This window comes from Capra hircus, chromosome 3 (assembly GCF_001704415.2).
Source record: "Capra hircus breed San Clemente chromosome 3, ASM170441v1, whole genome shotgun sequence".
Classification (NCBI taxonomy): Eukaryota; Metazoa; Chordata; class Mammalia; order Artiodactyla; family Bovidae; genus Capra; species Capra hircus.
The window spans coordinates 70,448,785-70,506,817 of record NC_030810.1 but is presented as its reverse complement, the minus strand read 5'-3'; the positions used below and the strand labels follow the sequence as shown (position 1 = coordinate 70,506,817).

Genomic DNA, 58,033 nt, shown 5'->3' with positions numbered 1-58,033 from the left:
GTAAGAGTCTTTATGCCACGGAAATTGGCAAATATTATAAATCACGGGGTTTTTTTCCCTTGGAGAACTAATTACTAAACATCAGCACACCACTGTTTAAATCCAATGTGGATTAACAGTGAAGGAAATGAAAATAAACTATTAGCTACTAAGTGGAATAATAAAAGTTAATTTTCCTGAGTCCAATTCAAACGTATTTGGAATACTCAGGATATAACCAGATCATAATTTTTTCTTCATTTCCTATGTAACAGATTCATACCCACTATGGTAACCCTTGTTTCTATTGTCTCATATTAGGATTCTAAAATTTGTAAGTCTTTTTCATTTGATATTTATTATTATTTTGTTATTGATTCACTTTAGAAGTTATAAATCACAATTTTTCACCTTCCATTTCAGGATTTTATACTACTTATGCTTCAGTTCAGTTCAGTTCAGTCATTCAGTTGTGTCCGACTCTTTGCAACCCCATGAATTACAGCACGCCAGGCCTCCCTGTCCATCACCAACTCCCGGAGTTCGCTCAGACTCACGTCCATCAAGTTGGTGATACCAGCCAGCCATCTCATCCTCTGTCGTCCCCTTCTCCTCCTGACCCCAATCCCTCCCAGCATCAGAGTCTTTTCCAATGAGTCAGCTCTTTGCAGGAGGTGGCCAAAGTACTGTAGTTTCAGCTTTAGAATCGTTCCTTCCAAAGAACACCCAGGACTGATCTCCCTTAGAATGGACTGGTTGGATCTCCTTGCAGTCCAAGGGACTCTCAAGAGTCTTCTCCAACACCACAGTTCAAAAGCATTAATTCTTTGGCGCTTAGCTTTCTTCACAGTCCAACTCTCACATACATGACCACTGAAAAAACCATAGCCTTGACTAGACGGACCTTTGTTGCCAAAGTAGTGTCTCTGCTTTTGAATATGCTATCTAGGTTGGTCATAACTTTCCTTCCAAGGAGTAAGCATCTTTTAATTTCATGGCTGCAGTCACCATCTGCAGTGATTTTGGAGCCCAAAAAAATAAAGTTTGACACTGTTTCCACTGTTTCCCCACCTATTTCCCATGAAGTGATGGGACTGGATGCCATGATCTTCGTTTTTTGAATGTTGAGCTTTAAGCCAACTTTTTCACTCTCCTCTTTCACTTTCATCAAGAGGCCTTTTAGTTTCTCTTCACTTTCTGCCATAAGGCTGGTGTCATCTGCATATCTGAGGTTATTGATATTTCTCCTGGCAATCTTGATCCAGCTTGTGCTTCTTCCAGCCCAGCATTTCTCATGATGTACTCCGCATATAAGTTAAATAAGCAGGGTGACAATATACAGCCTTGACGGACTCCTTTTCCTATTTGGAACCAGTCTGTTGTTCCATGTCCAGTTCTAACTGTTGCTTTCTGACCTGCATATAGGTTTCTCAAGAGGCAGGTCAGGTGGTCTGGTATGCCCATCTCTTGAAGAATTTTCCACAGTTTCTGGTGATCTACACAGTCAAAGGCTTTGGCATAGTCAATAAAGCAGAGATAGATATTTTTCTGGAACTCTCTTGCTTTTTCCATGTTGCAGCGGATGTTGGCAATTTGATCTCTGATTCCTCTGCCTTTTCTAAAAACACCTGGAGGTAACAGGCAAATTTGGCCTTGGAATGCGGAATGAAGCAGGGCAAAGGCTAATGGAGTTTTGCCAAGAGAACGCTCTGGTCATAGCAAACACCCTCTTCCAACAACACGAGAAAAGACTCTACACATGGACATCACCAGATGGTCAACACTGAAATCAGATTGATTATATTCTTTGCAGCCAAAGATGGAGAAGCTCTATACAGTCAACCAAAACAAGACCGGGAGCCGACTGTGGCTCAGATCATGAACTCCTTATAGCCAAATTCAGACTTAAATTGAAGAAAGTGGGGAAAACCACTAGACCATTCAGGTATGACCTAAATCAAATCCCTTATGATTATACAGTGGAAGTGAGAAATAGATTTAAGGGACTAGGTCTGAATGAGGTTCATGGCATTGTAGAGGAGACAGGGATCAAGACCATCCCCATGGAAAAGAAATGCAAAAAAGCAAAATGGCTGTCTGCAGAGGCCTCACAAATAGCTGTGAAGAGAAGAGAAGCGAAAAGCAATGGAGAAAAGGAAAGATATAAGCATCTGAATGCAGAGTTCCAAAGAATAGCAAGAAGAGATAAGAAAGCTTTCCTCAGCGATCAATGCAAAGAAATAGAGGAAAACAACAGAATGGGAAAGACTAGAGATCTCTTCATGGAAATTAGAGATACCAAGGGAACATTTCATGCAAAGATGGGCTCGATAAAGGACAGAATGGTGTGGACCCAACAGAAGCTTAAGATATTAAGAAGAGGTGGCAAGAATACACAGAAGAACTGTACAAAAAAGATCTTCACGACCAAGATAATCACGATGGTGTGATCACTCACCTAGAGCCAGACATTCTGGAATGTGAAGTCAAGTGGGCCTTAGAAAGCATCACTATGAACAAAGCTAGTGGAGGGGATGGAATTCCAGTTGAGCTATTTCAAATCCTGAAAGATGATGCTGTGAAAGTGCTGTACTCAATATGCCAGCAAATTTGGAAAACTCAGCAGTGGCCACAGGACTGGAAAAGGTCAGTTTTCATTCCAGTCCCGAAGAAAGGCATTGCCAAAGAATGCTCAAACTTATGCTTAATCAAATAATATTATATCAGTGCTTAATATTAAGCACTGACTTAATATTACTTTTTTTCATAATAAAGATTATTTAATTAATCAATAAAAGTTACTTCTCAGTAGACTTACAGTGGTGATCATTTCAGGATGTATACAAATGCAAATCATTAGGCTGTATACCTGAAACTAACATTGTCAGTTACACTTAAAAAAAAAACACCTCTAGGCTGGTTCTCTTCATCCTTGTCTAAACCCAATTAGCTAAGATTTTAATGCTTATTTTAAATACCAAAATATCTCAGTCTTTAGATATTTTAAATTCTTTGAAAGAAAAATAATCTACTATATATAAATTATAGAACTATTTTAGTGACCACTTTGTTGTATAATACAGTTTTATCTCATTAGAAAAAACAGCAAGTTAAAGCCACATATTTCAAAATAAACCAAAAACTATCCAATTTCTGGTTAAATTCTGAGGACTGGCTTTAGCCTGAAGAGGCTGGTCCTATAGTTATAATCTAGGTCATCTCTAATACAGGAAAATCTACAGAGAATTAGTTTAAATAGCTTCCAGTAGATCAAAATTTTCTGTAGAGTTGCCATATTAAGCAAAAATACAGGACTCCCAGTTAAATTTGTTTCAGATATTGCAATTATTACATGGGATACACTTACAGTAAAAAACAAAAAAATATTTGTTGTCTATCTGAAATTCAAGGTTGACTGGACATCCTCTTTTTTATCTGGTGGCAATACTAAGTACACAGGCTGATCCTAAACAACTTAGGTCGGGGAGTCTCAACCAGATGAATTTGGACCATGGGTTTGAGGGAGTTGGTAAACACTTGAAATGGGACATAAAAGATTTTAAATAACTGCCTATAGCTTTTTCTGAGGAACAAAAGCATAGCTTTTTTCAGTGGCTCTTAATGAAGAATTTGTTTCAAAATCTCTTGGAGATTTTATTTAAAATTTTGTGCCTGACAAGGTTGAGAGCATTGGTAAAAGGATGCTATCATTTTTGTTTAAAGGGAGGAACTTTAAAATATGCATTTATATGCAGAGAATACCTCTGGAAAGACACACATGAAACTGAAGGAGAGGGGAACTTGGAGACTCTGGTGAAAGATGTTTTATTTTTCATTATTACTTTTTTGTGCTATTTAATTTTACTGTATTATCCACGTTATCTAAAAACTGCAAAAATAACAACAGTGCCAAGGCTTCACACTAGGCCTATTGTCAGAATTTCTAAATTTCCAGCGGTTGAGCCATAATGTTTGTCTGTGGTTCTTTTTTTTAACTCCCCAATGTATTTTGATTATACATTGAAATCACACGTACGCACACACACACTATTCTATGGCATTTGCTAAAAAACAACAAATGCAAATACACACACTCCACTCTCACACACATACCATCCCCTGTATTTCCAAGGAAAAAACCCCCAAAATGAATGACTCACTTTAGCTATGCTGAAGGGTACTTGTGTAGAACTGACAGGTGAGTCAAATCAGTCCACACTCTGGATGGTGAGACAGGAAACAGCTCAATATTTAAGACTCTGAATTAATGTTTTGGGCTACTAGAGTACATGGAGTAATTGAGGAGTTGCTTACCCCTCTGTTAACTAATATGCCTTTTCTTCAGTTCTAGTGGCTGTGGCCAGGATTACCAAAATCTGCCATTCCTGAAACCCTTGCTAGTGTTCTGGAATCATAGGAATTCTCTACGTCAGGAACCTGCATCAGCAACAGCCCGCCTGTTCACAATTTATCTTGTTTAAAAAAAGGGAGATCAGCCTTGAAAATTCCGAGCAGACAAAATCCCTTTGACAAAGAAATAAAGCTTAATTTAGCTTCTTTGGGGGAGACTTACCTGACCTGGGTCATTTCTTGCTTATGCCTCTGGAAATCATAAGCAGAATTTGTACTGTTATCCAAGGTTCATATGATGTAACCACTGAAAATTCTAATATGATAACCAACCACTGTGAAGAATAAATGGTCCTGTTTTCTCACTATGTAAGCTACTTTATGATAACATACCCCTGAGCCTCATTCCATGTTTTGGTTTGAGCGCTCCCACTTTGCAGGCTGTTCTTTTCAGTATGTGCACAATAACCTTTTACTCATCACTACTTCAGTGATTCATGGGTTTTCTTTGGTTATTTCTCAACCTTTGACAACCTCCTCCTACCCACTACATAGCAGATGTTCTTCAATATTGAAGGAACAACTTCAGTTTTCAGGATTAAATCTGCAAAGAGAAAACTGCCCCCAGGTGAGTGTGCTGGAGCACTACTTGGGTCATTCTTCTGAAACCAGCCTTAAAAAATGGTGTCTCTTCTCTATCCCTGCTCTCTCCATATCAGCAAAATTGGCAAACACAAATGCTGAGAAAAAAACAATTTTTATTCCCTTTTCTTAGCATTCTATGCCCAGAGGAAAGGAATGCCATAAATTACATGACTGTACCACAGTGTATGCAATGCATTTGACTCATTTACAAAAACAACTGTGGACCTTATTATGAACCTGTGCCCTAGAAAATAGTGTCTGGTATTCTTCTATTGACGGTAGTACTGAGCATTCTTACAAATTCTCCTTCAGCTTTCATATTTAATTTTCTGAGGTCATTATGGGTAGTATTTCCTTTATTCTTTGGAAGACAGTGATCCAAATTTTCCCATGATGGATCCTAAATATTTTGTTGGTTAAAAGACACAGGAAGGATAGTCACACTAAAACCCTTAAGTTCACATTTTTAAGAAAAAAAAATTTACAGAACTGTGAATTTTGTATTTTCTCTAGAATGATAATATTCAAGAAACTTCATGATATATATGGCCTCTAACTATCCCTCTGCCCATCTCCTTCTTTCCTTGGCCCTTATTCCTAAACTCCAGCCATCCCAGCTGCGAGTAATTGCACAACTGCCTGGGTACCCTATCAAGCCTCTGTGCATGTGTCCCTCTCCATCTGGTTAACTCTTACAAGATCTAAAGGGCAAATCTCACATGTGATAACTCTGAGAAGTCTTCCGTGAATCTCCTTTGCCCTCTTCTTTTATTCTCCTGACTTTGAACTTGATGCTTCTTTGTATGTTCTTACTGTCCTTTAAGCAGAATACAACTCAGTCTCCTTACGTATCTGTCTTCTTTGAGGACAGATTTATTCTCAGCACAGAATAGGTACTCAATTAACATTAATAAATGGATATGAAAGGTTCCAGATAATAATGGATTAAATAAGATTAAGTTAAATAATGGATTAAACAAGAATCCATTATTAAAGAATAAATAAGCTTTAAAGTTGCCTGTAGATATATGTAAGTCATATTTCCAGCATTGATTTTTAGATTATTTTATGTCAAACAACCGTTATCTCACTCTTAATTTGTTTGCTTTCAAATTACCAATAAACTGAAATTAAAATATGATTTAAAAGAAAATTTAAAGTGAAAGTTATTTATGAAATAATGTTCCTAATTGCACTTTTCTGTACAGGAAAAGAATTGGTAAGAGCTAATTATTTTAGCTTTGTGAAATTCACAGAAATGTTTGTAGATTTTTTAAAAATGAATAAATTCCCTCAAACTTGAAAATTTTTTTAAATGGCATGTGAAAATGACATCAGTTTGTTACCATTTTAAAACTTGTTCAGAAATCCAGATTAAAAGAAAGTGTTTAAAAATTAATGAAAAGAATTCAGAAAGACCATGAAAGCAACAATGACTTCCACATTCCTGGCAAAAGTTCAGCAGAGGTGAGTTAAGTGCTTATTAACCATGAAGAAAACAAAACAAAAAAAATAGGAAGCAACCTTAAGGTTGATTATTTTTAAGTGTAGAGAAAGTCAATTCAACTATGACTCCCAAATTTCTAATCTCAACATGTTATCTTTGCAGATATATATTTAAATGTATTTAACTACAAGAGATAATTTGGCAAGGCTTAAATAGAAAGACAGCCAGATAAGGCCATTAATGAAAATTTATAATCATAAATTTCAAGAAATAGTAAATGAGTTAATCTACACTAAACAATAAAAGATATAAAGTACAGAAATAATTTTAGAGTATAATACCTCTTGTTTAAAACCACACAATCTTGTTTTTTAAACATCTGGGGACAAAATTCATGGTTTGTTTTCTTCATTCTTTACCAAGCCTACTATGAAGAGGTAGGAGTGAAAACATTTGATTCTATATTACTTTTAATATATATTATTTACATTATTATGTTTGTTTTCTAATGGTTGAATCTGTTCATACTTCCCCAACTTCATGGTAACTAAAATCTTCAAAGGTTTGTATCAGAACAGTTAACAAGAAAGTTTAATACAAGCTTTGAGTTTAATTAATTGATTTTAAAGTGTCAACAGGTTCACCTCTAAGTCTATATAATCTGCTTCACTTCAGGAAAATTGTTTATCCTTTACTTTAAATTCCCCCAAGAAAGGAGAGTTTTAAACTCCCCAGAAAATGCAATACATTTTGGATAATGATGAAACTATATCCTATTATAATCAAATGTGCTCAGGTTTTGTCAAAGTTGTACAACTGTCTACATATTAAAGGATTTTAATGACATTTTTCCCCAGAAAGCTCTACCAAATGATGAACTTTGTAAAATATGAACATTATTTTACACAAATTTGATACAGCTTTAAAAAATCTGAACATAAAACATCCAAATTGGCACTGCAGAGTAGAAAACTACAGCCTCTTTTACAAATGGTGCTGCATCACCTAAATAGCCACATGGAAAAAAAAAAAATCTTACCCCTACTTCATATGACATATACAAAATCCAATTCCAGGTAGACTTTTGATCTGTGAAAATTAATACAATGAAACTTCTAGTACATACCATATAAGATCATCTTCATGACAGTATAGGTGGAAATTTTTTAAATAGGATACAAAAAGCACTAACCATAAAGGAAAAAAATGATAAATTAGAGTACATTAAAATTTATCAAAAAGTTCTCCTAAGACAATGAAAAGCCTAGAATGAAAGAATATATTAGCAATATATATGCCCAACAAAAGACTCATATCTAGACTATGTAAGGAACGATAAAACAATAAAAATAGACCACACAATAAAAAAATGGCAAAATACCTGGATCAGCACTTCACTTAAGAAAATATTCAAGTAGTCTATAAATACATTAAAAAGTGTTTAACCTTACTAGACACCAGAGACATGCATATAAACCCCACAATGAAAGACTGCTACACGTATATCAGAATGGTTAAAATTTAAAAGGTTGATAATACCAAATGTTGGTAAAAATGTGGAACAATGAGCTATCACATGCTATATGACCCAATAATTCTACTTCTAGATATCTACTCAAAATAATTCATTCATATGTGCAACAAAAGGCATCTACAAAGTATGTACATAGCAGCAATTATTTCTAATAGCTAACCAGAAACAACCCTAATTTCCTTCAGTAATGGAATGGATAAATAGAAATACATTAATATAATGAAATAAATTACCAAAAAAAGGAATGAAATACATCAAGTAAAAGTAACAAAAATATTGAATGAAAGAAGCCAGACACAAAGAATATATAATACACAATTACATTTGTATATTTTCTCAAAGCAAGAAGAACTAAATATAATGTTAGAGGTCTAGATAATGTTTAACTCTAGGGAGAAGAGGGTAATGATTGGGAGGGAACTCAAGGGGGTCCTCTGAGATGCTGGTAGTGTTCTTTCACTTTATCTGGGTGATGCTTATACAAGTGTTTTCACTTTATAGTGATACTTCCAATTGGCAGTACTTAACTTTATGCATTTTGTGAATATGATACTTCAGTTTTTAGAAAGCTTCTTTCTTTAAAAAAAGAATTTCTCTCTTATGGGTGCTGATTTGCCTTGTCAAATAACTCTGGTCCCAAAAAATGTTGTATTATTTAGAGTGTCTTTCAATTTTCACAAGACTTCTCAGAAACATGTCCACTGAATAATATAAATAATGTCATTAGTACACGTTAAGGTGAAAGTGAAAGTCAATCAGTCATGTCAGACTCTTTGTGATCCCATGGACTCTATAGTCCATGGAATTCTCCAGGCCAGAATATTGGAGTGGGTAGCCTTTCCCTTCTCCAGGGGATCTTCCCAACCCAGGGATCGAACCCATGTCTCTTGCGTTGCAGGCGGATTCTTTACCAGCTGAGCCACAAGGGAACAGTTTAATCATTGTCTTGATTTCGACTGCCACCTAATGGCAAGAATGCTGCACTACACAGAAGCGAACAATCAGGGAGCAAAAGAACCTTGATCTTGGCTACAATTTTCAGGACTGCTACTTCTGTACAATTTATCAGCAAATATCAGATAAATGTTTGCATTTGATGTAAATATTAACTGCAATATTAGGATATGTATATATCAGGACATGAGGTAAATATGACATTCATTTAGGAGTGTTGTCTGACATATAAGAGAATTTTCCGTTTCTTAGTGTAAGAAGTTAACACCCTATATAATTTTTACTCTTTCTCTTGGCCATATTTTAGAGTCCTTACATACTACAGCCCATTTAGTACAGCAAATATCAGGCAGCAACACAATATATGTGGTCTTTAGTATATTTATAGAGTTGTGCAGTTTTTATCACTGTCGACTTTAGAACATTTTCATCACCCCAAAAAGAAACCCCATACCCATTAGCAGTCACTCTCCATTATCTCCCTATCCCCCGCCCTCCCCCTGCCAGTGCCTGACAACCACTAATCTACTTTCTCTCTCTACAGACATACCTCTTCTGGCCATTTCAGATAAACAGACTCATATAATAAGTAGTCTCTTGAGACTGGCCAGCCAATTATATATTTTTTTAATATCTTAAATAGGAGAAAAGAATATTTTATATTTACCCACATTTTCACCATTTCCAGTGCTCTTCATTCCTTTGTGTAGTTTTAGGTTTTCATCTTGTTATCAGTCTCCTTCTCCTTGGGGGATTTATTTTAGTATTTCTTGCAGCACAATTTTGCAGGTTAAATTATTTCAGCTTTATATATATGGCAAAGTATCTTGCCTTCCTTTTTGAAAGATATTTTCAATGAGATTAGAAGGCGAGGTTGACAGGATTTTTTTTTTCTTTTAGTGTTTCACATACAGTACTTCACCACCTTCTACTTTGTATAATTTCCAAAAAGAAATCTCTTGGGTTTTTCCATCTTTGTTCTTCTCTATGTAATAATCTGCTGCAGGCTGTTATCCAGGGCATGCACTTGCACGACGGGGGCTAATATCAGTTTAAGACCCCGCAGAGTCACAAACAAATGTGAGTCCTTGATATGAGTTTCCCCAACCTCTCCCCCACCTCTCATGGCCGTCTCGAATGCCCTTTAGATGAGACCTCTAAAAAGATTATGAGAACTCAGCTTTTTTTGGTTTGAATTGACCACTCTGGTCTGAGCTAGAAAGCCCAAAGCATTCCATCCACAGATCCTAAAATCGAGGCATGTGCCCCGGGCCCTATAGCCTTCCCCACCTTCACTTCGACTTCAACATGTAGCTTCTCAAGGGATGTCATGTACTTCCTAGAGAAGTAATAAACCTATTTCAACTTCTCTGGTAGCCTGTTGCTGAACTGTGGCTCACCACTGCACACCTTTTGCTATAATTAGGAAATATTGATTTAACAAGGTCATAACAAGCATCCTAATAAGTGAAATAAGATGCAGGAGGGTTAAGAGTCAGAGAAGGAGATGTGAAGACAGCAGCAGACCTGTCTGAAGATGGAAGGGAGCTATGTTAATGAATGCATAAGCCACTTTTCCATCCTCACAATCTAGAAAAATCAAGGAAACAGATTCTCCCCTAAATCTTCCTGCAAACACTTCAGTTTCAGCTCAGTGAGATCGATTTCAGACTCTGACTGTAAGAAATGCAAAATAAGTTGGCGTTACTTCAAGCTACAAAGTTTGTGGTAATTTGTTACAGCATACAAAGGAGAGGGATACAGCTTTTTTTTCATACATTTTGTCTTGTTTTGTTTGTTTGTTTAACGTGACAGTGTGAATCCAGTCTCTTTACCACATTCCGGCATGAAGCAAAAGTCCCCGTCAGTTCTGTTTTTTGTTTTGTTTCCATGCAAGCTAACAATTCCAGTCGGGTAGAAACTAAATATGTGTAAAAACTCTTCCTCAAAGGTCAGATAAATTGAAATGTGTTGAGGGACTTGTATATAAGGAAAAACCCTAAGGTAACAAAGAGAAGCCAAAAATATAAAACCAGAATAGAAAACTGAGCATGAAACTATCAGAATATTCAGCTTCACTATGTATTAAAACACACATATAAAAAATAGAATTGTAATGTATAAAGCAAGCATGTAGTCAAAACATTCCTGACCCAGAAGTTTTTTTGTTACATTCGGGGGGTGTGGGGTGCAGGGAAGTAAGCATTTTTATCTATGGGATGACTTTAAAGAAGACAAACAGGAAGAACAATAATTAAAACATTTATATTGGTTACTGAGTTGAGGTTTTGTCTCCCTGGACCCATAATTTAGTTACACAAGTCAATCTTTCACCCATCTTGGGAGGAAAGACTACCTCCTCTCACCCTAAATAAGTAGGTAGAGTCAATATGTGAAAATGTTCTGTTAGTTTGGAGTTTCCCTGTGGACAATTTTCTTTTCTTCTGGTAAAATAAACCTAAAAAATTTACCATCTTAACAATTTTAAGAGTACAGTTAAGTAGTATTAAATACATTGAGAAAATGAGGAATTATCAAAAAATATGTTGATAATGTTTGAAACCATGACAATCTGTTTCTATAACTCTATCCTGAAAGACTGAAATTCTATACCCATTAAACCACTCCCGTTTCAATCTGCTTTCTGTCTCTACGATTTTGATTACTCCAAGTAACTTATCTAAGTGGGGTTATATAGTATGTCTTTTTGTGATGGGCTTATTTCACTTAGCATAATGTCCTGACGGTACGAAGGAAATTAGAATTCTCTTCCTTTCTAAAGCTGACTATTCCATTGTATATATATACACCACATTTTACCTTTCCCTTTATCTGTATATTGGCACTTGGACTGCACCTACATTTTAGCTATTGTGAAAAATGCTGCTATGACTGTGGGTATACAAATAGCTAATCATGATCCCTGCTTTTAGTCATTTTGGGTATATGTTTAGTTTCTTAAGGAACCACTATAACTGTTTTCCATAGCAGTTGGACCATTTTACAAGCCATCAACAGTGATCAAATGTTCTAATTCCTCCACATCCTCTCCTTATTTTCTGTTTTTGTGATGATTGCCATTCTAACGATATGAAATGGTATCTCAGGGTAGTTTTGATTTGCATTTCCATTATGATTCTTGATGTTAAATGTCTTTTCATGTGCTTATTGGCCTTTATGAAACATAAGCTGGAATCAAGGTTGCTGGGAGTAATATCAATAACTTCGGATATGCAGATGACATCCACCCTTATGGCAGAAAGCAATGAACTAAAGAGCCTCTTGATGAAAGAGGAGAGTGAAAATGTTGGCTTAAAACTCAACATTCAAAAAATGAAGATCATGGCATCCGGTCCCAACACTTCATGGCAAATAGATGGGGAAACAATGGAAACAGTGAGAGACTTTATTTTCTTGGGCTCCAAAATCACTGCAGATGGTGACTGCAGCCATGAAATTAAAATATGCTTGCTCCTTGGAAGAAAAGCTATGACCAAGCTAGACAGCATATTAAAAAGAAGAGACGTTACTTTGCCAACAAACGTCTGTCTAGTCAAAGCTATTGGTTTTTCCAGTGGTCATGTATGGATGTGAGAGTTGGACTACAAAGAAAGCTGAGCGCCGAAGAATTGATGCTTTTGAACTGTGGTATTGGAGAAGACTCTTGAGAGTCCCTTGGACTGCAAGGAGATCCAACCAGTCCATCCTAAAGGAAATCAGTCCTGAATATTCATTGGAAGGACTGATGCTGAAGCTCAAACTCCAATACTTTGGCCAAACTGATGTGAAGAACCGACTAGTTGGAAAAGACCCTGATGCTGGGAAAAACTGAAGGCGGGAGGAAAAGGGGACAATAGAGGATGAGATGGTTGGATGGCATCACCGACTCAATGGATATGAGTTTGGGTAAACTTTGGGAGTTGGTGATGGACAGGGAAGCCTGGCGTGCTGCAGTCCATGCGGTCACAGAGTTGGACATGACTGAGTGACTGAACTGAACTGAATACCTTCTTTGGAGAAATGTCTATTCAAGTCTTTTACCCATTTTTTTGTGGAGATATATATATATATATATATATATATATATATATATATTCTCTTCAGATTCTTTTCCATTAGTTTATTATAAGATATTGAGTATAATCCCTTGTGCCATACAGTAGGACCTCATTGTTTATCTATTTTAGATACAGTCATTTGTATCTGTTAATCCCAAACTCCTAACTTATCCGTCCCCTTGTTTCCCCTTTGGTAACCATAAATTTGTTTTCTATGTCTGTGAGTCTGTTTCTATTCTGTAAATAAGTTCATTTGTATCATTTTTAGATTCCACATATAAGTGATGGCATATGATATTTGTCTTTGTCTGACTTACTTCACTTACTATGATAACATCTAGGTCCATCCATGTTGCTTCAGATGGCATTATTTCATTCTTGCATTCTTTTTTATGGCTGAGTGATCTTCTACTGGGGCTTCCCAGGTGGCGTTAGTGGTAAAGAATCTTCCTGCTAGTGCAGGAGCTCCAGAACATGGGGGTTTGATCCTTGAGTCGGGAAGATGGTGGAGTAGGAAATGGCCACCTGCTCCAGTACTCTTGCCTGGAAAATTCCATGGACAGAGGAGCCTGGTAGGCTACAGTCCATGGGGTCACAAAGAGTCACACATGACTGAGTGACTGAGCATGCACACGGCAGGATATAAAGTTAATATACAAAAATCAGGTAAATCTCTGTATACTAACAACAGTCTGAAGAGAAAATTAAGGAAACAGTTTCATTTACAATAGCATCAATGAGAACAAAATACAAATTAACTTAGCAAGGAGTTTAAAGACTTGTACAATGGAAACTATAAATCATTGCTGAAGGAATTTAAAGACGATATACATAAATGAAAACACATCTCTTTTTAATGGACTGGAAGACTTAATGTTGTTAAGCTGTTAATACTACCCAAAGTGATCTACAGATTCAATGCAATCCCTACCAAAATCTCAATGACATTTTTGCAGAAATAGAAAACCTCTCCTAAAATTCATATGGAATGACAAGAGGACCAAAATAGCCAAAACAATCTTGAAAAAGAAGAACAAAAATGGATGACTCATGTTTTCTGATTTTTTAAGCTTATTACAAAGCTACAATAATCAAAACAGCACAGTAACAGCATAAAGACATACATATAGACCAATGGAATAGAAAATCAAGAAATAAGCCCTCAAGAATGTGCTCAAGTGGTTTTCTTTTTTTTTTTTTAACAAGAGTGCCAATCCTAAAATTTACATGGAATCATAAAGGACCCAGAATTGCCAAAGTAATCCTGAGAAAAAAGAACAAAGCTGAAGATATAACCCTACCAGACTTCAGACAACACTACAAAACTATAGGGATTGAACCCATGTCTCTTGCATCTCCTGCATTGGCAGGCAGATTCTTTACCACTGTACCATCTGGAAAGACCTTATATCCTGCTACTTGGCTGAATTTACTAGTTCTAACAGTATTTTTTTGTGGAATCTTTAGGGATTTCTACCTATAGATCATATCATCTTCAAAAGAGATCATTTTACTTCTTCCTTTCCAATTTGGATGCTTTTTACTTCTTCTTGCCTAATGACTCTAGCTAGAACGTCCAATACTATGCACTTACCTATTTCTGTCTTTTCATAATAGGGAAACTAGGATCAAGAAAAGATAAGTGATTTCTTTAAGGTCTCATTGCTAAATAGGAACAGACCCAAGATTAGAAAACTCTATGCTCCCTACTCCCAGCCTAGCATTCTTTCCATTACTGTAGCAGCTCAACAAAGATTGGGATTTCTGTATTCCAGACATGTGCATCCCAGTATTAATATTTTAATATGTATAGTGGAACTACCTACCATCCAAATGGCATGCAATTGCCACTGTCATAACTATTGTGTTGTTTAATCTGCAGACAAATATTATACAGATCTACATGGCCTTTAATTTGAAATTTATAGGTATTTATCATTTTTATTAACATTTTACTAGGAAAAATTCCACATGTATAGAAAAATGAAAAAAAAAATTGAAACCCTCCATTACCTTCTCCCTAGAATAGACTTAATATTTGTCAACACTTTGTCATATTTTTTGTGTATTTTTTTCCTAAACCACTTAAAAATAAATTGCAGGTGCCATGACACTTTACCCCTAGTTTACTGCTAAATAGACATTTTACCCCTAAATAATTCAGCAAGCATGTTCTAGGAGAAAGGATATTTATATATATAACCTCCCTACCACACCAAAGAAAATTATTAAGAAATTTATGATATCATCTAATTCCTGATTCATACAATTTCCAGAAAAGATGTCTTTAACGTTTGCTCTTTTAAAACAATGGCTCCTACTGAAGAGCTATCAAAAGAACCTATGGAGAAAGCAAAGCAGAGGTTATTATATACTGTGGTAAAGGAAAAAAAAATCACCATTTCCAATATCAAGTTCTAAGTGCATTTCAGAGGAGGGAAGGCAAAGACAGGATATATAGAGGGTTTGGGGAAGTCATGTTTAAGGTTGGTCTTTTGATTGTGGGAGTGCCAAGTTCATGAGTGGACAAGTAGACATTGTTCAGAGTGGACAAATTCATGACATAATAGGTTAATATTGGTGGACAGAATGAGGAGATGCTTTCCAAACAAATCTTGAAGACTAAACAGTTGTTTGATGCTATTTTAGATTTCAAGAAAAGTGCAAGGACAGTACAGAAGAGTCCTCTTATACTCAGTTACAGTTTCCCTTAATATTACATCATTGGGCTCATTTGTCAAAACTAAGAATCCAACACTGGGACGTCACTATTAACTGTACTACGTTTTATTCAGATTTCATTAGCTTTTTTAAACAACATTTTTCTATTCCATCATCCAGTCTAGAATACCACATTGCATTTAGCTGCCATTTCTTCTTAGTTGTCTCTAGTTTTTCAGATGTTCCTTGTTTTTAATGACCTTGGCAATTCTGAGGTCAGATATTTCTGTAGAATATCTCTCAATTTAAACTTGTCTGATATTTTTCTCATGATTAAACTAGGATTATGGGTTTAGGGGAAGAATGCCACAGAACTGAAATTCCTTTCTTATTACACCATATTAGGGTATACATGATATCTACATGACACCACCAGTAATGTTAACCTTAGTCACTTGGTTAAGATGGTACCTGCAGGTTTCTCCACTGTGAAGTTACCATTTTTTCCCATTCTACACTCTGTTCTTTAGAAATGAGTCACTAAGTCCAGCTTAATTCCAAAGCAAGAAGAGGTGGTTACTAAGGTCTACTTTAGGAGGGGGCAATATCTACATAAATTATGTGGAATTCTTCCGTAAGGAACGTTTTCTCTTCTCTCCCATTTATCTCAATCATTTATCTATACCACCATGGCCTTGTGGACATGTACTTTATACTTTGGGTTATAACCTAATACCACATTATTTTGTTGCTCAAATTGTTCCAGCTTTGGCCATTGAGAGTTCCTTCAGTTTGATGCTTGTGTCTCTTTGACATGCTTGATTATTATTAATTTTTTAGCACTTTCAGACTTCCTGGTACTACAAGATGCTATAAGCTCATCTTGTGTTTCCCTGCCCCAACCAAGAATCAGCCATTTCTCCTAGGAGTCCTGATTCGTTTCAGTAGAGAATGTGTGTTAGAGAATGGTATTTGCTTATTTAACACCAAAAACACTTTGTATAGAGGTATAGCCAATTAACAATATTGTGCTAGTTTCTGGTGAACAGTGAAGGGACTCAGCCATACGTATACAACGATCCAGAGAACAGTATTTAGAAATGAAGATTGGGTATTGGCAGTTCTTACTGCTACTGGTCCTTGCTCCTTTTGAAGGAAATATAAAATTTTTCATCATGTTAAAATAGTTGTAAAAGACATTTTCCATGGCATTTTAAATACTGCCTTTAAAAACAGACTGTGACTTTTCTCTTTTACGTGTGCAAAAAATGAAACTGAATAGTTTAATAATTTGATATCCACCATTATATCAAAGACTGATTAGCTGTTTACCCAACCTACCTACCTCCTCTCCTTCATAGGCACAAAGCACCTCTTGAAGTTAGACATGGCCATGTAAACTGAATTCTGGACAACAGAATATGAATGGAAGTGATTTATATTGCTTCCCAGTCTGGTCTGTAACAATTACCAATGCATGATCTGCAAGCTGCTCTCTTTCCTCCCTCTTCCACCAGGTAGATGTTGAGTAACTAAGCACCTATCTCCCTACCAACTATTAGACTTCTATATGAATCAGAAAGTTCTATTTCAGCCATTGAGATTTAAAAATTGATTTTAAAAATAAGCCAGATCAATTTTTTTAAGTGTATATGTTAATTGAGGACCCAGATATTGAGTCCTTAAGAATTATCCTTCCTGTGAACCCTAAGAGTCTGGAGTGTCCCCCAGGGTAAGCATTCTGTCTTTGGGAACATTGGTAGAGAGGTTCCCTGTCTATTTGGGGTAGTTGAAGAGCTCTGCTCCACATTGTGAAGACAAGTAGCATGAGTGATAAATAAATTTTTATTGTTTTGAGCCGCTGAGAATTTCAGGTTGTTACTGCAGCAAAATCTACATCATCTTCATTTAAGGTAGAAACTGTTATCTGAAGTGAGGTGCTACCATAACAAGAACCTAAAATAATTAAGAGAGATGGCAAGCAGGAAGGAAACCATTTTCAGAGGATGGAGAGAGAGTAATCTAGGATCTACAGTGGCGAAACATTTCATAAAACTGTTGTTCACAGCTCACTTGGAAGACAGGTCATGTAATAAATCTATAGCTTAAGGGGAAGATTGGAAAACAAAATGTTGTGTGTTCATCGCTGTTGGCTACATGTGGCAAGATATTACAAAAAAGAGATAAAGTGGGAAGAGAGCTGACCAGTTTGTAACTTGTAGAGTTGAAATAGGTAACTATTCTCAACCCCAAATAGTTCAAGATACAATTGAGAAATGTTTGGAATGATAAAGGACGCCTAAAGCTCAGCCTGGAGGCAATGCATCAAATTAAAAGAATGGCTTTTTCACCCATTTTTTAAAAACTTTTAAAGAGTGGACTATTAGGTCCCAGATCAAAGATCCAACCAATAAAAGTCGTTTGGACACAACGGCTTAGGGAAAAGAGACTAAGGGAAAGTAACTCTTTCATCAAAGTTTGGTAAACCTATGTAATCACTGTGAGAGAGAGGGAGATGGGAAGAAGAGGCAGAGGGAGAGACAGGAGGATGAACCGGGGCTAGAAAACAAATTACATACCAAATGAGAATTACATCTTGAAGGAAGTGTGGAGCTGATGAAAATGACTAGTTTGGACTTTTCCCCCCTCCTGGTTATGTCTCTGAGAGAGTTGTACTTCCAAAATAACCACTAACCTAAATGTCTTTTCACCTTTAGAACTCCATCTATGTGCACAAAGCAGACTAAGAAAGCTGCTCAGCCCCTAAGGAGGACATACTTCCCCCAAAAACCTATTCCAGAAGTAGCCACAAAGGATAACAGAAAAGGAAGAATCAGTCACAGAAACAATCATGAGTAGTGGAGAACAGTGAACAAAGGAGCCACTTACAAGGAGCAGAGCTAGGGCTTAATGAAGGAACATTCCCCATTCCCCAGTGATAAATGGTCCTCAAAACAGCCGCCCACAGGATTTCACAACTACCACAGATGAGCCTCTACTTCTGTTATTCCTTTCAAACAGGAATCTTTGCTGTGACTATCTCATCCACAGGGACAGATAACTTGTCTTCTGGCTGCAGATGGTGACTGCAGCCATGAAATTAAAAGACTCTTGCTTCTTGGAAGAAAAGCTATGACCCACCTAGACAGCATATTAAAAAGCAGAGACATCACTGAGTGACCAAACAATAGGTATTGTTTGATCTAAGCAGAAAAGGAGGCACATCTGTACCTAATGTATCACTACATGTAACTCTCAGATTCTGGGTTTTGAACTAGATGTCCTGACTAGATGATGTGTTTGGTGTGTCTACCCTGGGAAGGATATAGATGTATTTTGCAAGCAAGAAGGGAGATTAAATGAATATTTGACGACCAGAAGAGTGGAAGCAAATATTGCTATTCCCTAGTATTTCTGATTTTCTTCCTTCCAGGCACACAGTGAGACTACACTTGCTTGCCTGCTTGAAGCTAGTAGTGGCCATGTGATTTGTTTTGGTCAATAAAACTGAATAGAATTGAAGAGTGTCACTTCCAGGAGGAAGCCTTGTAAGAGCTGTTACATAGTCTGACCTTCACCCTCCCCTGGTTGTAGTTCTGTGATGTTTCAGAGAGTGAAGCCTCTGCCAACCGGCATCTTTTAGTGAGAACAACATGGAGCAGAGCCCACAGGACAATAGCATGAGTGAGGAGTACACTACTGTTCTAAGCCACTAATTTTGAGGATACTACTGAAGCAAAATCTAGTCTCTTCTGATTAACTCAGAAATAGACAAAATAGATAAACAGGAAACAGCTTGTCTCAACTGAAAAAAAGGCAAGATATTTTAAAATAGGAAAACCTAAAAATAACATCTTTGAAAGTTTTTTTTTTTTTTTTTGTCTAATTGCTTGGAAACACAACCAATGCCTATTTGTTGTTGTTTGGTCGCTCAGTGATGTCTCTGCTTTTTAATATGCTGTCTAGGTGGGTCATAGCTTTTCTTCCAAGGAGCAAGCATCTTTTAATTTCATGGCTGCAGTCACCATCTGCAGTGATTTTGGAGCCCACGAAAATAAAGTCTAGTCACTGTTTCCACTGTTTTCCCATCTATTTGCCATGAAGTGATGGGACTGGATGCCATGATCTTAGTTTTTTGAAAGTTGAGTTTTAAGCCAGTCTTTTTACTCTCCTCTTTCACCTTCAACAAGAGGCTCTTTAGTTCCTCTTTTCTCTTTGCTTTCTGCCATAAGGCTGGTGTCATCTGCATATCTGAGGTTATTGATATTTCTCCCGGCAATCTTGATTCTAGCGTGTGCTTCATCCAGCCCAGCATTTTGCATGATGTACTCTGCATATAAGTTAAATAAGCAGGGTGACAATATACAGCTTTGATGTACTTCTTTCCCAATTTTGAACCAGTCTGTTGTTTCACGTCCGGTTCTAACGGTTGTTTCTTGCCCTACATAAGGGTTTCTGAGAAGGCAGGTAAGGTGGTCTGATATTCCCATCTCTTTAAGAATTTTCTAGTTTGTTGTGATCCATCTTTTGTTTGGCCCCTAATAATTTCAAATTTGCAACTTTAATTATTTAAGATCTGTTAACTTCCATATCTTCATTCTGAAATTCTTACTGGTCTTGGTTTTATCATTCTTTTTCAGATATTTAAATTTTTATGTATTTTTTTTCTAAGTATATGTATTTCTGAAGCAATCTCAAATCCCAATCACTTTTGACTATATTTTAAAACAGAAACAAAAAATTCCCATAATGAGCTTGACCTTGGATATCATTATCAAAAGTGGTCTTAAAGGAAGGCATAATTTTGCTATCGGCCATTACTCCCTGAAGATGCTGTTGGGAAAGTGAAATTAGGTAGAGATAGCCTTAAATTCCAGATGTGCCACTTCCTACCAGTATGACCTGGGACAAGTCACTTAACGAGCTTAACCACTTTCCTCTTAGTGGTGACAACATCTACTTTACAGGGAATTATGAAGACTACATAAGTAACATATAAAATGTTCAAATAAGTAAGTATCCAGCAGATAGATAGTTACAATCATCAGCATATATTACGCATATGGCATTCTTTCTTGGTTGCTATTGAAGGACCTGTCATCTGTCAATTTGCTAAAATCTTGGTTGAGTCTATTTGTTGTCAACCAGATCTAAGTTAATTATATAAGGTAATTTTTCATTGTGCCAAGTAGTACTTCCCAAACAGAACCCATATTGTATTTTCCCTCAAAATGCATTCCTTTTATTCCAGTATTTTGGCATTTAGTAAGTTTGATATTTACTATCATAGTGTTCATAATTTTGAGACTGGGTTCACATCTGTCCTGGCTGAAGAAGGCCCTCAGGCTGTTCATTGGGAAGCTATTTTTCTTGCCTTATTGTTCTTCTAATTACTTTTCTCCAAGCCTTAATTCTACAGTTATTCCCTGGAGTCCTTCCTAAACTGGAGATCACTCACACTGTTCTAGGTGTTGATACTCAATGGTTTTACTTAAAGGCAATGTTTTTTTAAAAAAAAGCAAAGTGCAAATACGAAAGTGTAGAAAGGCAAGTGTCTTCCTTTGCACTCCCACTTTTTAGAAATGTTAACATTTTTAGGCCTTCTTGACTTTTCATCCTGTGCATATACAAATGTTGGGTTTGTTTTTATACATAGAAGGTCATGGTACATGTTCTATTCTGCATCTTGCTTTTTCTCTCAAAAATAAATTATAGATAATTCCACACTGACTTCCCACTTTTAGAAGATCACATAGAACTAAACATGGAAACAAGCTAAGTGTCCACTGATGGATAAAGGGATTCAAAAATGCAAGATACACACAGGAATATTATTCAGCCGTAAAAAAGAAAGAAATCTTGCCTTCTGCAGTAATATGGACAGACTTTGAGGGAGTTACACTAGTGAAGTAAACCAGGCTGAGGAAGACGGGTGCCATATGTTCTCACCTATATGTGAAACCTAAAAAAGGGGAACTCAAAGAAATAGCATGTAGAACGATGGTTGCCTGGGACTAGGGGTGGGAGAAAATAGATGCTGGTCAAAGGGTATAATCTTCCGGCACAAGATAAGTTCTGGAGTCTAATAATGTATAGCATGGTGATTATAATTAACAATACTGCATCATACACTTGGAAGTTAAGAAAGTAGATCTTAAAAGTTATCTTCACACACACACACACACATACAGAAGTTAATTATATGAGGACAGAAGTGTTAACTAACCTTACTGTGATAATCATTTCACAATACATACATGATCAAATCATCATGTTGTATACCTTAAGTTTATATATGTTGTTATGTCAATAATATCTGAAGATCACGTAGTACTTTGTGGTACAGAGTATCACTGTTTATCCAGTCTCCTACTACTATAAATTAGAAAAGAGAACATCTACTATAAATAACGAGTGCAGTCACAAAATTTTTGTTATACAGATGTTTCCTACAACAACTGTATCTACATCTATCTATGTCTATCCTTGGGCACTTGGTTATTTTTTTGGAATGGAATCCTAGAGGAATTGCCCTGTTTTAGCTGGTTTCAATAGGTATGCCCCAGATTTTATGTAAAGGTGCAGACAGTGTCTTATTACCCCACCTCCAGGATACCTGAATGTTGTATCAATCTTAGTTTTTAAGTCTTACAGAAAGAATTTTCAGGGACTCTGGGATCTCTTCCTGAATTATTACCAATTATTATCAAACATTTCATACGTTTAGTTTGAAAATTTTTCTTAAAATCCTTATAGTAAGATATTTTTGCTGCAACCAACAGAAGAATTGACTTATGGTTTGTATTACTTCCTGAAATTGCTGTTAACTAATTACCACAAACTACATGGTTTAAAATAATGGAAATTTTCTCATAGTTCTAGATGTCAGAAGCAAGGTGTCAGCAGGGCCGTTCTCCCTCTGGAGGCGACAGAGAACCCCTCCTTGCCTCTTCCAGCTTCAGGTTGCTCCAGATGTTCCTTGGATTGTCACTGCAGAATTCTAATCCTGTATCTGATTCACATTGTCTTCTCAGTGTCCATTTCGCTTCTCCTCTGCGTAAGTACCTCTTACAGGATACTTGTCATGGGATTTAGGGCCTACCCATATAATCCAGGATGATCTCAGCTTAAGTTCCTTAACTAAATACATCCGCAAAGATCCTTTTTTCCAAGGAAGGTCACATGCACACATTCTGGGGGTTCTGACATAGATTTATCTTTTTATTAGGGCTACCATTCAACTACACAGTGGCTCAATCAACAAAGGCACTTAAATCATGCTATATAAAAAGAAGTTTGCTTATAACAACCAATTTAGGATTGATGTGGCTCAATGATCTCTTCAAAGACCTTGACTCTCCATCTTTCCCCTTCCACAATTCTCAGCATATTATTTAAAACTTTGCCACCTTACATTTATAGTTACAGGACAGCTCCAGGCTTTACATCCCTTAGAGAACTGTAAACACTGCAGGAAGAGAGAAGAGGGGGAAAAAATGTGTTTTCTTTAAGGGAAGAAAGCTTCTCCCTGAAACTTCCACAGCTTCCCCCTATTTCCCAGCACGTCCAACCCAGATGGATCACTGGCACAGGGGACAAGAGGATGCCATGACTGCCTTACAGCTATCAAGATACATACCCTGCAGTACACTGGCACACAAAAACTTGAGAGTATTGATAACAACAACAAAAAAAGAAGGGATGGCTGTTCAATAGCAACCAATAGCATCTGCTACAATTCCTAAATGTTTCCTGAAGATCACTAATAAAACTCATCAACCGCTTTATCTACTGATTTACATCACTTGCTTCAATCAATATTTTATAACATCTGCTACACATTGGGTACTGTGATAGAAATGGGAGTCCAAGATCAAGACATAGTCCACATCCTCAAGGAGGATGAATGAATGGAATTCATTCTTGAATGAATGGAATAAAAAGATAAATACACCTGTAATTCCAGGACAGCAAGACAAATACTACATTAGAGATATGTGCATGGGGTAGTGGGGAAATAGAATAGATTGCAGCATCTTGAAAGCCAAGCCTGGAGTTGAGTTTCTGGGAAGCAATTAAACAGAGAAAATGCAGGACTGAATAATGGTGTTTTACATAAAGAGCACGCAGAAAGGCAGTGATGACTGGAAATTACCACCACACCTTTGTTTAACTATAAACATTTTAATGAACCTAGAATCAAGGAGCTGTGTGGTATAAGGAGGGCAGGTAAGCTAGTGAGGGGTAGAAGCTAGATGAAGGGCCTATATACACTGAAATAAAGTGACATGATCTCAAAATCTGTTTGGAAGCAACTGAAGGATTTTGATCAGAGGAACAATCAAGACTACTCCTGACAATGCCTGGATATTTTTGATTGCATAACTGTTTCCTATTTGTATAATGTTATGGCTTCCCAGGTGGCTCAACAGTAAAGAATCTGCCTGCCAATGCAGGAGATGCAGGAGCTGCTGCTGCTGCTAAGTCACCTCAATCATGTCCCACTCTGTGCGACCCCATAGACAGCAGCCCATCAGGCTCCCACATCCCTGGGGTTCTACAGGCAACAACACTGGAGTGGGTTGCCAATTCCTTCTCCAGTGCATGAAAGTGAAAAGTGAAAGTGAAGTTGCTCAGTCGTGTCCAACTCTTAGCCATCGCATGGACTGCAGCCCACCAGGCTCCTCCGTCCATGGGATTTTCCAGGCAAGAGTGCTGGAGTGGGGTGCCATTGCCTTCTCCAGAGATGCAGGAGATTCAGGTTCAATCCCTGAGTCAGGAAGATCCCCTGGAGGAGGAAATGGCAACCCATTCCAGTATTCTTGCCGGGGAAATCCCACGGACAGAAGAGCCTGGCAGGCTATAAAGTCCATGGGGTCGCAGAGATGGACACCAGTGAGCAACTGAGCGTGCACAAGAATGTTACTGGCATATGAATAGGGGATTTGCAATTAACATTTTTAATTTGGACTTGGTTTTTTAGAGGTTACTCCAAACAATTCAAAATTTTGCAGTATTTGGTTAAGACGGAATTGTAGAAACCTGGTGCCAGGTCACATATTCCTATAGGCTTCGAAGTATTCTGACCAAAGGAAAAGTTCTATATAAGCCTATACCATAAATCAGCTTAAAATAGCTTCTGTAACAATGTTTCATATTCTGCATAACACAAAGTGAATCATTTGGACAACAGTGTGCAGAAAAAGGATGCTAAAAATATTACTAGACATTACCTTGGCTTCCTTAGAATGGTCTCTACAATTATCTCACAATAGCACACAAGTTTGCTATCCTCAGGCAGACTTATAATTTTTAAAATGACCTTCAAATAAAGGTATAAAGATTTACCCTAGTGTCACCAGAATGCTTCTGGGGGGAAAGCAGAATGATTCAACAGAAAAAACATAATCCTCAGAACTACTTAGATTGGGGTTCAAATTCTGATGTCTTCACTTGCTAGATGTTATTGTATTATTTAATTTCTTTTAAACATTGTTTCCTTACTTATAAAATGTTTATAATAAAAACAGATCAAATTTCATAAGGGCTACAAGTATATGCATGATTCAACTGCATATATAAACCTAATACTATTAGGCTTATAAAACATACTCTAGTATTATACCAAACAAATACTTCTCAAAAAAATACCAGTTGTCTCTTTTTATCTTAACTATACTATATACTACTACTCCCACTAGAAGTTTATTAATGACATAAATATGAATGGTATTTTTAATAGGCACAATAAAGGCAACAAATTTACTGGAAGATAACTGATAATTTCACAACCAGACATTTTGATTTTGTCACATTTTCCCCAAGCAGCCAGGAGGCTTAGTTGCTTGAACAGCACACATCATGAGGTATAATTGATTATCTCCTTCCACCCTCAATTCCCAATAAAAAACTCTCAATCATACTAAAAGTTTTTTGACAAACTTTTCTAGCTTCACTACTAATTCCCTGTCCATGACAAATGTTATTCATATAAAAATATAGCAAGCAAGAAACTTAACTAGATAAGATGAAATTGAAAGGAAACAGCCATGAACTATTGTCACACTCACTATATTATGCACAGGCTTTCCAGGTGGCTCAGTGGGTAAAGAATCTGCCTGAGATGCAGGGAAGATCCCCTGGCAGAAGGCATGCCAACCCACTCCAGTATTCTTGCCTGGAGAATCCCATGGACAGAGGAGACTGATGGTCTACAGTTTATAGGGTTGCAAGGAGTTTGGACATGACTGAAGTGACTGAGCAGGCAGCAGGCATATTCTAAGATATGAAGTTTCATAAATAAAATATTACATCTTTTAAGTCTACTTTATATAACGGTTTAGCGGTGTTACCAGTTTGCTACTATGAACTATCGCTACCTACTGTCACAGAGATGATGAGAAAACAAAGTAACATATGTAAATATCTAGAAGAAAAATGTTGGTCCCATTTTTTCACTCACATTTATCATGTTATAATCAGTCCTGGGTGTTCATTGGAAGGACTGATGTTGAAGCTAAAACTCCAATACTTTGGCCACTTGGTGAGAAGAGCTAACTCATTTGAAAAGAACCATGATGCTGGGAAAGATTGAGGGCAGGAGGAGAAGGGGACGACAGAGGATGAGATGGTTGGATGGCATCGCCGACTCAATGGACTTGGGTTTGGGTGGACTCCAGGAGTTGGTGATGGAGAGGGAGGCCTGGCATGCTGCGGTTCATAGGGTCACAAAGAGTCGGACATGACTGAGCAACTGAACTGAACTGAAATTGTCTTTATATGTGCATTCATATTACACTGCCTTCCTTCTTTCAGTTTTCAATATACAGATCCGTACACGCAAACACTTTAGGGACCCAACAGGTATTTGTAACCATGTCCATAGCAGCATTAATCACAGTAACAAGAAGGTGGAAGCAACCCATTCACAGATTAATAGATAAATACAGCATATATACACAATGGAAGTTTTGATACATCCTACAACATGGATGAACTTTGAAAGTATTATGCTAAGTGAAATAAGCCATGCACAAAAGGACAAGCACTGCATGACTCCACTTCTATGAAATATCTAGAGAAAGTAGAATACTTATCAGGGGCTGGAGGAGAGAAGAATGGAGCTTAGTGGGATAATGGAAAAGTTCTGGAGACAGTGGTGATGGTTAGACGACAATAACAATGTGTTTAATGCCAATGAACTGAACACTTAAAAACGCTTAAAATGATAAATTTTATATGTATATTTAACCACAATAAAAACATTTTTTTAAAAAATTCATGATTGGGGACTACCCTGATGGTCCAGTGGCTAAGACTTTGCCCTCCCAATGCAGGGGGCCCAGGTTTGATCCCTGATCAGGGAACTAGATCCCAGATGCTGTAACTAAAACCTGGTGCAGCCAAATAAATAAATTAAAAAAAATACACAAACAGCACTCAGGTGTTTACAATAAAATCATGATTGTTAAAAGATATATATATATAGTAATGAGATGGTATACCTGATCTATCTTAAATTGGGTGTGGCTACGATCTCGAAGTTAAAGCAGCAAGGAGGTAGATTTCAAAGAACTGGACTTAGGGTTCTAGGGGGCGAAAGGATCTGCAAATGTGAAGTTAAGAGCCACCTTTAAGATTTGACTTTTTTAGAAATACATTTTAATCCTGGGCCTATTCTCTGCATATTACCGTTTCTTTTGGTCTTTTCTGACAGCATGTTTTGCTTCCAACAGAGGTTCAGTTTCAGTCTTTCCCCTAGTACTCTATCCTGAAAGTAAAAACCTGGATGTTCTAAGGTGATGCTTCTCAACAGGGGTGATTTTGCCTCCCAGGAGACCTCTGGCAATGTCTGGAGACATTTCTAAGTTCTTTCAATGGGGTTGGGGGGCAGGGGTTGCTACTCGCATCCAGTAGGTATAGGCCAGGGATGGTGCTAACCTTCCCATGAGACACAGGATAGTCTCTCACAACAAGAAATTAACTGGCCCAAAATGCCTATAGTGGTGGGTTGGAAACCCTCTTCTAAGATCTTATTCTAAGGTTTTACTAAGTTGCTTGATTTCTGGTAGAAACTGATTAAAATGGAAGTTACCTCCTTTGATTCCCTACTTTCTCTTTTCATTTACATCTTTTATAGGAAAAAGCTAGTTTCAGCATATATGCCAAGGGTAGGTCTTTTATTTTGAGTATACAGGACAAGGATCAGTGGTTATGTTTATGACAAGTGGGGGTAGGTGAGAGGGTATTTACGCTACCATTCTTCTTACCACGGCCAGTCCTACCATGATACTCTATGCCATGGGACAAGGTAAAAAACAGAAGGGACAAGGTGTTACAGAGAAGAAGGGGGAAAAAAAATCCAAGTGAAACCAGTGGAAGGCAGTGCCTATCCCATGTGGACTGGCTAATTCTTTCCAGTGGCCACTGGATAAGAGGAAATATCTATGAATCCAAATAAAGTTATAACAAAACATTTAATTCAATTAAAAACTTAAATCATGGACTTTCTACAAGATACTACTTTTAAACTCAACATAATGTTTATAATTACCTAAAACTTACATTTCTTCTGAGGAGCAATAATCTAAGGAATGTGTAATACTACTGTGTCAATAACAAGATACTCAAATACTTTTGCTTTTATTTTCCTCTTGTATCATACTAAATATCAGACCTGCTATAGCAAGTATAACTCATTTGGTATAATTTAGAAATTTCAAGAAACTACTGAACATTATAGGTCACTGGACCATTATAGTAATTCATTATCATAGTACACATTAAAATGCTGCCTTTTTACAAACACTTTGGGAAACTGACAGTACATACTAAATACCAAATATATACACACGCTTTAACCTAAAAATTCCACTTTCAGGTATAGATTCAACACAGATGCATGTATATACTCACGAAATGACAGGTATAAAAATGTTCTCCACAGAATTATTCATACTAGTCCAGAACTAGAAACTATGCAAGTGCCCATCAATGACAGAACGGATAAATTCTGCATATAATAAAAATAAACTAATGAAATACTATTCAGCAATAAGAATGAATGAACTACAAATACATGCAACAATATGAATGAACCTCACGTGGGCAGGTTAAGTACCTACCTCCTAAAATACCTAGGATTGAAGCCCTGAAACCTGTAAATGTTACCTAATATGGCAAAAGTGATCTTGTGGATGTGATTAAATTAATGATCTTGAGATGGGGGATTGTCCTGGATTATCCAGGTGGGCCCTAAGTGTAGATGCAAAGGAATATTTGACTACAGAAGAAAGATGATGTGATGATAAAAGCAGAAGCTTTGAACAGGGGAAGAAGGCACAAGCCAAGGATTATAGGCAGACACTGGAAACTGAAAAAAGATAAGGAAATGGATTCTCCACTTAAAATTTCCACATTTAGGAACCAATCTTGCCTCTGACCTAATAAAACTGATTTTGGACTTCTGATCTTCAGGACTGCAAGAGAATACATTTGTGTTGTTTTAAATCCCTTAAGTTTGTGGTATTTTGTTACAATGGCATCAGGAAATCAATACACTCAAAAATAAAACAATGAGCAAAAAAAAAGAGTATATTATGTATAACTGCATTTACATAAAAGACAAGACAGGCAAACTGATTTTAGAAGTCAGAATAGTAGTTACTTCTGGGGAGGAAGAAGAAGGTGTGGAGATAGGGGCAAGAGGAGAGCTGGGATGTTAACAATACTGTTTCTTAATCTGAAGGTGGCAAAATGAATACATTTAACTTGTGAAAACCCTTATTTATGTACTCTTCTACATGTATGGTATATGTAATTTTAAAAACTGATGCCTTTTCAACATTTATCAATCTGATAGCCTGCTGAAAAAGACAGACATATTCAAGGAGGTGGGGAAAATACTTACCAAACAATAACTTTATTTCTCAAGAATACTAAAAATTTTGTTTCTCTCTCCAAAAGATTTTAAAAATCTCAACAAAAGACAGAATATAATAGTTAACTGCTAAAAAATCAACTAAAACACTGCTGAATTAGCTGTTATGCCTGCATCCTAAGACTGTAAATTACAAAAATACAAGTAAAACCATATTTTCTAAGAAACCAGTAAACAAAGGAGAAAGTCAAGTAGTATATACCAAAAGATCAAAATTGTTTTGGGGGGCCTAAGATTCTTGAAACTAGTAAAAATGGTAATAACAGAAATCTCATGCCATTAATCTGTACAGATCATTAAATATAAAAACAATTTATAAAACACATCAGATTTTATTGCTTGAAGAATACAGCATATGAAAATCACAAGAATGTCAAAATGAAAGTCACTAGGATTTGAACATATAATACATTATCAGATGCAGTAAATATTAATTAACCTGAACTCTGCATCAAAAAAAAGGTATGGAAAATATCTACGTTTTTTCCTAAGAAACAGATACACTTAAAATAGAAAGTATAAGGATGTTACAGTACAAATTAGAAAAGCCAACACTTATTAACTTATTATTTCTTAGACTAGACTACCTTTGGTACTTAAACTTTTAAAAAAACAATCCCTCTATCTTGTTCAAACGCACTCATGGGTACAGTATCAACTTTAACTCAAACGTTCAGCAGGATTAACCTATTTGTGGCATGGAAGAAGTGTATTTAATAAATGTATAACAATATTTCACTTTTTATAAAACTGCAAAATATGATCATTAAGAAATCTAATACTTGAACATTTGACTTATTTAGCTCTTCAATTAAAACTGGAATTCTAGCAGCCACAATCTATCTTTAGACCTGGTGAATACACAAATTTAAATGATTTGGCAACTGACATAGTAATTTAGATTACTTCATACTATTTTAAGTGGCTTTTCCATTTTGTTTTCCAAATATAAACACAATAGGCCAGTTCTTCAAAACACTGGATTCCTATAAAAATCACTATCATACTTTACTTATTAGAACCAAATTAAAGCTTTTCCCTTTTAATAAGCAGGTTAAAATTATTTATGTTTCATATAGGGCTAATCAATTATGACACATTTTCTTAAACAAAACATTTTTTAAAGCTATCACTCAATTATGATGGAGATAATGATGCCATTTCAAAGGAAGTATTGGGCATTCTAGGCCATCTAGTCAAGAAACTGTAAAAGTAATGCTAAAAACAAACAAGGAAACTAGAACTACAAGTTAAATTACAAAAAGAATCCCCTCTTATAACAAGCATGCTCATTAACTGTCATTTCTTTCCCCTAGGAAAGGTCTTAATATTCATGAACCAACCAATGCAACCTAAGCAACTGTTTCACAAGATGGACTAAGCAAGTAATACTATTAATGATTACTGGAGTGAAATACTAAGAATCATGACAGTCCTCAAAACTGGGCAGTCTTTGAAATGTAATAGTGTAGCTGAAGATGAATTATGCTATAATAAAACGAGTTTTTAGCTCTACATAAAATAAAAACAAAATTGAAAAAATAACCTACCAAATTTTACAACTACTATTGAACATACTCCTTTCTAGCTTTTGAATGCCTTGTTTTGAGATCTTTTTTAAACAAGTATATTTATCTGAGCACGTATGTTTATTGCCTGTATGCATATACTCATTTTAAAAGAGAAAATCCAGATACTGCACAACTGGGCTTCGTTTTTTCACCAACCTGATCTAATGTCTACTATATCACACAGCACCTCCCCCAAATAATTTAAAATTCCCAATTTTTAGTTTAGTTAAAAGGGCAGAGGAAATGCAAATGAAGATTTAGAGCTTCTGTATAAATTTCACTGTATTTTTATAAACTTGAAGTTTTCTGTAACACTGTTTATTGATCAAACAGACTCACTGCTATCTAAAATTTCATAAACACCATTAAAAATTCAAAATTGATATTATACTGAACCTTAAATTTTCAACAGTTCAAAGAGACAGATTTTACATGAATAGCACACAACAGATGAAACTTAACAGCAGATATCCCTAGAATACCAATGGCAAGTCCACCAAGATGCAAAATTACAGGTAAGCATTTTTTTCACTGTTTTCTTGTGCAGGGAAAAACATTTTAAAGGAAATAGAAACTCAGCTGGTGAATTTCAGATATCATCATCATCTTCTTCATCCTGAGAAGATCCTGCCTGGTTGGATGCACTTGCTGATGCAGCAGCAAGCTGGGCTTGTTGGGCAGCTTGCTGCATTTGAAGCCATTCCTGTTGGGCCAATTCTGCTTGTTGCTGTCTAGCCTAAACACAAAAAACATAGAAAAAAAATTTTTTTAAACCTGTAACATGCACACTTTGTATATTAAGCCAACCATAAACTTAGTCATTATTAAATTGGGTATTTTCCAACCACTGTAGTTTTTGTACATCAGGACAACATGAACTCTGTAAGAAAATATAATGAGAGACTGCTTCTTCTCAATTCTCTTTTATGTCACATAATGGTTCCACTGAAGAACCTAAAAAAGTTCACAGAAAAATCGCAACATTCTCTCTTTGGTTTTCTTTTCCCTGTGTCTGTCTCTCTTTTGTTTCACCTGACTCTTCTGCCCTCTCAACTTATAATTTTGACGTAAATACTTGCAATCTAAAAATTTTATCTGTGGTTTAGAATTTCACTAGTATAGTACCTCTGTTACAGAAAAGTACTGAACATAAAAGCAATACCTATCTTGATATTTCTTTCAAGTTTCTATCTTAGTTCCCTACCCTATGGATACATTTCTTTCTTCCTCTGTCCCTTTCCCCTCTTTATAAATGCACACATATGTATGCGTGCACGCACACACACACACAGAACATACCCTTCCCACATACAAACTAGTGAAACTACTTATCTAGTACTGAATTTAAGCAGGATAGTTAAAATCCATTCATTTTAAATAACTTCTATAAAAACCACCACTGGATCTGAGAAACCAAGGTACATCCACATGCATTACATGGTTCCTTCCCAACTTAATTTCATCTATTAGCAGAAAAACCACAACAAGAAGGGAAAAATGAATCTGTTCTCGAAAAAAAAATCACATAATTTCCCATTAAGAGTTTACCAAAACAATGTTGTTTCTCCATTTCTGCCTTTCTTCAGAATTAATCTTTTAGCCTGATTCCAATTGCTTGCCAGTATTTAAAAGACACATCGGTTTTCTTGATCTTTCTAGGTCACATTCTCCGCTCTATTTCATAGTCTATAATTCTCTATGCGTTCCCATACCTATCTATTTTGTTCTCTAGTTACCTGAGTATATTATCTTTTTTCTCCTCTAGACTTGAGAAAAGAAAACGTTTCCATATTCACTGCTGCCTTCTCAACATACAGGCCCCAAGGATTTCTGAATAAATGAATGTTTTGTGGGAAAACAATAATGCTCAGCATAACCTTAATTTAAGATTTTTTTTACCATGTACATTTCTAACTTTTCTTAATGTTATGAATTTATTATCCAAACATTCCCTGGGGGTAATTATAATACATAAAAAAATCATTTAATTGTTACCAATTAAGTCCAAATTTCTCAGCCTAGAATTTAGACCCTCCAAATTACGGTCTGCTCCACTATATTTTCTCTAATCTTCTTTCAAAGCATTTCCCTAGTGCTAAAAAAAACACAAAACCCACCTAGAACATAAAATGTTTTCCAATTATACTTCATACTCTCCCGCTTTTGCTACCTTTACTCATGCTGATAGTCAATCTTTTTGAAATCTGATTTTCACCTACTGTAATCCCTCTCTTTCTTTAAGTACTTCTGAAATACTGTTTTCCCCAGTAGGTTTGTTCCTGATTCCTTCCAGTATTATTTGGGGTCTAATAAGGAGATTAGACTCCACTCCTTTGACTGTGTGGATCACAATAAACTGTGGAAAATTCTGAAAGAGATGGGAATACCAGACCACCTGACCTGCCTCTTGGGAAACCTGTATGCAGGTCAGGAAGTAACAGTTAGAACTGGACATGGAACAACAGACTGGTTCCAAATAGGAAAAGGAGTATGTCAAGGCTGTATATTGTCACCCTGCTTATTTAACTTCTATGCAGAGTACATCATGAGAAACGCTGGACTGGAAGAAACACAAGCTGGAATCAAGATTTCTGGGAGAAATATCAATAACCTCAGATATGCAGATGACACCACCCTTAGAGCAGAAAGTGAAGAGGAGCTAAAAAGCCTCTTGATGAAAGTGAAAGAGGAGAGTGAAAAAGTTGGCTTAAAAGCCTCTTGATGAAAGTGAAAGAGGAGAGTGAAAAAGTTGGCTTAAAGCTCAACATTCAGAAAATGAAGCTCATGGCATCCAGTCCCATCACTTCATGGGAAATAGATGGGAAAACAGTAGAAACAGTGTCAGATTTTATTTTTTTGGGCTCCAAAATCACTGCAGATGGTGATTGCAGCCATGAAATTAAAAGACGCTTACTCCTTGGAAGAAAAGTTATGACCAACCTAGATAGTATATTCAAAAGCAGAGACATTACTTTGCCGACTAAGGTCCGTCTAGTCAAGGCTATGGTTTTTCCTCTGGTCATGTATGGATGTGAGAGTTGGACTGTGAAGAAGGCTGAGCGCCAAAGAATTGATGCGTTTGAACTGTGGTGTTGGAGGAGACTCTTGAGGGTCCCTTGGACTGCAAGGAGATCCAACCAGTCCATTCTGAAGGAGATCTACCCTGGGATTTCTTTGGAAGGAATGATGATAAAGCTGAAACTCCAGTACTTTGGCCACCTCATGCGAAGAACTGACTCATTGGAAAAGACTCTGATGCTGGGAGGGATTGGGGGCAGGAGGAGAAGGGGAAGACCCAGGATGAGATGGTTGGATGGCATTACGGACTCGATGGATGTGAGTCTGAGTAAACTCCGGGAGATGGTGATGGACAGGGAGGCCTGGCATGCTGCGATTCATGGGGTCGCAAAGAGTCAGACACGACTGAGCGACTGAACTGAACTGAAGGAGATAGACTAAGTCACACTAGTTAGGGAAACAGAAAGAATATAAATATAGAAGATCATTAACCAAGTATAAAGGTGATAACTAGGTAATTGAAGAGGCAAGAAACAAACACTAAGATTTGTGTGTGGCAACTACAGGAAGCAACCATCAACCTTAAATTTGAAACAAGGGAAGAGGCTGAAATTTTTAAAACTCAGAAGGTTTGAGGAGCCAACCACAGAACTGAAACTCAGACTTCTGAAGAAGGAGTGTATTTGGCTGGTACTACCATCTCTTAAGTTTAGAAGAGGGCCCCAAGGTTTGAGAACCACATACCTGAGGAAGGGGATGCATGTTCGGATTGGTTCTGTAAGTATTAGAGAAACTGCAAACCAGATTCAGTTGCTGCTACAGGAAAAAACTGATGCAGCCAGGGTGAAGCATTGCTGCATTGCTCAAAGGAACCTGAAGCCAACTGGAAGTAAAAGAAAGGAACAAGTGCCTTCTTCCACCCAGCCATGTAATCTCCTTCAGAGGCCCCCACTAGCAGCAGAGTCTAGGGAAGTCAGCTAGAACAGCAGAAACACGGTTTACAGACTACTGGGTCCATTCTCAAACCTAGCACAGGAAGGGGGTTTCATGCTGAAACAATTGCTTAGTAACTGGCACACTTCTACATTAAAATCTGTACTTGGGGATCTCTTTATACCTTCCTCATGAGTAGTCAACCTCATATAACAGATGTTAAGGTATCTATATTATACCTCCCCTCTGGGACAAAAATGTTTTTTGTGTGTTTAGGAAATTAAAGACCAGGTATTCTAGTAACTACTTCTACCTATTTTAATAAAGAAATATGGAAAATATTTCCATAATACACAGGCATATTTACTATTATGGCAGGAATACCCAGAGTTCAAAACAGACTAAGAATACTTCACAGAAAATACTTGAAAATTGTAGGGCAAACCAAATATATTAATTTAATCAACTTAAGAATATCTACTCTGTGGTCTAATCAACTATAAATAGGTATAATTTTGTGGCACAAAAAAAATTCAAATAATCTCAAGTCTCTACACAGGTTTTATTGCAAAGCTGCTTTATCTCAGTTTGTTCATTATATTCTAGTTTGTTCAATGATCTGCAAAGACATGTACTGGTTATACTTAAAATTTAACTGACTTTTTTAGGTACCATTGCCCCATATCAGCACCCATACTTTCACAAAGCACTCTGATACCTTTAAAATCAATACTGATTGATAAATATTATTTGTATTCATGTCTATAAATTAAAATTTTCAGTGGTATTTATTCTAATTTATTTCCTTCCATTTTGCTTCTTACCTAATCCATCCAAAGTGTTTTCCTTCTAAAATGGAAAAGTGAAAGAGAAGTAAATAGGCATTACTTGCTAACCCACTTCTTCTGGAAATTTTCATTACGTTTTAAGACTCCCACTCCCACATACTAATATGATTCATTTACAATTTACAGTTAACTTTATCTCAACATATTAGTGGTACCTCCTTTTCAAATATTTGCTGCTAGCACTGAAAGACAGCTTCAAAAGAGGCTGCTTTTTGTTAGTATGTAAAATAAAGTCTAAATGATTATGTGAAATAAAAGTTAAGAAAAAGATGGTATAATAATTTATCAGTTCCATTCATATTTTAGACTAAAGTATTAATACTATGTGCTCTAGGAAAAGTACTAAGCAGCTACAATAATTTTACTTCTCTTCTGATTTTTCTCACAAGAGCAAAGAAATATTAGGGTATTTTTTATCCATAGGTCAGGGCAAGACAGAAAGGAGATAAGGGAGAAAGAAAAAAAAAAAAACCAGATGACAAGGGCAGAAAAGTGAAGACAGAATTTGCAGCCAGTAGATTATTTCCTTCATTCAATTTTTTGTCATAGAAATGATAAAGTACATTCATTCCACTTAAAAGTTCCAAAATAAAATTTAAGTAAACAAAATGGTGGCTAGAGTATTAGCACAGTATTGTAGAAAGAGCACAGGTTTTGAAGTCAGAAGATATTTACCCATTTCATTTGTCTAAGTCAATCCTTCCCAGTAAACTAAGCTTCATAATGACATAACCCCGTCCTTTTTTACACTATTATAAGATCAGCAACTAGCACTGTATCTGGTAAATAGTGAAGACTTTCATAATAAATATCTGTAGAACAAATGATCTCATGAAAGTCTCTCCATCTCTGAGTCTGTTTCTTAAAGTGTAAATGGGTACAGTAAAACTTGTTTTGTTCATTAAAAACTCTGCAAAGTATATAAAGTATTTAGCAGAGCATCTTTCCCTTTATCAAATATTTACGTTGGCACCCTGTAGGTGATCTCCCATAGTAGAGACTCAATAAATAATAGCCACTAGCTTTTTAAAAAAACTTTCAATCCTCCATTGGTACCTCCTATTCATATGGATTACAACACTGTTTGCATGTGGTCGTGCCTGCCTCAAAGGCTTTTCTACTTAAGTACCTGTTTTCTATGTTGTGAGGATTAAATAATACTGGTAAATCACTTGGCACATGATTAACACATGGTTAGAACTCAATAAACATTGGTAAGCTTTATCTTCCTAATCAGTTTAAATGGTATCTGGTGTCTAGTGCTTGACAACTTAAAATTTAAATACTTAAACCAAACTGGTTGTTAATGACTATAAAGAGATCAGTTATGGAGCTAATCTGGAAAAGACCTAAAATGGTATTTCCTAGTTCTAACAGTAATTATAGTAACTTGTAGCAATTCTCACCTCTTCTATTCAAACCAAATCTGTCTTCCATTTTCAAGTGAGAAGCCAGAACTTTGTAGGGAAAAAACAGCCTCACTTCTCCCCACCTCCTTTTTTTTTCATAATGGTGAACAGATTCTTGAACCTCCTCAAACTTCAGAATCATAATTTAGAAGATCAAGGTTAAAGTAAATGATTTCAAAAGTCTGTTCCACCCCTAGAGTTCTGTGCTTCCCTGACTCATCAATTTAACTCAGTCATTTATTCAACAAATATTTATTGAATACTCCCCCTGTGCTAGTTACCATGTTAGATGGGTGCTGCTGCTGCTGCTGCTAAGTCACTTCAGTCATGTCCGACTCTGTGCGACCCCATAGACGGCAGCCCACCAGGCTCCCCCGTCCCTGGAATTCTCCAGGCAAGAACACTGCAGTGGGTTGCCATTTCCTTCTCCAATGCATGAAAGTGAAAAGTGGAAGTGAAGTTGCTCAGTCGTGTCCAACCCTCAGCGACCCCATGGACTGCAGCCTTCCAGGCTCCTCCGTCCATGGGATTTTCTAAAGATACAATTAATAATAGGTCCAGCTGTCAGCGAGCTTACAAACTAAGGGCAGGGACAGACAATTATAAAGGACCACAAAGCACTATTCCTATGATGAAATAAGTATCTCTACGGAACTGAAACACTGTATTTTACATCCTCTTTACCAGAGAATCACCTCTGACCCAATGATTTAGGTCTAACTTTCAAGATCTTCCCACTGGAAAGTGAGTTCAATGCTTTATTATACTTATAGACAGTACTTATAGACAGTCTGCTTGAGCAATCTGAGCATTTCAGTAGTAACCAGAAATGGAATGGACTATTTTTTAAGCTGTACTTGTAAATCTTCAAGTTTGTAATTCCTTGCTCCTGCCTTTGTAGGGTAAACAGGAAAAAGGTACAGAGAAGAGCAAGTGAAAATATGATTAAGATATCTCAGTCCCTGATGATAAATTTAGCCTTGGTCAGTGATCTGCATTCTTAACCACCGGGTTATTAAGCTCTCAGTCTTACATGGAGTGAATATTCAGTCATTCAAGGATCACTGCAGGGTTTCCCTTGTGGCTCAGTGGTAATTCGCCTGCCAACACAGGAGATGCGGGTTCGATTCTTGACCCGGAAAGATCCCACATGCCGTAGAACAGTTAAGCCGGTGTATCACAACTACTGAGCCTGTGCTGTAGAGCCCAGGAGCTGCAACTACTGAAGCCTGTGCACCCTGGAGCTCGAGCTCCATGACAAGAAAATCCACCGCAAGGAGAAGCTCCTGCACTGCAACTAGAGAGTAGCCCCTGCTGACTGCATCTACAGAAAAGTTCACATACCAATGAACACGCAGCATAGCCAAACATAAATAAATAAATATTTTTTTTTAAAAGAAAAGAACCGTTGTACACTGTAACTAAATGCTCCCCAGCTTCAAGGAACCTGGCAGAGGAGGAGGGAAGGCCAATTTTTCCCTCTCAATTTCTTCTTCTTGCTCTTGCCTGTGGGTATTCTGGACCAGGCCCAGTGCATCCCATGCCTGAGTGGAAAGGACTGATGGAAAGCTTTTTCTTTGCATCAGCATGGGGTATATGTGCATATTGGTTGTTGGGTTATTCACTCCACATGGAAACTGTGTTGCATGCTGCATGGGCTTCTTCATCTCCTAATCCTCATCCCTAGGTATTTTTATCAGATAATGAAGGCTGCCAGCCTTTGTTGCCTCTGCTGTAATACGAAGGCACAGTGAGTCATGGAGACAAAGGGTAAGAGATACTATAGTGGTCATCTTTGGAAAATATGATCTTCCACAGAGGAATGATCCAAAATATATTACAGAGCTTGTTTCTAGTGTCACCAAGGGACCTGGAAGGGAATGAAGAAGGCACCCAGGATTCTGACAGTGGGCTAAGGCAGGCCAAGAAGATGGCAGAGCAGTAACACTGGAGAAATTCTGAGAGGCTAGTCACAAACTCCACTCAATTCCAGCTCCCGGTGGTCTCCTTTCTTTAAAAATAGAGGGAAATAACAAATAGTTCTTGTTGCTAATCCTCCAGACTGGACATTAGAACAAGCGAAAAAGGAGAAAAATTTTCTGCCTTTCTCTGTTCCACTGGCCCTTCAAAGTTTTTAAGATCAGAGTGTTTTAAAGGTGCAGTAAAGACCTAAGTTAACTAAAAAGTAAACGTTAGTCAGATTTTTTTTATATGCCATTCGTCTAAAAATTTGATACAATATTTTCTCACCAGTCCATCAGTTTAAATCTTACGAATGTTAAGGTATACTTTTCATGCTTTTAAATGGTCATTCTGCCTGAAAAAAACATCAAAGTAAAGTCTCAGTAGTCATTTGGAGTTGTTCTCCTCAGAAAACAGGCTGCTGCAAATATTTACTTTTATGTAAAGTAAATAGCCGGCCAAATAGAGTCAAACTGGCCAGATCTAACATCAGACTCTATGATCAAACAATCAGCCACAAAAACAAAATTTTGGACATGCATATTGACTTGGGAAATTATTTTAGAAAACAGTATGATTTTGGTGTACAAAAAAGGGTCAGATTCACATGAAATAAGTTAATATGTGTTACTTACTTTTGCAAATAATTCCTGTTGCTGTCTCAATAATTCTTCTTCGGGAATGCCGAGATTTTCCAAACGAGAACTGGCCTTTCTTCTTTTTAATGCTACTGTCTTGCATTCTTGTAAGACTTCTTTTACTTCACTGATATAAGAGCCAAAGCCTAAACTTTCTAGTGCTGGGAAAATGAAAATATGAAAATATCAGAAAGTGATAAAATACCACTTTTTCTTCACCAGTGGAATATTTTATGAAGCTTGCCAATAAGGTGGTGGGGGTGGTGGAGGGAGGTATTTGGAGGGGAAGACTATTGTCTTCTAATAATTTTACCTATTTTACAGTGCACAATAATCATCCATATGACTAAGACAAAATATTTTATCAGCTTTCTTAATATTAGATTGCAAATTAGTTAAAACTTAAGGAACATATCAAGGCACAGGCCTTCACTTTTCCTTTTCTTTTTAGTTTTTTAAAAACTAAAGCATTTCCTGTGAGGAAAGAAAAAAAAGGCCCAATGTAAGAACATGTGGTTTTACCAAGAAAACATTTTTTCCTATACCAATCATAGTAAATAAATCATTAAGTCAGTGATTTTCTCAAAGAATTAAAAAAAGGAAATATTTGGAATATATTTGTTAATAAAACGGCTTAGAAAAAGTAGGCTGGTAATATAAGCTTTATCTAACTTACAGTAGGATAGGAGGAATTAAGTTCTTTTGTCTAATATACCAACAGGAAACTATTTTTAGCAAAGACACTCAACCTGCCAAGTTTAAGAAATACTGCTGGAAATAACTTATAAAATTCGGAATTTATTCAAAGACCCTGAAATCAAACTTACAAGAAATACTGCAAAAATATTTAAAGTGATGTGGCAGAAAAACTGAGATAAAGAAAGACGATAAGGATAAAAGAAACATCAACAAAATATTCTATTTTTTCACATTTAGAAAGAAAAATTTATAAGAAAATAATGCCTCTGTAATCTAGAAAGACAAAGCATAAAATTTCCTTTTGGTTCACAGTATTTAAAATTATACAGTTTTCTATATGTTGACTAATGCCCCAAAGTCATATTTTGCCTTCTGAACCAACAATGAAATACAGGTAGTAAAAAACATAGTAAATGAACTTATTTTTACAGATTTTCAACAGTTATGATGAACCAGACTCCCTCACTAAAGATGCCCTAAGTTCTCACTGAATCTGCTTTTCAGGGAGAAACCAAATATACCTTTAAAATGTACATTCCCATGTAAGCTGAAGTTTTTAAAGGCATCTTGAGTGATTTACAGTTTTAAATTATTTCGTTATGTTAAGCTGTTTTCATCAACCATCTTTAGAAATAACCTGATGTCAAGAAGTAGACTGCTACTACTTGAATTTTAACTTAAGAGATCCCATCTTTTGACCCTCCCCAAATTTCAGTAAGACATTATTCTGAGTTCTATTTACCAAATTACCAAATTAACTACCACTAATTCCTGGCCTCAAGGAGCTTGGGAGTACAGTAGGAAATTAAGTGAAAACTAGGCAGCCTAAATTTTTTACTTGAATTGACAGACATTATTTTTTAAGTGTTAATGCTAGAAGCCAAAGCTTTTCATTCGTATTTTCTCTTTTTAAAGGCACAAGCATAGTAGTGTATTTTCAATAATACTGGCTGGAAATAATATCAAAAGAAACTAGTAAATGACTTATGGTGTTCTACTACAATCTAAAGAAAAGTTTTATTTCCTTAGCCCTACAAGATCCTCCAGGATCTAGCACCAGCTACCTTTCCAGCTTTATTTCTGCCATTAAATCCCTGAATACTTTGCTAAACCTGACCACTCAGTGTTTCCCAATAGGCACTGGTTTCCCATATTCATGCTGACAGTAATTCATTCACAATCCAGATCAAACTGTCTTCAAATTAAGCTTGCCTGATCCTCCTAGACAGAAATCAGTTCAGTTCAGTGGCTCAGTAGTGTCCAACTCTTTGCTACCCCATGGAGTGTAGCACACCAGGCTTCCTTGTCCATCACCAACTCCCGGAGCTTGCTCAAACTCATGTCCATTGAGTCAGTGATGCCATTCAACCATCTCATCCTCTATCGTCCCCTTCTCCTCCTGCCTTCAATCTTTCCCAGCATCAGGGTCTTCTCAAATGAGTCAGTTCTTCACATCAGGTGGCCAAAGTATTGGAGTTTCAGCTTTAGCGTCAGTCCTTTCAATGAATATCCAGGGTTGATTTCCTTCAGAATGGACTGGTTGGATCTCTCTGCAGTCCAGGGGCTCTGAAGAGTCTTCTCCAACACCACACTTCAAAAGCATCAATTCCTTGGGACTCAGCTTTCTTTACAGTCCAACTCTCACATCCACACATGACAAATGGAAAAACCACAGCTTTGACTAGATGGATGTTTGTTAGCAAAGTTAATGTCTCTGCTTTTTAATATGCTGTCTAGGTGGGTCATAACTTTTCTTCCAAGGAGCAAGCGTCTTTTAATTTCATAGCTTCAGTCACCATCTGCAGTGATTTTGGAGCCCAAGAAAATAAAGTCTCTCACTGCTTCCACTGTTTCCCCATCTATTTGACATGAAGCGATAGGACCAGATGCCATGATCTTAGTTTTTTGAATGTTGAGTTTTAAGCCAACTTTTTCACTCTCCTCTTTCACTTTTATTAAGAGGCTCTTTAGTTCTTCACTTTCTGCCATAAGGGTGGAGTCAGCTGTGTATCTGAGGTTATTGATATTTCTCCCAGCAATCTTGATTCCAGCTTGTGCTTCATCCAGCCCAGGATTTCTCTGCATATAAGTTAAATAAGCAGGGTGACAGCATACAGCCTTGACATACTCCTTTCCTGATTTGGAACCAGTCCGCTGCTCCATGTCTGGTTCTAACTGTTGCTTTTTGAACTGCATACAGACTTCTCAGGAGGCAGGTAAGGTAATCTGGTAATTCCATCTCTTTAAGAATTGTCCACAGTTTGTTGTGATCCACACAGTCAAAGGCTTTAAAGTACCAGAAATAGAAGTTTTTCTGGAATTCTCTTGCTTTTAGACAGAAGTAATCTCCCCTTTTTGAAAACAGAATTTGAAACTTAGTTCTCACTGTATTTGTATAACCTTGGATATGTCGCTTAATCTATGCTTCAATTTTCCATCTCTAAAATGAGAACAAAGTGTCTATTTTATAATATCTTCCTACAATCAGAAGCACTATAATGGTTAAGCATGCAGCCCCTAAGGCTGCCAGGAATTGACTCCCAGCTCTTAGATTAGCTGTGTGACTTATGTTCCTTCACCCCTGTTCTTAGAAAACAAGAATAACAGTACCTACATTTCATCAGATCATGTTGTTACTAAAAATAAATGAATTAATATAAACAAAGAGCTAAGAACAGAGTTTGGCCCACAGAGGAGCAAAATAAAGCATTCATTATTATATTATTGTACTTTATTACTTTAAGGGTTGGAGGAACCAACAAGTAATTAACTGAAGGCATTTAACACAATGTCCAACACAGAGGAGTTCCTTACCTAACTTGGACTTTGTACTATTCATCTGCAGTTTTTAAATTTATTTTTTCTCTTACATTTTAAAGCGTACACTAGTAAGTGTACAGGACCCAAACAAATGTACAGCTATGCACTGTTGCTGTTGTTTAGTCACTCAGTTGTGTCCAACTCCTTGTGAATCCATGCACTATAGCCCACCAGGCTCCTCTGTCCATGGGATCCTCCAGACAAGATATACTGGAGTGGGTTGCCATTTCCTACTCCAGGGGATCTTCCCAACCCAGGGATCGAACCTCCATCTTTTGCATTGGCAGGAAGGTTCTTTACCACTGAGCCACCAGGGAAGCCACACAGCTACTACCACCCCATTAAATTCTAGCCAAACAGGTATATTAAATTCACAAAATTAACAAATCAATGCAAGAGAGAGACAACTCTTCAAAATGTCATGAGTTCAAAATTAGATATTAAAAACTCCAATCCAATCTACTTTAAACCATGGAGGGCCTGGGTTAAAAAAAAAAGAATCGCTATTAAAATCATTAAGGTTGACCCTGTATGCGAGACAGCAAAAGAGACAGATTTATAGAACAGACTTTTGGACTCTGTGGGAGAGGGCGAGGGTGGGATGATTTGGGAGAATGGCATTGAAACATGTATAATATCATATGTGAAACGAATCGCCAGTCCAGGTTCGATGCAGGACACAGGATGCTTGGGGCTGGTGCACTGGGATGACCGAGAGGGATGGTATGGGGAGGTAGGTGGGACGGGGGTTCAGGATGGGGAACACGTGTATACCTGTGGCAGATTCATGTTGATGTATGGCAAAACCAATACAATATTGTAAAGTAATTAGCCTCCAATCAAAATAAATAAATTTATATTAAAAAAATCATTAAGGTTCAGAACACTGCTTTCAAAAGAAAACTGCAAGTAAATCAAAGATTAACATTAAATTTTATTGAAAAAGCTGTGCTCTCAACACTGAGCACACTGTACTCTCAAAAAAATGGTTCAACAACAGCAGCCATAAATTTAATCTCAAAACTGTACTGGCTAATCCTAATTGTAAACACATTTTGGCTAACAAATATGATTAACTGGATACAGCATTTCCTAAACAGGGATATTTCAATCTGTTATCATGCAGTAGTAATACCCGCATTTTACATAAAGGAGAATCTTAAAGGATAAAGGAAATGTCTCCTAAGCAGGACCACCTTAGCTCTGCAGGTTGTTCAGTGCACAACAGCAACGTATCTGGGAGAGCCAATCATACTGTAAACATCACAGATTTAAATTCTTATTATGGCACTTTTTCTGGCAGATGGTAAGAAAGGTTTTCAAGGAAGGAGTTTTTTTTTTTCTGATTTGTACAAAGGGATTTTATGGATTGCTGACGGCCCTGGCTCTAAGGATCTCAGAGTAAAAGCTAAAACAATAAAAATAAATGAAATAAATAATAGTACATCTATTTTAAAATTTATGTATAAAACACATATCACTTGTTTCTCAGAGGTCTGCTGACATCTACCTTAAAACTGTATCCAGAAAAGCACACAGCATATTAGGGGGGGAAAAGCCCTTAGCAATATTTTTTCACTTTGAAAGACAGACAGTTATATTTTAAAAAAAGGTAAAAATGTACACCCAACAACAATTTTAACACAGGCATATCTTATATTTTACAGTAATGATGTACTCCCCAAAAGTTTTAACATGAATTTGTGTGAATTATTTTATCCTTCAAATGCAGTGTATGCTTTTCATTTAAAAAAACTAAAATACAAAACTAATTTCTCTACTTTCTTTTGTTTGTGCGTTAAGGGAGGGAGGTGCTGTAGTTCACTTAAAATACATTAAGAGAAGGTAGGCCAAAGCGATTTCTTGGCTTAATGGCCTAACAAACACCCTTAAGATTCATGTCATCTATGGCAGCAGTCCCCAAACTTTCTGGCATCAGGGACCAGTTTTGTGGAAGACAATTTTTCCATGGTGGTAATGCAAGTGATGGTGAGTGGCAGATGAAGCTTCCTGCTCATCCACTGCTCACCCTCCTGCTGTGTGGCCCAGTTCTAACCAGGGGTTGGGGATCCCTTCTCTATGGTATCACCACTCCTAGGAATCTGGGACAACAATGAGAGATGGATGGCAGAGCAAGAATCAAATATCATTCATCTTTATATCCTTAGCAGTATCTAGCACAGTGCCAATTCAAAAGTTAACTGCTGGGTGGCAGAAGAAAAACAAAAACAAAAAATACATTGATTTTAAAGAAGATAGTAAAGTCCTAACTTGAAAAGTACCTGTGTGTGATAAATTGTTCAATGCAAATTACACGTGTCCCTTCAGGAAAAAAGTGTCAGTATGGATGCTTATCTAGGCAATACAATACTATTCTCATTATTATTACTATTATTACAATACAACTTCTTTGCAATCACTCAGATCCCCTGATTGCAAAACTACTTCAAAACCACTTTCCAAAACAGACTGTGGTTGAAGCTTTAGAACAAGGATACTTAAAGTATGGTCTGTGGATCTGTATCATAACCGTATCATCATGTAATTGTCTGCAATGAGTTAAGTACGGAAACTCAAACTAAGCATTTTAAGAGCTTTCACAGCAAAACTGTAGCTATGTGAAGTGATGGCTGTGTTAACTAATTTTATTGTGATAATTAATTTATAACATATACACACACCAAATCATTAGGTTGTAAACTTTAAACTTACGCAATGTTATATGTCAATTATAGTTCAAAAAGCTGGGGAAAAAAAGAAACTTCATAGCAATTTGAAAGCAATTTTATTTCTATCGAATGCAGTATCAAAATTTTTCATTTTGTTTTTCTAGTGATTCATTTTTATTGTATTTTACCAAGTACCAGCATGAGAGGGATTGGAGCAATACAACTGCTGAAGTGAATCCTCAGAGACTTTTTCAAACTTTCACTAACTTGCAGTTACTAATTCTCATGAAAGAAAGAAAGAAAAAGTAGCAACAGATTTAAAATGCAGAAGTAAAAATAATATCATTTAAAATATTCCTATTTACATTTTCTCTTTACAAATGGCATCATGACATAAAGTTAAACATAATAGACCTTCAGCTTTACATTTTAATCAGTATCATATAAAGTTTTAAAATTATAATTGTAGCATGTATTTCACATTTAAGTTTCTCAATTCTGACTGATTCTCAGTAATTGCTAATTATACCTGAAACCACTAAGTATTATTTATACATAAATGGGGAAACCTTAGTTAACAGATTTGCCTAAGGCCAAACCCTTCACAGTATACTTTGCAGTTCTTAACACTCAATGTCAGTTCTTTCCATAATGCAACAGAACATGTTAGAACTCATTTAAGAATGTGTTCACAGAAACCCAGAAACAAAATAAAAATATCTTTTAAGTGTAGAACTCCCTCTATTTGTGTGTATGTTATCTTCAATGCCAAGTCCATGTTCTTAAACTCAAGCAAAATATTTGTATTAAATTTTTTAAAAATTTTAACTAGGTTATACAATTTCAGATTTACTGGCAATAAAATTTGTTCAACTTTAGCTTGCATTTTACAAAACTGCCTCAAAATTTGCTCTGAGAAGGCAAAGCAAAGTGGCAAGTGAAATGTCCTGAAGCAAAGTCTAGTTCATTAAACTTATTACTAAAAAAATCCAAACTTAAATATGTGAGAATCAAATCACTTTAAAATGTACATTATTCTACTTGGATGTATCTTACATTCCTAAATAATCAAATTGACAAAACAGCATTAAAAAAATGTCATAATCAGCTTTCCAGAGTCAGTCTATAAAATTACACTTTAAACACCTAAAAAAATACACACCTTAAGAATTTCTTTTAAAGAATTTTAATCACTCAAGACAAAAATTTCTTTAAATGATTAAGCAATATGAGATTATAAATATATAAAGTCTATCCCTCTAACGGGAGAATTTGGGGTTAAAATGTACATCCTTATCTAACACTTAAGAACAGCAATGTTACAAGAAAACAAAAGTAATTTTATAAAGCTGTAACAGGTCAATACATTATTTTTTTTTAATTAATAAATCATCCTCAGTACATAAGGAAAACACTTTCACTGGAACTTTCTGACTCATACGTTAAACTGAATTTAGCATATTCCAAAGTTGAGCTATTTAACTAGCATACTGCTAGCTACAGCTGCACTTTTCTTCCATCATGTCAATCAGAAATCTAAATATATCCTAGAAAAGAATAAACTCTACCCAAGAAGACAGATTGTAAGGCGTTATTAGATTTTTGGAAAGATCCCCACTTCCGTGGTGTAAACAAATGTTTAAGCAGATCCTTTTGAAATCTTTTGCAATTTTCATTAGAAAGGCAATGTTGATAAAAGATCTGTTTTCTCTTTTATGAATTATAAAAGGAAATTACAGCTATTTGTGTTGGACAATCTTGTGAAAAATTTGTGACAACTGCACATATAATGTAAAAATAAAAACACAAGAGGAAAAATAGACAACTTGGCTTTCACTTTACTTGCCAGAGTACTCTAAACAAGTAAAAGACTAGCTTTAAAGTCAAATATACCTTTTCCTAGGGATTTCTTTTTCTCCTTATGTACTGAAATGGAAATGTCGAAGTATGTTTTATGTATCAATAAGAATCAAAAATGAAATTACAGAAGTCATTTCATGACAAAATACTTCTGTCAATAATTCCTGTAAAATACTGTATATGGTGAATATGAGAAGATGTGTCCTCTACTTCAGTATAACAGGAAAGTCACCTTTTAAAAAGTTAAATTATAACAATAAAATGGTAGATAACTGCCTGCCTACCAAAATTAAATTAAAATTAATCTTTTTTTCTGACTTCAAAAGTGATCCAGAAATTGTTAGAATTTTAATTGGGTTATTATAAAAGGCAAGCTATCACTTCAAAATTGACCACAACCTTCCCCTAAGATTATATGTACCAGTCACAGAAAGTGCTTCCCAAAACATTATGACTAGTAAATGTCTCCCCATTCCTGACACAAACCATCAGAATATGGTCCCCCAAAGCCCTATTAACTGAACTAAATCCTTTCCAAGATACAAGAGGAGAAACTATTAAACTTTCAGAAGTGTTCAATAAACGCTTAAGCGTATACATCTAAACGGGGACGACAGCAGGAAACAAAAGGGAAATGTTCCACGAAAAAAAAAAACCCTCACAGTCTTTAAACCCAAGCTTTAAAAACCTACCTCTAAGGCACAATGCAAGCTATGGAAGGAAGGAAGAAAGGAAGGAAGGTTAAAGAACACTGACTGCTTCTTTCTTACAGAATAGAACTGGAGTGCTTTGGCAACTTGTTGATGAACGGTAGGGACCATGAAGCCATTTTTAAAGCAGAAAATATACTCCAGTCAACACTAATAAACTTTACAATTGTGAACATTTACGTTAAGAATATTTTTACTCGTGTTCTGAAAATTGATCTTTTCTTCTACACTGGTGAAAAAGGTCGGGTGGGAAGGGGGTGCCCTCTCCACTCAAGCTTGAACTTCCTGTCTGAATTCTAATTCTCCAAGAACTTCTGGCTTCCTCTCTCAGTTGTCATGATCCAGGTTTCAATTTAGGCAGGCAAAGTTCTTGTTGCTTAGGTTTACCTGGCTGTAAGCTGAGACCGCTACTACTACTTTCTTTAGGGTATGTTAGCCGACTTAATCGCCTGCAACTCTCACCTGCATTTGGTATTTGAAAAGGACCACGAGAATACTACACAGAGGTCTGAAGGCACCGGCTGCCCCCTTGCCCGCAATGGCTTTTCAGTTACCAATACTAACCAGGAGACAGAACTGAAGGCTTTGACATGAACGCGTCACGCGACCAGCAGGATGTCCCCGGCCCCTCTTTGAAACAAAATCCCACAAATACCACTTACCTTGTATGACGTGCTCTGGCGAGATGGTTTTCTTTTCCGATTTGTTGCAAATCTCATTGGCTTCAGAAGATATAAGGTGAATGAATTCAGTGCAGCAGTTCACCACCAGCTCCCGGGCATCGTTGGCCACCCGGACATTGGGGAGAGTCTCTTTGATCATCTTATTGATAGCAGCTCTGGGTATAGTGAGATCATCATCGTTGCCAGATGAGGAAGCCATCGCACCTTCTCTCTCGCGCCCCGACTTTTAAAAACTCCTTAACTCTGGTCCACGACGATTTTTCAAAAGGCCGCCCTCGGAGAGCGATCCAGGAGTCCCTCTGAGATGAGCGTGCAGAAAATTAAGGGGCCAGGGGTGGCTGGAGAGAGAGAGGAACACCCGTGTGTGTGACAGATTTAAGGCGAGATTGGGAGCAAAGTTGGGGGGGGGGTGTTGAGGATTCTGGGGACAGCACTGCCCAGGTCGGAGAGGGGAAGGCAAGGTGGTCCGGAATCTGAGCACTAGAAAACCCCCTTCGTGTCTCCTCAGAGGGGCGTGGGCTGTCGTCTAACCGTTCCCCAACGGCGCGGAGCAGAGGCAGGGTCTGGGGGCACTGGTCTGGCCGCGGAACAGGGCGGACACTCAGCGGGCAAGGCTCTACAGAACCGGAGCCCCCGCCGCCGCCGCCGCCGCCAGCAGCCGATGCCGCCGCCTCTGCCAAACCATCCTTCAGACACCCGCGCCGCCGCCTCACAACATGTCGGCCGCAGCCGCTGCCGGAACCGAGGCGGTCTCCTGGGAACGAATACGGACAGAACCAGGCACAAGGAGACCGGCAGAGGCGTCTGCTGTGACCGTTTAGCCCGAACGCAGATCGTGGAAGCCGAAGCCGCGGCAACGGTGGACCCTCCAGAAGCCAGAGAAGCTTTACAGGAAGCCTCTCCCGATACCCTTTGCGCTACCGGAAGCCTCGCCCCCACACGTTACCCCCCCCCCCCAACCCCACTTCCAGACCAACTTCCGGGTGTGGCAGCCGCCCTTCCCCCACCCTCGTCGGCGGGAACCGCCCGTCTCCGCCAGCAGCTTCCGCCTGCCGCAGTACCGGCACGCGCTCTGGGGTCCCGCCCCTTCCCAGGGAGAGTGACCGGGCGAGCGCGCGCCTCGCGGTACCGAAGACACCCGAGCACGCGCCAGGGCCTCGGCACCAGAGGCGGGTTGTGATGGGTGGGTGTACTGGCTAGGGTGGATCGCTGCTACTACCTTCTCTCAGCCAGCTGAGGCCTTCTTAGCCACGTTTGGAGACAAAGGAGCGGAGCGCTGGATTTCGTTCAAAGAACTTGCTTTGCTAACGTTCAGTTCAGTTCAGTTCAGTTCAGTCCAGTCGCTCAGTCGTTTCCGACTCTTTGCGAGGAGCCCGAATTGAGATTGAAAGGAAGAGGAATGAAGTCCAGGCTCGGGAATGGGATGTGGGAAAAGGAAAACTCCGTTTTCCTGGGTCTGCATCGTCCTGAGGAAAAAGTTGTTGATGATATCTAATAGACTTTATTCGGACCAAAGATCTCTATGGTCCTCCACCCATTTTTCTGGGTTTATGGGAATGAAACAGAGAAGTGACAGCCACTACTAATTAACAGCTAAGTTGGAAACTAAAAATAAGATCCAGCGTAGTGGAGAGGCGTAGTGTACAATGAGCCAAATTACAAGATTCCCACTTAGACGTTTTCCGTGATGTATTGGTTCTGATAAGGTAGGGGAAAGTGGGTTAAAGTATGTTAAGAAACTGATTTTCTCTTCTTTCCTGGGAAGCAAACGTATGGCAAGTTCTTTACAAAAATTGCATTTTTTTAAAAGTAATTTGCCATAACGTCTTTTTGAAGAAGAGGCTGTTATAAATAGAGTGTTGCAATTTCTCAAAAGTAAAAGAGATAAAATTTAAATCAGTTTAGGCACTTTAGTTAATCATATACAGTTGTTGTACACTGGCAGCAACTGGCTTGTTTGAAGTGTTTTCTTAAAGTTTTGTATTTTGGTGTCCCTAGATGTCGCATCTTGAGGAAATCATACTTGTTCTTTTTTTTTTTTTTCATTTAGCGTTTTCTCTAGTACACTTGCAGGTTCTTTAATTTCTACAGTGTAGACATTTGTTTCTTAGCATTATTTAGTCCAAATAAAATGTCTGATAAAATGATATTTTAAACTTTTTCTTCAAAACAGGAATGTGAAACTGTTGGCTCAGATGTAGGCCTCTATGAAAGAGTTTCCTTCCTATATATATATCTTGTTTCCTTTCTACATGCTTGTTTGTTTCCTACATAACTTCATAATATTCTTCTGGAAATCCAATTTTTGTTCTTCCAACTCTAAAGGGTCCAGCTTTCAATGAAGAATACCACCCCCCCACCACCACAACCAGAGAAAGTCCACTCCCTGGAAGACCCAACATAGCCAAAAATAAATAATAATTTTAAAAAATTAGAAAAGGAAGTACTACCGATGCAGTGAGCTTCTGGTTTGTTCATCCCTGTATCCCTGGGGCCTGCACAGATCCTGCTACATAATAGGCAAATATTTGTTAACTCTGGAGGTGAATGAGGACCTTTAAGGATAGCAGAGTAAAAAAGAAGTCCAAAGACAAAAAGAAGAAAGTATGTCAGGGGATACTTGTTAGAAACCAAGAAGGTATAGTGCAAAGGAAGCCATAAGGGGAATTTTTTTGTTCATGTGTGCACACATGTGTGCTAAGTCACTTCAGTCAAGTCCGGCTCTGCAACCCTATGGACTGCTACCTGCCAGTCTCCTCTGTTTTTGGGATTCTCCAGGCAAGAATACTGGAGTAGGTTACTGTGCTCTTTATTTTTGGCAGCCTTGGGTCTTTGTTGCTGGTGGGCTTTCTTTAGTTGCCCAGAGTGGGGGCTACTCTAGTTGCTGTGTGTGGGGTTTATCATTGTGGTGGTTTTTCTTGTTGGTTTCTCTAGGTGTGCAGGCTTAAGTTGGAAGGGTGTGAGATGCCACAGAGAAGCATTGTTGGAAGGGGATCAAATAGTCACTGAAGTAAAAGGTCAATACGAGAAAGCAGAAGACAACATGAAAACAGTTAAGGAGAGAAATGCAGAAAAGAGCAAGGAGCACAGAACACACTTTCCAAAATCTGGGTGGTTAAGGGAAAGGGGCAATGGAATAACACTCGAGGAAGAAGCAGGGTCAAGAAAAAATTGCAAAGGCTCGGAGACACATACATGTAGTTCAAAGGAAAAGAGGTGTAGATTGACAATATAAGCAAGGTAAGACTTTAAGGAAATGGAGGTGGATGAGATTGAAAGGTCCAAATAGAATGATCAGGATTAGATATACAGATCTGGGCATGTTTCATAGAACAGACTGAAGACAAGATTATTCCTTCTAGTACAGTGTTTATCTCTTGTTTGTTCTTTAGTTCTTCTAGGTTCTTTGGTAAACATTTCTTGCATCTTCTCCATTCTTTTTCCGAAACCCTGGATCATCTTCACTATCATTATTCTGAGTTCTTTTTCTGGAAGGTTGCCTTTCTCCTCTTTGTTTAGTTATTTTTTCTAGGGTTTTATCTTTTTCTTTCATCTGGGACATAGTCCTCTGTATTTTCATTTTTATTTACTTTCTGTGATTGTGGTTTTCCTTCTTGAGGCTGCAGAATTGTAGTTGTTGTTTCTGTCTGCCCTCTGGTGGATGAGGCTAAGCAGCTTGTGTAAGTTTCCAGATGGGAGGGACTGGCAGTGAGAACTGGATCTTGCTCTAGTGGGCAGGGCTGTTCTCAGTAAAACTTTAATCCAGTTGTCTGCTGCTTTCAAATTGTAGTGCTGGAGAAGACCCTTGAGAGTCCCTTGGACAGCAAGATCAAACCAGTCAATCCTAAAGGAAGTCAACCGTGAATATTAACTGGAAGGACTATGCTGAAGCTCCAATATTTTGGCCACCTGATGTGAAGAGCTTACTCATTGGAAAAGACCTTGATGCTAGGAAAGATTAAGGGCAGGAGGGAAAGGAGCTGACTGAGGATGAGATAGTTGGATGGCATCACTAACTCAATGGACATGAGTTTGAGAAACTCCAGGAGATGGTGAAGGACAGGGAAGCCTGGCATGCTGCAGTTCATAGAATTGCAAGTAGTCAGATATAACTTAGCGACTGAAAAACAATGGTGACCTCCAAGAGGGCTCACACTAAGGGGCACTTCTTAGGACTACTGCTGCTAGTGCACCCATCCCTGCAGCAAGCCACCGCTGACCCACGCCTCTGCAAGAGTTCACCGAACACTGGCTGGTAGGTCTGGTTCAGTCTTCTGTAGGGTCACTGTTCCTTTCCTCTCAGTCCTGGCGCACACAAGATTTTGTTTGTGCCCTCCAAGTGTGAAGTCTCTATTTCTCCCAGTCCTATGGAAATCCAGCAATCAAATCCTGTTGGCCTTCACAGTCAGAATCCCTGGGGATTCCTAGTCCCTTTGCTGGGTCCCCAGGCTAGGACACTCAGAACTATCACAAGAGTGGGAGAACTTCTTTGGTATTAGTGTTCTCCAGTTTGTGGGTTGCCCACTAGGCGGGTATGGGATTTAACTTTATTGTGATTGTGCCCTCCCCTCACCATCTCGTTGTAGCTTCTCCTTTGTCTTTAGATGTGGGATACCTTTATTTGGTGGGTGTCAGCATCCTCCTGTCCATGGTTGTTCAAAAGCTAGTTGGTACTCTCACAGGAGAGGGACACATGTCCTTGTACCCTGCCATCTTGAACCAGTCAACCCTGAAGACAAGACTATAAGTGAGTGATTATAAACAGTGATTGCAGAAACTGATACATGATGGAGTTTAAGAAGTAGCCAAAGATGTCAAAAGTTTCAGAGAAGGGAATAAGAACTGAGAATAGATGGTGTTCATCTAGTGATATTTATAGAAGCAGTTCATGAATAAAAACATTGGGATTCTTTCATCTATTTTATGGGTCAACTTTGTAACTGCAAATTTTAAGGTGAATAATGGATTCCTTTATCTAAAGGTAATAAATTCAAGATGTGATGCAAATATGTTTTTCTTTCAAATGATAATGACTTTTTGATTGTGCTAGTTTAAAATCATTTGAAGCAGATGGAATTAGAAAGCCTTTCCTTATGTAAATCCAATTGTTCATTCTTGCTTGCATGAATGACTAAACATTCAGTGAATGTTTATTGGGTGTCTACCGTATACTTTGCTAGGTACTTGGGACAATGGCAGTAGGTAAGAAAGACACCATCCCAGCCTTCATATTTAAAGCACTAATACCAAAGAAAGAAAAAAGCTATATTTTGTCACTTCTTGGTAACAGGGGAAAAAAGGGAATCTAAAATAATACAGAAATAGTATACCTGTTTGAAGAATTTTTATGGAGTGATTAAAATTACTGGGTATGAAAATAGCATTTTTCCTTTAATATTAAAGCAAAATATAGCAGTATTGTTATTAGAATTATATGAAAGTACATATGTAAATAGCTGAATAGAAACACTGAAAACTGTGTTGAAATAGATAAATTATTGGTGATTTTACTTTTGATTTTTCTTTAAAGTTTAAAAAAACTTTTTCAAGTTTTTAAATGTCTTATATTAGCAAGTAGTGAAAAATTTCTTTTTCTGTTGATTTGTAAATGTATCCATTCTTCACATACACAATGGGGCTTGAAAAAGCAGTCTTTGGATTTTAAATCTTTTGTTCAGCTAGAAAAGCTCTCTAACTGGTGATCCCCATGTGAAATCTAACCCACAGATATTGTACCAATTATTTATTCCCACAATAAAATGTTGCCTAGCAAGTTACCTATCCCAAAGGTCAGTGGATTAAAACACTAACCAGTTATTTCTTAGGAGTCTCTATGTTAGTTGGGTAGTTGTTCTGGAATTGGCTAGGTTTATTCATTTTCTGTCCGACTCTTTGCAACCCCATGGACTGATTGATTATATCATCCTTGGAATTCTCCAGGCCAGAATACTGGAATGGGTAGCCTTTCCCTTTTCCAGGGGGGTCTTCCCAACCCAGGGACTGAACCCAGGTCTCCCGCATTGCAGGCGGATTCCTTACCAGCTGAGCCACAAGGGAAACCCATGAATAGTGGAGGATCTTGCAAATCAACAGGTAAATATGGGGTGATGATTGAAAATGTTATAGAGAAGATAATCCTTGAAAAAGTTTTCAGGAAGAAAAGGAAGGGAATTTCATGCAGGGGAACAACAAAATCTCAGTGATACAGAACATCATGGAATTCTTGGTGAGCTGTGATACTTTGGTGGCGAGTATAGCGAAAGGAACATGGAGTAGCTTGAGAGAAAGTGCTTCAGGGAAGTATAGTATTTAAGGTTCTTCCACTTATTTAGAGTAAATAACAACTCTAGCCAGTTAAGTTGACTTTACCAGAAGGATACTGACATATCTCACAGAATGTTGGTAATTGCTGGATAATCAGGGAAACTCAGTAATAGGAATCCATAAACTGTCCTCCTCATGGGCTAAAAACAACTCCCTATCTCTTTGCATCTCAGTTCAAAATTCCAGTTGCCAAGGAGAGCAAGTTTGTCCAGTTTGGGTCAGATATCCACACCTGCGTCACTCAGCCATGCAGTTTAGACTACAAGTTACATGTGTTGGATGGCGCTGCTGTTCCATCCCTGTGCTGGGGAGGGAGACGTTACTGTGAGCCCTGTGTTTGGCCTAAGAGGGAGGTATCCATTTTATTTTATTATTTAGTTGCCTTTCCCCACATGTATGATGACAAAAATGTCTTCAGCCTGCCTACTTGATCTAGTCATTCTATTACAACAGCCCCTGCTCTTGCCCTCTTTCAGGACCAAAAGTACATCCAATCCAGCTAGTGGGATGTTATTGTTCACTTAGTCCTGACCTCTGGATGTAAAATACCTATTCTAGTTCTCATCTATCTGTGATTGCTCATGGTCTTACAATCTAAGGACTAAATGGTAAGTATAATCACTACCAGTACACTCTATAAATCATATGGGGATTCAGGAGCCTCAATGGTTGCTATAGAAAGAAAGGAAAGAGAAGAAAACAGTGGCAGTTATTTTAAAAGGGAAAAAAATTGGGTAATTTTTCAGTCTTCAGACCTTCCATCCATATGCTCCTGCTACTGTTGAAGTTGTAACTGGTGGGCATGACAATCCATTACACACTTCTTTGTTTGCAGCTAATATCTCAACTGACTGAGAACGTTGCCTACTAGGATAATTTAAGCCGTCATTTGTAGGGGTCTAAGATGCTTACTCCTTGGAAGGAAAGTTATAACCAACCTACAAAGCATATTAAAAAGCAGAGACATTACTTTGCCAACAAAGCTCCATCTAGTCAAGGCTATGGTTTTTCCAGTGGTCATGTATGGATGTGAGAGTTGGACTGTGAAGAAAGCTGAGCGCCAAAGAATTGATGCTTTTGAACTGTGGAGTTGGAGAAGACTCTTGAGAGTCCCTTGGACTGCAAGGAGATCCAACCAGTCCATCTAAAAGGAGATCAGTCTTGGGTGTTCATTGGAGGGACTCATGCTAAAGCTGAAACTCCAGTACTTTGGCCACCTCATGCGAAGAGTTGACTCACTGGAAAAGACTCTGATGCAGGGAGGGATTGAGAAGGGGACGACAGAGGATGAGATGGTTGGATGGCATCACCGACTCAATGGACGTGAGTTTGAGTGAATTCCGGGAGTTGGTGATGGACAGGGAGGCCTGGCGTGCTGCGATTCATGGGGTCGCAAAGAGTCGGACACGACTGAGTGACTGAACTGAACTGAACTGAATGAAGCCTTTGTTGATCTTCAGTGCCAATTGTGTTAAACTAAATAAGGCAATGTAGCAGATTACAGAACAACTCTAAGGTGGAGTGACTAGAAACCAATGAATGTTTTTTTAATAAACCGTGTCTAGTTAATAATGAAACTGAAGCACAGAGTGTTTATTAACTCTTCAGCCTCAGAGTCAAGATTTAAAGTCAAGCTTTCCTCATGGTTATGTTATCCTGCCTCTGCACTGTTACTGTAGAGATTGCATGTGGGCACTGAGACGTCCATAGCTCGGATTAGGTCAGGTTTTAGTTCTTCAGCCTTAACTAGCCATTGTGACCAAGAACAAGTTGTTTAATTTTTCTAAGTTTCAGTCTTTTCATTTATAAAATGGACATACCTTTGTGCATGGCACAATACCTATCATTTGATAAGTAGATTTATTAAATGGTGGCTATTATTAATTCAATAAAAATCTGAGCATTCTATGGCAGGCACTGCATGTACAGTGCTGCACAAGATGGACATAATTCCTGTGCTCATGGATATTCCAATTAATAGTATCTAAACCAAGCCATAAAATGAAAATAAGGATGTGTAGTCCACATGATTGCTCCCTTGCCCTGGATTATGAACATGGAGACTGACATATGGGACCATAATGATGATTGTAAGCAGAAAAGGATTGATCAGGAAAGACTTATTTAAGCCTGGAACAATCAAGAGTAAAAAAGCAAGACAAGAATCTGACATGAAATCAAGAAAACTCCCAAGAGAAAGAATACTGCCTGGTTTTCTAGCTTGTAAATCAGGATTTTACAAGACAAGTGGGTAGAATTGTCCAAGGGGTTCTTGTCATAGAACAGAAAATTGGAATAGGTGAAATGATTTGTGAGAAACTG

The 58,033-nt window shown here is 37.5% G+C and overlaps 1 protein-coding gene and 1 long non-coding RNA gene across 2 annotated transcripts; one reads left to right on the top strand and one right to left on the bottom strand.

Moving 5' to 3' along the window:
- DR1 (down-regulator of transcription 1) lies at positions 28,086 to 50,309 on the bottom strand. Its single transcript, XM_005678090.3, has 3 exons — positions 49,367 to 50,309; positions 39,944 to 40,107; positions 28,086 to 31,874 (listed from the first exon to the last, which is right to left on the bottom strand). The coding sequence occupies exons 1-3, from the start codon at positions 49,584 to 49,586 to the stop codon at positions 31,728 to 31,730; spliced, it is 531 nt and encodes a 176-aa protein (XP_005678147.1). The 5' UTR covers positions 49,587 to 50,309; the 3' UTR covers positions 28,086 to 31,727.
- LOC108635576 lies at positions 53,495 to 56,663 on the top strand. The gene is made up of 3 exons (XR_001917838.1): positions 53,495 to 53,642; positions 55,414 to 55,480; positions 55,885 to 56,663. It is a non-coding gene; the product is annotated as an uncharacterized LOC108635576 (long non-coding RNA).

Excerpts from the sequence above, each read along its gene's own strand:
- DR1 (XM_005678090.3), bottom strand. The coding sequence starts at position 49,586 with ATGGCTTCCTCATCTGGCAACGATGATGATCTCACTATACCCAGAGCT. Across the intron at positions 40,108-49,366 it reads GCCAGAGCACGTCATACAAG|CACTAGAAAGTTTAGGCTTT; the intron begins GTAAGTGGTATT and ends TCATTTTCCCAG. Across the intron at positions 31,875-39,943 it reads AACAGGAATTATTTGCAAAA|GCTAGACAGCAACAAGCAGA; the intron begins GTAAGTAACACA and ends TTTTGTGTTTAG.